General features: G+C 33.4%; 5 protein-coding genes and 1 pseudogene across 5 annotated transcripts in view; 3 read left to right on the plus strand and 3 right to left on the minus strand.

Moving 5' to 3' along the window:
- LOC120176319 (glucose-6-phosphate isomerase 1, chloroplastic-like) overlaps positions 1–4,406 on the minus strand; it is a 4,942-nt gene extending 536 nt beyond the window's left edge. Inside the window, exons 1-12 of the mRNA XM_039182760.1 lie at positions 3,738–4,406; positions 3,508–3,630; positions 3,026–3,124; positions 2,794–2,877; positions 2,425–2,568; positions 2,282–2,347; positions 1,881–1,949; positions 1,685–1,792; positions 796–848; positions 565–703; positions 313–469; positions 69–147 (exon numbers count right to left, since the gene is read on the minus strand). Of these exons, the coding sequence (XP_039038691.1) occupies positions 69–147; positions 313–469; positions 565–703; positions 796–848; positions 1,685–1,792; positions 1,881–1,949; positions 2,282–2,347; positions 2,425–2,568; positions 2,794–2,877; positions 3,026–3,124; positions 3,508–3,630; positions 3,738–4,262 (1,646 nt within the window). The 5' untranslated portion in view covers positions 4,263–4,406. The remainder of the gene's footprint in view (positions 1–68; positions 148–312; positions 470–564; positions 704–795; positions 849–1,684; positions 1,793–1,880; positions 1,950–2,281; positions 2,348–2,424; positions 2,569–2,793; positions 2,878–3,025; positions 3,125–3,507; positions 3,631–3,737) is intronic.
- A 23,998-nt stretch (positions 4,407–28,404) lies between these two features.
- LOC120176335 (14-3-3-like protein B) lies at positions 28,405–30,776 on the plus strand. Its single transcript, XM_039182776.1, has 4 exons — positions 28,405–28,945; positions 29,134–29,256; positions 30,350–30,466; positions 30,597–30,776. Exons 1-4 carry the CDS (start codon positions 28,448–28,450, stop codon positions 30,615–30,617), a joined length of 759 nt encoding a protein of 252 aa, XP_039038707.1. The 5' UTR covers positions 28,405–28,447; the 3' UTR covers positions 30,618–30,776.
- Positions 30,777–30,858: 82 nt separating this feature from the next.
- Positions 30,859–32,777, minus strand: LOC120176336 (protein CutA, chloroplastic-like). The gene is made up of 6 exons (XM_039182777.1): positions 32,535–32,777; positions 32,327–32,442; positions 32,095–32,157; positions 31,741–31,772; positions 31,395–31,489; positions 30,859–31,145 (listed from the first exon to the last, which is right to left on the minus strand). Exons 1-6 carry the CDS (start codon positions 32,684–32,686, stop codon positions 31,064–31,066), a joined length of 540 nt encoding a protein of 179 aa, XP_039038708.1. The 5' UTR covers positions 32,687–32,777; the 3' UTR covers positions 30,859–31,063.
- A 24,716-nt stretch (positions 32,778–57,493) lies between these two features.
- On the minus strand, positions 57,494–59,213 carry LOC120176326 (annotated as a pseudogene).
- A 2,214-nt stretch (positions 59,214–61,427) lies between these two features.
- LOC120176327 (cyclin-D2-1-like) lies at positions 61,428–62,765 on the plus strand. Its single transcript, XM_039182771.1, has 6 exons — positions 61,428–61,754; positions 61,833–61,919; positions 62,008–62,106; positions 62,174–62,375; positions 62,456–62,568; positions 62,637–62,765. The coding sequence occupies exons 1-6, from the start codon at positions 61,428–61,430 to the stop codon at positions 62,763–62,765; spliced, it is 957 nt and encodes a 318-aa protein (XP_039038702.1).
- Positions 62,766–71,729: 8,964 nt separating this feature from the next.
- LOC120176317 (transcription factor bHLH145-like) overlaps positions 71,730–72,089 on the plus strand; it is a 2,602-nt gene continuing 2,242 nt past the window's right edge. Inside the window, exons 1-2 of the mRNA XM_039182759.1 lie at positions 71,730–71,849; positions 71,956–72,089. The exon at positions 71,956–72,089 is cut by the window's right edge and continues 442 nt beyond it. The gene's annotated coding sequence lies outside the window, so the exon portion shown is untranslated. The remainder of the gene's footprint in view (positions 71,850–71,955) is intronic.

Genomic DNA, 72,089 nt, shown 5'->3' on the forward strand with positions numbered 1-72,089 from the left:
ATGATGCTTCCCTAAAGTAGTATCTGACATATAATGGCATCAGAGATCATAATCATCTGGCATCTTACCTGGCCTCATTGAGTACTGCTAAAACCCGCTTCTGTAGTGCTAATACTTCGCCTGCTGCTTTTTTCCCGGCTTCCACACCTAAGATGAAATTTAAGTGCCAAAAATAGAATAAGGATCAATCAATATGATTAGCCCAACAAGAATGTTTAGATCAAATATGACCCAACAAGTAACCAAACACTATTCTCCTCAGTCCCTTCCAATAACTAAATTTCCTAAATAGAAGATGAAACATATTTTTACCAGGTTGATGGTAGGCGTTAATGTTGACAAGCAAAGCATAAAGTCCAACTGCTCGCTCATAAAGTGCTATGAGAGCTCCAACAGATCTAGGTGTCACCTCTTGGACAGTGACAGTGATGGACTCCCGGTCATTTGCATACAGAGCTGATCTTGTTCCCTGCATAAGCAAAGTAAAAAGTGCAAACATTATCAGCCTTTATCATGCCTACACTCGTTAAAATCCCCTTTTCAGAAAATTGGCACTTATCAAACCTGTAGCATTCCAAACAGGTAGTCACCACATGTAACACCTGGTTCAAGTTCCCAGTCATGACCAGGAGGTCTATCACGTAATACTTCAATGAATGTCACAAAGAAATTATGCACACCCTCCCTCAGCTGTTGAATATAGCTATAAATTGATTATGAGGAAAGTTGCATCAGGCCTGAGCTTCACTTTCATCAATACAGAAAATAAATTTTAGAGGCATAGGGAAAACTTACGCATGCTGATCTGTGCTTCCTTTATTCCCATAAACAGATAATCCTTGATTTACCTGATGAATTGAGAAATTGTGTTTTAACCAATTATAAGAATGTAAGAAATTCAAACATGTTTATAATGAGTAAATTCAACAGAAAGTTTGAAAAAACAAGAACAAAGACAAAAAAAAATGCAATAAATTTGCATCATGCTCCATCATCATTGATTTTCAAGATCTCAGGTAACACAATTTGACAGGTTTCTGGTTCCTTTACATTGCTTTGATATTAATAAATTAAAGCTTATCTTTTTTTTATTTATATAAGAATTAAAGTTTATCTAATAAAGCTTTGATATAAATAAATTGTACATAATATGCATCGAGGGGCTAAAGCACATATTTTGTTGAATTAAGGCCTGTGCCACCAATAACGTTCCTCGGGACACAATTCTACTACTTATTAGTCATGACAAGTCGATAAATAAAAGTCTCTGATATTTCATCAATACATAACTAGAGGCCCAATCAATTATGGCTAATATTTAGAAACAATACAACTAAGTTACAGATCACTGATCATGCCAAAATGCTTCAATGAGCAAAATATTTGACAACAATCAATCCATTAAAATGGCTCCACATAAGTAAGAAAATGTATGATACAAGGTATACTCCTAACATAAGAATCAATCATGTATGGAAAACCATGAAACATTCTCCCCAAACACAAAATGTCCTCATATCAGCCCATGTGCTTTATCCAGTAATACACCCGCCATGAAAAGCAATTAAAGTGATTGACAAGAAAATGACCTACAGTTTAGCTTCTTCTACAAAGTGGCCACTAGTGAACCAAAAAGTCTCCAATATACATCTTAAAATAAAGCATCTTAAATGGACCCACATACCCGGTTACCATCCAGGTCAAACTCCTTGCCAAGTGATTCCATAACCAGCTGCTGTAAGTATCTACTAAAAAGTAATAAGCTGTCCTTGTAAGGAAGGACAACCATATCCTAAAAGAAACCCACAAGAAAAGCCACTACTATGAGAAAACAAAATTTTGACAACATAAGAACTGTAATGTTGTTAAGAATTTAATACCTTAGATCCAACCCCATCACATGCCCAATACCAACATAAAGCAAGCAATGCTGCAGGATTATCCCTAAGCTGAAGGAAAGGACGAAAAATATTTATGTCAATTGGGGGGAGTGGGGTGTTAGCGGAATACAGGCCAGATACAAAATAGTTATAGGAAGTCAAGCAAACTGAAACAAGGAAATATTTCAAACAAAAGATGAGAACCAAGTTTTTTCCATGCAAAGAAACTGCCAACTAAACTCTTTAGCTTCCAAAATAGGCAACATGAGATGAAGACAAGTAACCCAATATCACCAAAATAAAAATTGCAACTTTCATGATCCAATTCTTCCCTAATCGAACAATTGAAAACAGTAGCAAGATATGTTTAAGCAACTATAAAACATCATTCCAAAATTTACCACTATGCTCCTAGTGGCATTGTCCATCATAGATGCACCAACTAGCATCTCTCTTATGTCAACTCCCTGCAGAAATATTCACTTAGATGAACTGCCTGAAAGTGCTCTGATAACCAGAAATATTAAATCCATGGACTACATGCCTGAAGTGCTGCTGGAAGCAGACCTACAGCAGACATTTCAGATGTCCTGCCACCAACCCAATCAAACATAGGAAATCTGGCTACCCAACCCTCAATCCTCGCTGTGCTGTCCAACAAAGAATTTTCTTGTGTTATCGCAACACCCTGCATGATTGTGTAAATAAACAACACATAAATCTGAGAATAAAATTACAGAGAAAATCTGCCTCCAGAGTACAGGAAAATCTGACAAGAAGACAAAGTTCTCATCTAAACACAATAGCTGTTTATGTAATACCAAGTGAATTAAATACCAAAGTAAAATTTTAAAATGAATCTCTCAAGTAGGGTAAACAAATAAAAGCAGAAACAAGAACCTGAAATCAAAACCTGTTTTGAAAAATCCAGACCAGCTTCACGGAAGGCTTTCTGAACTTCCAACAGACCATTCCTAGTTTCTGGGGTACCTCCACTCTGAGTGATGTAAGTTTTCATTTGATAAATAAAATATATATTTTATATATAGTCCATTAAACAGGTAAGGAAAGAAGAATAAAACAAGAACGAAGAAAGGTAAGTATATATATATATAAGTAGATATTAAGGATGACTTAATATAGACCTTTGAAATCACAATAACAAGGGTAGAAGCCAGCTCAGGACCAAGCTGTGCAATCTGATGATCTATTCCTCCGGGATCTGTATTATCAATAAATCTTATCTGCCAATTCAGATAATAAGTATCAGAAGCCTACTCCAATATATGTATGAATATGGTTAAGACTTAAAATCATTCAGCCGGTAATGAACAAATATCTGAATTCGAGCAACAAAAGGATCATCGTGTGCTTTAACAAAAAAAAATCATTCAGGTAATAAATATCTTGAAAGGGAAGTTGGAGCTTGCTTTAACAAATAAACACTACTACTGCAAGCAGACTAAACATCATTGTGAATAAACAAATGCAAACACAATTCGATCTAACAAAGCAAGGGATAAGGAGCCAATGCTTCAACTGGAGAAGTTTACCACAATTGTTTTATCAAAATATTCTTTTTGAAAAGCACATTTCAAAGAGCATCAAATTATAATTGAACAAATACCTTTAGAGGAGGATTATCAGGAGCCAATGCTTCGGCGACGAACTGTGGGCCCAGAGCCGAACCTCCAATCCCAACTGAGAGTATTTGAGTAAAACGACCCTCTGGAGAAGACGGAGGTTTAATCTGCAGTTTAAAAGGGATTAAGTAAATTGATTAGTAAATAACCTGCTTCAAAATTGATGTTCAACTAGCTTGTTACAGCGAGTAAAAAAAGGAGCAGCCAAACTAACCTTACCGTTGATGACATCATCAGCAAACTTGCAAACGGCGTCGAGAGTCTTATCAATCTGAACTTGCAGAAACGAAGTTGGAGCGAGCTCAGAGTTCCTCAACCAATAGTGCCCTACCATCCGCCCTTCGTCGGGATTGGCTATGGCGCCTTTTTCCAACTCCTTCATAGCTTTGAACGCGGCTTGAAACCGGGGCTCCATTTCGGCGACGAACACATCCGAGAACCCGATCCTACTAACATCGAGGTACAACCCGAGTTCCTTGTGCTGGTACAACCAGTCAACGTACCTCCTCCAAAGCGCTATAGGATCTTTCTCCAGTCCACCTTGTTTCGCCTTCTTCAAAACGCCTACGCTGTTCGTTTTCGACAAATCGGCGGACACTTCACGAGTCACGGAGAGCTTAGAGTTGGAGCGAGTTGAGGATGCGAGTGAGTCTTTGCGATACGGAGCGAGTTTGGCAGCTCGGTCATGCTTAGGCTTCAAAGAAGGGGAAGAAGAGCAAAGACCTGAAAGAGAGGCCATTGAAGAACACAAGGACGAGTGGAAAAGAAACCACGATGATAACGATGTGCAACAAAAAGAATAAATAGAGAAGGATTTTTATTTTTAATTTAGGCCATTGGCTTGAATTCGAACAAGGGTTTGATATTCTTTGTGAAGAATTGACGAACCGAAATGGTTTCTGAGGTTTTATGTCTTTTTGTCGTTTCCGATATGGTTCACACGTCCATTTGTTGGTTGGGTTTGTTTTGGTTGCTCTGTGGGTCCGATTGAATTTCAAATAATTTCTAAGATATTTTATGAGGGAACAAATAATACACAGGGGAGGCTATGATTTGGGGTGGTTAAAAAAAGTTTAAAAAATTGGTGTAATTGGTTAAATAAGTGACCGGTTAAAATTTATACTGTAAATGTTATATGATTTAATCGAAAATATTATTTGAGTTGGTAATAAAAACAATAATAATCGGTTATGTTATCGTCTAATGTAAAATGTGCCAAAAATATATAGACGACAACATAATCAACTAATTATTGGAAATATTATTAAGCACAATAATATATTAGGTAGCGTTTATATAACGTAATAGGTAACGCCTTGTTAAAGCTGATGGGGTTTTAGAAATCCGACGATAACATAATTGGTTAATTACTCGAAACATTATCAAACATAATAACATATTAGATATCGCTTATATAACGTAATAGATATCACATTTTTAAGCTGATAGGGTTTTGGAAATCCGACGATAACAAAATAGGTTAATTACTTAATTTGTTATTAGTATTATCAACGTATTAAGTAACGCCTAAAATGTTACCAAAGTTTAAGCTGATTGAGCCTTAGAAATCCGACGATAACATAACCGGTTAATTACTTGAAACATTATCAAGCATAATAACATATTAGATAACACTTATATAACGTAATATGTAGCGTATTTTTAAAGCTGATAGGGCCTTATGAAATCCGACGATAATATAACAAAATAGGTTAATTACTTAATTTGTTATCAGTATTATCAACATATTAGTTAACGCATTGTATTGCCATGTATCGATACATGTGTCATAGGTATCTATACTTCCTACGTGCATCTATTTTGAGAAGCATACTGGACAAAAAATATCGATACATATACAAAAAGTATTGATATTTTATGTAAATGTATTTTACCATTAAACCGGTATATTATTACATCTTACATTGTATATTTACCTATTACTTTAGAGTAATCGGTTCAAAGTTTTAAGAATTGATATTTCTTATACGTGTATCGATACTTTAATCCATACCATTACCCTTACAGAAGTATCGATATTTTTATGTTTGGTATCGATACGTTTGAGACGTTTCGTTTTTTTTAAACCGGTAGCTATTTACTGATTTTATCATATTAAAATAGATTTTATCAATTTTTAACATGTTATATTGTCTTGTATCGATACATGTGTCATAGGTATCGATACTTCCTAGGTTCATCTAGTTTGGGAAGCGTACTGGACAAAAAATATTGATAGATATACAAAAAGTATCAATACTTTATGTAAACGTATTTTACCATTAAATCGGTATATTTTTACAGCTTACATTGTATATTTACCTATTACTTTAAAGTAATCGGTTTCGAAGTTTTAAGAATTGATACTTTTCATTCGTGTGTTGATACTTTATAGGTTAGTTATAGAAACCGGTTTTGTCAATTTTTTACCTGTTAAGTTATTTATATTAAAACCAGTTTTGTCAATTTTCAACATATTTGAATGATATCGATACCTACCGACAAACTAAGTTTGTCGGTTGTTAAATTTTTTGATATCTTCATGATTTCCACCTACAACATTATTATTATTCAACATTACCAATAGCGCTAAATCGATTTTTTAAATATTTTATTATGTTTCCAATAACACCGCATATTAATTATATATTAGTCTATCTTTCCTGAGACAATTCATACACGCACTGTCTATTTTAATTTTGATTATTGTTCAAAAACTTCAAACCCCATAAAATTTAAAGCACTTTAATTCTTCCCTAGTTTTGACATTATTTTGATAGACCGTTGAAGGAGGAGAAAGACAAATATTTTGTAGGTTGCAGAATATTTGGACGTGGTCATTAATTAATTGAAATGAAAATATTTTTATTTATATATTTTTTCAATTATGTCACTTCTAATAAAATTGATTGATTTTTATAGTGAAAAGAAAAACGTGGGATTATTGTCGGGGCATTTTCAGTGAATTTTAACGGATTTATTTGAAGGAAAAATTAAGTTTTTTAAACTATATTAATAGTCTCTTATATTTTGTCTGAAAAAGATAATTTAAAAATAATTTTAATCTTTTATATTATCGATTTGTTCAATTTTAAACTCTTAGTCATTAATTTTCGTTAACCTTAAAACAAAAATATCGTGTGTCAATTAAAAAATAATTTTTTTTCTTCTTTTTCTTAAATGTAACCCATAAACATAAGGGACCGGATTTATTTGAAGGGAGAATTAAGTTTATGGGGTTTTTTTTTAAAAAAAAAGGCTTTTACAGCTTCTGGTTTTGGGACCAACCCCAGGACTCATTTGGCTTTGTTGAAATAGACTTCCTGATATGCTTCGAACACATCAATTGTTGAGCAACTAATGCCATCAGATCCCCTCGCGTCATTCTTCTCTGTCTACAAGTAGGAGATATCCTCCACTTGTTACTTCTCCTTATCTGGTAATGTAAAAAAAATACATATATTAAGTGGGATTTTGTTTTAGATTTTATATAATTTATGTTTATTTTCTTATTAAATAATCGGGGTTAAAGTCTTGCATATGTATACGTTGTGTTATCTGTCTAATTTAAGTTGCGTTAATTAGGAGTGTTAAAACGGTTAATTTGGCAGCCAATCAAACCGAATTTTCATTAAATTAATTAATCGAATTTTTAATCGTTAATTAAATTGAACTTTTTTTGGAAAATATTAACTGAACTGAATAAAGTTCGGTTATTTTGGTCAGTTAACCGGATTAAATGAAATTTTTTAATATTAATTAAATTAATTCGAATATAATCAAAGAATTTTTTTGATTTGGGTTAAAATTTAATTAGATATTGATAATTTAATGAGTATAATGTGGTTAAAAAATTATTGGGTCTTAATTCTTAACGAGTTTGAGCATAAAATATGTATTTCATATAGTATATAATATATTTAATATTTAAAAATTTCGGTTAATTTGATTAATTAACTGATTTCAATTCGAATTAATCATTAACTGAATATTTAAAAAAGTGTTAATCGTTCTCCGGCCGAATTTACCGAACTAATTTAATTCGATCGGTTAATTCAGTTAAAATCAAAAAAATAAACAACCCTAACGTTAATGTTAACAATGTATTCAACAGGTATTACATGTTATTCGAGATAAAATAGGTCTCTAAAAATAAAAATTGTCAATTAATAAATATCAATGTCGAATATTCATTCAACGAACATAATTGACCTGAAAATACTAACATTTTATGCTTAGTTGTTTACATATGAAAAGGTGTTAATGTGACATGATACTGCATTAATAAAAAAACATTTTAAAAAATAATTATAAATAAAATTTGTATTAAATTAATTACAATCAAATAAAAATAATATATTTTTGATTAATTTTATTTGAAAAACACTAATATATGTTGTAAAGAGGACTTGAACCTAATTTACTACCAAAAAGATAATTAGGGGTGTAAATGAACAAAGCGTTCGGTGAACCGTTCGTTTATTAAGTTAAATAAATGAGTATGAACATAATTTTTATGTTCGTTTCATAAACGAGCGAACACGAATAATAACGTTTTGGATTCGTTTATGTTCTTGAACAAGCTCATTTATAAACTTGTTAACTTTTTTCTTTCAAAAAAATTAACTTGTTAACTTTTTATTTGTTTGCATTTTAAATATTAATGAATGTAGGACTAAATTGAACACGTGATAAAAGTTGGAGTATAAACTATGAAGCTTAAGAAGTTTAGACACTAGTGGCGTAATTTTACCATTAACTTGGAAATGAACATGTTCTCGCGTACTCAATAAACATGTTCGCAAATATATAAATGAACACTAAACGAATATTTTCGTGAATATTAAATTAACAAACACAAACACCTTCAAAATTAGATAAACATTATTCGTTCAAACTCAATTCATTTACATCCCTAAATAACATTTCTAAATTTCTAAGGAAAATCATTTACCTATTAAAATCTTAAAATAGTTTATATTATATTCAAGAGAGCAATAAATATTGACTGCGAAGATGTTTGGGTGGAGGAGAGGATTTTGAATTAAATTTGGTTCAGGTTAGAAGTGTAGACTTAATTAGTAGGTTGGATTAAAAAGTTTCTAGTTGACATTTTTTTCATTTTAGATTGTGAATTCAATATCTGAGTAGAATCATTTCTTCTTCATTTTAGTAAAAATTATTTAAAATATGGGTAAACTATATAAATAGTCCCCAAGCTTTTAGGACGCTTGCATTTTGGTCATCCAACTTTTGAAACTTGCAATACAGTCATAAAACTTTTAATTCGTTTTCATTTTGATCTCTGTCGTTACCTTCCGTTAATTTTTGTTGACGTGACACTTAACCTTGTTAAATTTTTGACGTGGCAGCAAAAATTTCTTCTTCTTTCTTTCTTTCTTCCTTCTTTTTCTCCTTCTCCCTTCTTCCTTCTGACGTGGCATATGGATCGCCAAAGAGAGAGAAAGAGAACAATGCCTGTTAACATTGCAGAGTCAATCCATTTTATTTTGTAAAATTATTAGCCACTTCTTTTGGCTTTAATCTCGTACATTTGACGTAGGGAATAAATTTAATAGAAGGATAACCTGGTTTTGGAAGCAGCATTAAGTAATAGGGTCAAGGAAGAATTAGGTCATGGTAAATTATTTTTTATGTATACTTAAATGGTTTGTTGTTCCTATGCTGCCTGGTGGAATGCAAACATTCCTCAAGCATAGTTGTATCTTTGTTGCATGTCTATTTGAGAGAATATGTTTTTCTTATTTGTGGTTAAATGGACTCATCAACAAAAAGACTATTCTATAACTGAAGTCTTTGCATATCAGTGGAAGTGGATGGGATCCCACTTTCCTTGGTCTTGTGTTAAAGGTTAGCTGATGATGATGACATGCGACAAACACATTCTAAGTGCAAGAAAAAGAAAGAGATAATGTTGTTTTACTCTTTTAATTCTGGTTTGTTCAATGTTTCCATGCACCTTAGTATTGTTACTTTACTATTTATTGCATTGTGTTAGCAAAAACAATCTGTAATTTACTGATCATCATTCAATGCGTTAAGGTGCATTTGAGTCTCCATGGAGGAAACTTATGGTAGTCTGCTTTTTTATTGTGTCGTATGGTTCCTTTATGCAGCACATAAACATCAAAACCATAAAATTCTTTTCTATTGTGTCGTAATTAGGTTTTACGGTTCTTAAGCATTTGTTATGGCATAAAATATCTAATGCGTGATCTTATTTCTGGTATGTAGATCGGCCAAAGTGAGACTGCATTTAGCAGAGTGTTAACGGGTTGTGAGAAGAAAGAAAGAAGGAAGAAAGAAGAAGAATGAGAAGAAAAAAAGAAGGAAGAAAGAAGGAAGAAGAAGAATAAATTGTTACCGCCACGTCAGAAAGTTAACAGGGTTAAGTGTCACATCAGTAAAAACTAACTTGTTGGGATTTTGTGGAAGCTCAAATCGACAACTGAAATGGTTTGCAAAAAGGGGTCGGAACGGTTTTTGTGTTTAGGGAGTAAGGAGATTGAAAGATAGAAAATTGCACAACGATTTATAGTGGTTCGACTTCTCAACCAAGTCTACATCCACTACCTTAGCTCCCCACCAAGGATTTTCCAATTCTTTCTTTTTACAAGACAAAGAGATAACCTTTACAAACTCCCTCGTTTTTCACGAGCTAAACTATAACCTTTCCCTAGTTTTTCACGGGATCAGTTAGAACCTTTTCCCTTTATAAAAGGATAAAAGAAGTAAACAAATAAACCTCTCAAAGGTAAGTGTTTACAAGAATAAAGCTCACAAGAACAGATATTTACAAGAGAAAAGAAAATAAGAATAAAAAGCTCTTCTCTTGTGTTTGATTGCTTGGATAGTTGTTCTCATGCTTCTTCAGGTGTCCTCAGCTTGTATTTATAGCTTGAAATGAGTTTGAAGTCGTATATAGCCGTTGGGGATATTTTGAAGCCGTTTGGGGATTATTTTTCTGCAAAACAAGGCTGCCCATAACATGGGGTATCGGTACCCCTTCATAGAGTATCGATACACCTTCATTAAATTTAAATAAACTAGTCGTTACTAGCCGTTGCAGCCAGGGTGTATGGATACACTGCAGGGTGTATCGATACACTAGTGTATCGGTACACTCATAGGTGTATCGGTACACTAATTTCATTCGGTGTTTGAGCAGTCATAGGTGTATGGATACACTACAGGGTGTATCGGTACACCAATGTATGGATACACTCATAGGGGTATCGATACACATTTACATTTTTTCTCAAATCTGAATTTAATGGACTTTAAATTATTTTTGAAACCTTTTTAAAACTTTGAATAAATTCAATTCAAGTCCAAAAACATTTTGCCTTAAATTTGTTATATCGAAATATAATTCAACAATCTCTCCTTTTTGATATAACAAAATATTTGAAAAATTATTTTTGGCAAAACTCCCCCTTAATAAAATGTTTAATGAAAAAGATACCAATTGTTAACAAAAGGATATCAATTGTTAAAAAGATACCAACTATTGGAAAATATATGAAAATGTTAAGCTCCCTTTTTTTCATTAAGAAATTGAATTTTTCAAACCAAACTTCTCCCCCTTTTTGTTATATCAAAAATAATTCAATCTTTAAAGTTCTAAAATAACATTGGAGAGTAAGTGATAAATTTTACATTTTAAAAATCATTTAAAAAATCAAAGCTCCCCCTCAATAAGTGCATTTCGAACAAAATTTAGCTTTAAAAAACTTGACACTTAAACAAAATTGAATTTCAACAAAGAATAACAAGCATGTTAGTAGCACATGAAATTCAATATATCCAAGTCTAAAATACTTTATGCAATATCAATTATTGAAATTTAGTGCATATGCATAAAGTATTCCAAAAAAATGTTATGCATTTGAAAATTTTGATATCAATTGTTAGATAGATATCTATTACATTTAAAACACATGCATAAACATTTAAATTTAGGTCAAAAATTTAAAATTTGTAAAATCAAAGTATTTGAAAAGTTGATATCAATTGTTAGAGAGATATCATTTGCATTAAAACCAATTTTGACCAAAATTTTATTATGATGAACTAAAAATTCTAAAAAATCATTAAAACTTTAAAATGTTCATCATAACATCTTTTCAACATACATGAGATTAAAACAATAATGCATAATCATTTAAAACCAAAACTCATGCATGCTTAAATTCAAATGAGCAACCAAATAACCAAAATTAATAGCTTTAAGCTTAGAGGTTACCCATTCCTTTTTTATGTGTGGCTAGAGCATCTTGAATATCATCACTTTCATCACCATTGCTCCCACACACCTACAAGAGACATTTAAGTAGATTTTGGTATCCAAATTGCTTTGGATCCTTGAATGTTAGTTTTAATGCCCCTTATTCCTTTCGGAACCCATACTTGCCTAATTTTAAAACATTTTCCTTTCTTCAAAGGACAAGTATGTTCCTTATGACCATGAAAATGACAATGTGAGCATTTTGTCATTTCTAAACATAATAAGCTGTTTTTAGAAATTAATTCTTTTTCTTTTGTTAAGCTTTCAAGTTTAACTTCTAACTAAAAAAATTTCTTTTCTAAATCATTTATTTTGATTTTTGAAAGCTTTAAATCATTTTTCAAAATTTCATTTTGATTTTCAAAATCAACTCTTGCTTTCAAAATTAATTTATTTTCAATTTTGAGTTTTGAAATTAATTTTGTATATTTGGAATTCATGGTCTTAAATCTCAAATACAACCTATTATAAGCATCTTGTAACTCATTAAAAGTAAATTAATTAAATTCATTTGAGTTAGAAGATACCTCGAATTCTTCATAAGTGGCTATTAGGCATAGGTTGACTACTTCATCATCATTGGAGTCATCTTCTTGGAAGATCCCTTCTTTCTTAGAAGGGGACAATCATACTTGACATGCCTCATTCTTTGACAATTGAAGCACACCGGAGGACTCTTCTTCTTTGTTGATTCATATTTTACTTCATTGGAAGTCATGAATCTCTTTAACTCTTGTAAGAGCTTGACCTTCTCATCTTCTTGTTCATCGTCTTCTTCATCTACCTCATCACTTGAATCTTGATAGCTTTCTTTAGTGGATTTGAAGGCAATGCCTACCTCATTCTTCTTCTTATTTTTCTTGTTTTCACCTTCTTCTTCTTCCTCCACCATCATCTCATGAGTAAGAAGAAAACCAATCAATTCATCGAGAGTGAGAGTCTTTAGGTCTCTAGCTTCGATAATAGTCGTCTTCTTCGATTGCCATGAACTTGGAAGAGAATAAATCATCTTCCTTATAAGCTTCTCATTAGGGATTACTTCTCCAAATCCCCTGAGACTGTTGACAATAACGAAAAATCTATCTGTGTCTTCATCGGGTTTCATCTTGAAGTTGTCGTAGCTATGGTTGAGAAGACTTTTCTTTGATTCTCTCACTTCATCCGTTCCTTCATGAGTGACTTGGAGCTTATCCCAAATCTCTTTGGCACTTGAACAAGATGAGATTATTCCATATTCATTTGGTCCTAAAGCACATAAGAGAATATGTATAGCCTTAGAATTAAGCTGGAACTTTTTATACTCTTAATTACTCTAATCGTCGAATTCACAGGGTGAAGTAGAGTAACCCCTCTTGATTGAGTTCCAAGCTCCTAGATCGTAGGCTCGAATAAAGTACATCATCTTATTCTTCCAATGAGCATAATTTGCTCCATTGAAGAAGGGTGGCTTGTTGACCAGTTGGGAATCCATAACGGGTAAATCTTCTAAGTAATAAGCATCGGAGGTTGAAGCCATTTCTTTGTCGGTTACGTCGGGAATTGGTAGAGCGTCTTCTAGGATCGTCTCAAGGATGTTAAGCCTTCTAATGAGTTAGGATCTGATACCAATTGTTGGGATTTTGTGTAAGCTCGAATCGACAATCAAAACGGTTTGCAAAGAGGGGTCAAAACGATTTTTTTGTTTAGGGAGTAAGGAGATTGAAAGATAGAAAATTGCACAATGATTTATAGTGGTTCGACTTCTCAACCAAGTCTACATCCACTACCTTAGCTCCTCACCAAGGATATTCTAACAAATTCACTAATTTTTCTTTCTTTTTATAGGACAACGAGATAACCTTTACAAACTCCCTAGTTTTTCACGGGCTAAACTAGAACTTTTCCCTAGCTTTTCACGGGATCAGCTAGAACATTTCCCCTTTACAAAAGGATAAAAGAAGTAAACAAATAAACCTCTCAAAGGTAAGTGTTTACAAGAATAAAGCTCACAATAACAAATATTTACAAGAGAAAGGAAAATAAGAATAAAAAGTTCTTCTCTTGTGTTTGATTGCTTGGATAGTTGTTCTCATGCTTCTTCAAGTGTCCTCAGCTTGTATTTATAGCTTGAAATGAGTTTGAAGTCGTATATAGCCGTTGGGGATGTTTTGGAGCCATTTGGGGATTGTTTTTATGCAAAACAAGGCTACCCATAACATGGGGTATCGGTACCCCTTCATAGGGTATTGATACACCTTCATTAAATTCAAATAAACTAGCCGTTGCAGCTAGGGTGTATGGATACACTGCAGGGTGTATCGATACACTAGTGTATCGGTACACTCATAGGTGTATCAATACACTAGTTGTATTCGGTGTTTGAACAGTCATAGGTGTATGGATACACTACAGGATGTATCGGTACACCAGTGTATGGATACACTCATAAGGGTATCGATACACATTTACATTTTTGCTCAAATCTGAATTTAATAGACTTTGAATTATTTTTGAAACCTTTTTAAAACTTTGAATAAATTCAATTCAAGTCCAAAAATATTTTACCTTAAATTTGTTATATCGAAACATAATTCAACATAACTGAAGGTAACGACATGGACCAAAATGAAAACGAATTAAATGTTTGATGATTGTATTGTAAGTTTCAAAAGTTAGGTGACCAAAATGAAAGTATCCTAAAAGTTAAGGGACTATTTATATAGTTTACCCTTAAAATATTAATAAGTTTGATGATGGTTACAGAAGATTGGGTTTCTAACCAAATCGACTTGGACAAAGATAAATGTCAACCAATTAAACTAAGTTAATACGAGGGAAAAATGTATCTATCGGTGATTTGGTGGTCAATGGATATAGATGGTCACGGGTCGGGTTTCGGTTAACCTGACCCAATATTTTGAGATAAAATACAAATTCGATCTGATCCGACCCAAAATAATAAAAATATTATTTTTATTTAATAAAAACAATGATTTAATTTTAAAAAATAATATATAGAGGTGCATTATTGTAATTATCTCTAAATATATATGGTAAAATTATATTTTTTTCCGGGTCAGATATTTTTTACCCTAAACCCGAATCTGATTTTTTTTAAAAAAATCCGACCCAATTCAATCGGGTCGGGTCAAAACCCATCGGGTTTGGATCTCATGCCCATCCCTACCTATGATAGGCTTAATTGTAAAAGAAGAATATTTTTGTAATGTAAAAAAGGGTGAACTACACGGGTGACCACCGGACTATGATCATCAACCATTTTGACCACAAACATTTAAAAGCGATAAACCCAACTATTTAAATCGTTTAAAAAAATCATTGGCCGTTAATTTTTAACAGATGTGATGACGTGTCCATTAATAAAATTGACATAATTATATATTTAGTCCTTAATATTTACGTATTCTATAAATTTAGTCACTATTTTAATTCATCAAAATAAATTTAACCTTTCAATCCAGAGGTGACACGTGTCACTATATGATTGGAATATTAATTTCATTAATTTTAATATTTTAATTAAATACATTTTCCACCAATCAGGTGGTGACACGTGTCACCACCAGTGTAAAGGGAAAACAAAGTGAAGTGGAAAGAAGTTACCTAGGGTATTCGAACCAGGGTGGGCAATCCTTTGCCACTGAGCTAGCCTATTTATTTGGTTCTAAAGTGCACAATATTTTATATATTGTGTTTGGGATTATTTTACACAAGCATATATGGCTTAAAGTTATTCATTGATAGTCCTGAAATTTTCATCATTTTTAAACTCGGAATATCATATTCCCCGTACTATTTTTTATAGGTAAACTATACGATTGACCACTCTAACTATTCAATTATTTTACTTTTATCATCGATCTTTTAATTTTGTCAACTAAACCATTAAATTATTTAATTGTTTACAATCAAGCCACTAGTCGTTAACAATAAAATATATTATGTGACGTGACAGTTAAATATTTTGGTGTAATCATATATGTGGTCTATGTTATTTACATATTCTCTCAATTTAGTCATATTTTTAATAAATAAATAAAAACCCATGATCTTCTTCTATGGCAACCATTTCCAAGCTTTCTTCCTCTAACCCACCATTTTCTCTTCTTTCTTTCAAATCCAAATCTTCTTCTTCCCTCAAATGCTTTATTAGGTTCCATACCAAGCATGGTTTTAACTCTAAATTGCTTTCCTCTTCTTGCTTCTCCTTCACAAATATCCACCCTCCCAAGGGTTATTTGGTGTAAGTATATTTGCTTCACATCAACGCCTTTTCTCTTACTGGGTTTTTTGTTTGTTTGTTTGCTTTGATGTTGATTGATTTTCGAGTGTTGAAGTTGAACCCTTTTTTTGGAATTTTTGTTATTGCATGCTAATGTTTTTTATTTCATTTCTTTATTTGATGTTGAGATAGCTTTGTACATTGTATTTGATGGTGATAATTTTTTGAAAGATTGTTTTCAAGTAAGTTGGTCTGGGTTTTGACCTATATGGATCTTTATAAGTAACAATGCGTATTGTTATTCAGTTTGATTGTTTGTTTGATATTTTTACCTTTCTTTTTGATTTCAAATATGTTTTTCTTATTGCAGTGTAAGGTGTTCTCTTCCTGATGAAAATGGTAATTAAGTAAAGAGGATTACTTTACAAGATCTTTATAAAAAATAAGGGTAGTATACGGTGTGACAACCTTTGTAGGCCAATGACTAATCTGCTTTCACTGATCTAAAATGGGGTTCAAAGTGTAACTTGTAATGCCCCAAATTTAGGGCTAGTAGTTTCGGGTTTACTCGAGAGATATGTGAACCTCGTGGAGTTCGTAATTAAAGTCATTGGGCCAAGTTTGGACTTAATAGGGTTGGAATTGAGCTCAATTATTCATAAAAATGGGATTTTTGCATAATAGAAATATGAGGAAGGATCAATAATGTAATTTCTCATTTTAAAAAGATATAACTTTTATACCTCATCTCATCTTCTTATGTTCATTTCATCCTTCCTCATTTCTTTCTCCTCGTTCTTTTTTAAGACCATAACTAAAGATGAGTCTTTTTAGCCATTTCATACTTCTTTTGAACTTCAAATTTGTCTTTAATCCCTCCAACAACCTTTTATTAAAGATTCAAGCTTGGTATCTCGTCGCGTGTGTTATGGCACGTAATTCTACAAGATGTGTTATGACACGTAATTCTATACAATTTATACAATCGATACAAGTAATACAGTAGTGAGTGAGTATCATCTCCACATGTATTGGAGGTATTTTTACAAGAAAGATATAGAAAAAAGGTGTCACAAACTAAATCTAAGTATGTAAGTATAATGATAGAGACAAATGAAATTAATGTTGTGGCATATGGTATGTATAAGGTGTATGGAATTGCTGAGGCAAATAATGGAGTGAAGTGGAGTGAAATTGTTGTGGTGAAGGTTGACAAAATTGTAAAAAATATATTGAGGCAAGAATTTAAGTAAAATGCAAAATTGTGTTGAAGCAATAAAATAAATTAAACCTCACACAATCAAGCTTTTGTAGGGGTAAATGGTTGGATTTGCTATGGAAACTAATATTCTATGTCTAGAACGATCTATGCACTTATGAGTATGATGCCCGAAAAAATTTGCTAAAAGTGCTCTTAAACTATCTCTAGCAAAGAATCTGACAAACTAATGCTAAACAATATCTCTCAGCGTGAACTACAACACTAGCTTGTAACACCCCCAACCTGTACCCAACCCGAATACGAGTCTGAAGTGTCACATTGACTCTTCAAACTTTGACATTTAAAGAAAAATAGGGAAATTTTAAACTTTCATTAAAACCAAATACGCTAATTTACATAAAAGAAACCATAAAATACAAAATTGATCAGAGCGTTTATAATTAACAACTTATTACATGCCAACACTCTATACACAACCCAAAATACCTACTTTGACAATTACTTCTGATCTGATCTATTAGTAGTGATGATGTCCTTTCCACTCTATTCTTGCTCTTCTTGATTCTTGGTACCTACGCGTAAATCACTTACACGCTAAGTCATAGACTTAGTGAGGCATAATCAAATATGGAAGAAACTATAACTATTAAACATGCATGAACAGATAATCTTTCAATGCCATATCAAACAATTATTACATTAAATATAATATAAGGTATACATATAAGTATCACACATTGATTCCATCACAATTCTACTATCATTTGTATCTTGTAATTATATCCTCTTGTCTCTAACCTTTTAATCAACATTTGATTCATTTAACCAAGCAATACATATATCCTCCGATAAATCATACAATTAATATAACAAAATATATACAACACATGTTATTTATTTATTGGCCCATGTACACTTGTGAGAACTATAGATATGTGAGTCTATTGAGGTTGTGCACTATGCTGTCACCACAGCTCGTATGGGGTCCCACTAGGGGCTATGAGATTTGTCCCAAAGGACCACTATAAAAATATCCCGAAGGATCACTATATGTCCCGAAGGACCGCGTAGACCCTCGACTCTTGGCATGCCAACTATACCTATAGCTCTCGTATCATATAACATGGGCATTATTATTTATTATTTCATATTTTCACCTGTACTTATCACTGCTCATATGATTTCATATGCATATATCACGTAACTTATGACACTTCTCTTGTGTTCTTATAACATGTATATCATTTCTATTAATTGTTCACATATGGTTCTATAAATCCCATAACACTCTTATCTCCTTTTTCATCTCATCCTGTGTTCACATATACTATATACATTCATCATGTATCATATAAACATGTATTCACACGTATCATTTAACATATGCAATAACCAATAACACACATATATCATGTCAAACATATGCTCATATTAATGTGTTCATGCATTATACTTATAGGAAATAGACTTATCGCAAGTCTTATTTCCATTAAACATAACACACTATCTAATATGCACTCACCTTGCCCTCACTGATTACTAATTATTCCTATGACTTCCTTTCTTTCGATCGAATTCTAACTCGGGGATCGTTCCAAAGCTTGCTCGATTTCGGTATCTACATAATCATACATGGATTCATATCAGTATTATAATTGATATATTCTAAACTATCACTCCATAGGATAAAAAGAAAGTTATTTTCAACTTTTAATAGAGGCATGCATCGATGCACTACCCCATGTATCGATGCATCCCTAGACGGGTGCATCGATGCATCGATGCACTATCTATGCATCGGTGCATAAATCCCATTCGATGTTTTTATTTTAAAGGAGTGCATCGATACACTTCATGTGCATCGATGCACATCGAATAGTTTCTAGATTTTTACCCTTGATGCATCGATACACATTGAATGTGCATCGATGCACATAGCTCAAAAATGTTATTTTTTTCACGAAAATCTCTACAAAATCTTCTTAACACTTATATTTCCCCTCTCTTAATATTCTTAACTCTTATAACACCTATTTAAACTAATTAATATCCATTTAATACCTCTTAAACATAAAAATCCATTCCTCCACATGAAATTTAAGAATTTCACTCAAATTCCAAAAATGTTCCAAATCTAATTCTAACACTTTGTATTTCTTAATTAACACTATGACAGGTCAAATTAAACTTCAAATTCCACTTATCAACTATTTCCCATAATTTTATTTAAAAACTCATTTTCTTTAATCTCTTATAATTCCCTCATCTTGTGACTTTAAAGCAAATTAAGCTTTCCATAAGCTTAATTAGCATCTAAGGATCAAAACCAAACTTAAATTTTAACTAACAATCAGCTTATGAAAAATCTTACCTTTGCTATGAGTCTCCACATTTGAGAGAAAAGAAGAGAAGAAAAGAATTATGGAACCTTGTTTTTCTTTCTTTTCTTTTACGTGGAATTCATATATATATATATATGTATATATATATTCTTTAATTCTTTCCCATGCAAATAACCATTTTATCCTTCTATTCTTTCTTCCTAGCAATTTAACCCAATACCAATCAATACTATTTAATAATTCTTCTTTAGTCACCAAATTCTGAAGTTTTACATTTTAATCACTAACCCATATTTTAAGATGTTACAAAAATCCCCCTTAAGAAAAATTCATCCTAGAATTTTCATTACACAAGGAGATAAGATACTGTCTACACATATACTATTCATTTTCACATCTCTCCTCTTCAATAGATCTGTGGTGCTATTAATAACTTTACTTCATTATTTTAATTCTTCCATTACCTTTTTCCTTGATGCTCTCATATTTCTTTCATATCCCTTATACTTATCCCTCCTAATCATTTTAAACTTTTTCTGTCAATTCTTACTTCCTCCAAACGTACCAATCCTTGTCTCTATTATACTCACTATCAAACCATTCATATACTATACATTCTTCCCAATCCAAAAATAGTTTGTCCTCCATTTCCTTAACTCATCAAACCTTCATTCCCACTTATCCATAATACAATTTCCTTGGTTCGCATTCAAACATTCCATTCCTTCTACCTTATCTTGTCACTGAAGTAAAGAAACTACTTTATTTCAGAACTATAAAGATCCTCTAATCCTATAATTTCCAATTTTACTTCAAATCATTTGAATATAAATTCTATCAAATTAACAGAGAATTCAATTCTCCAAATTCTAATGGAACATTCTCAACATATTTATCCAAACACTGCACCCTAATAAATTTGCCACTTCCACATTACAATAATTAACTTCTAATTGAATTCTCAATTCTCACATCAATTTACTACTAATATAGGAATATGCAAGTCCAGATCAATCCAGATCATAACGTATCTACTACAAAAAAGGTACATGTTATCATCTCTGGATCATCAAAATCTTCATTAGTATTAATATTATATACTCGAGCAGTGGAGCGTATTTCCTGTTGAGTAGAAGATTCGGTCTGATTTTTTCCTCTACCTCTATCGCGTCCTCTCTGAGATATCGACGAAAATCGCTCTGACTGTACAGGCTCTCCATCCCTCAACGGACAATCCTTCATGTAATGCCCTGTTTCTCCATATCGGAAACAGGCTCTGGTGACCACTCTACACAATCCACTATGGTTTCTTCTACAAATCTGACATTGTAAAACTTGACTCTGCTGTGCTCGCTTATCACTAGACCTTTCAGACTGAGTTTGTTTAACTCTCATTTGATTTGATTCTTTAATGGAGGATGCCATTGATTCTGACGGTGCTTGAGATCGGAAACTCAAATCTCTACCTTTCTTGGGTGGTACCATGCTCGATGAAACCCCAGTTCTTTTCAAAGATTGAGCTCTCTGCTCCCCAAACCATTCATTCTATGCTCTTTCAAGAGCTTTCGCACGATTTACTACCTCTTGAAACGAGGACAAATTTAGCATGATTAACATCTTTTTTAATCTCGGGCGCAAGCCCTCTACAAACCAATCACACGCATCTTTCTCAGTTGAAATCAACTCAGTTGCAAAACGACTGAACCTGTTAAACTCGCACTCATACTCATACACATTGCGATTCATCTGTTTCAATTTCAAAAATTCTTGCTTCATTTGTCTGATGAACTGATCTCCTATATACTTGTGCTTAAATTCTTCCAAAAATAAATACCAAGTTATCTGATCACTTGGCATCCTCAAAATGACATTCGTCCACCAAATTCTCGCTTGCCCACGCAGCAAGGAGACTACTCCATCTAACTTTTCCATATCAGAACAATAGAGTCCTTCAAGCATGATTTTCACATCGTTAAGCCAAAGGTCCGCAACAACTGGACCTTCCTCGGCTTCACCTTTGAACTCAGGAGCTCCTAATCTTTTTAACTCTTTTGCCACATTCATTCTCTGTGTTGAGGAGACAAGAGGTTGGAAACGCGCCAATACCGCGTCCAACGTCCTAAAGAATACATATTTATCAGCTACAGACACTCCAGAAGTTGCCCGTTCTTCACCTTGCTTGGCCAGGGCAGGTGAATTACTACTCTCAGCTAATTTATCATCACCCGCTTCACCTCGGGAGCTATCTTGTCCGGACATCTAATAAAATATAATCAAATCATTATATTAGCAAAACAACATACTTACTATTATATCAAATCAGAAGTTTTCATTATTCTATTGGCATATATACTTTATATGACACTCTAGACTCCGGTTTATGCCGAGAATCGACTAAACCGTAGCTCTGATACCATTAAATGTAACACCCCCAGCCCGTACCCGACCCGGATACGAGTCTGAAGTGTCACATTGACTTTTCAAACTCTGACATTTAAAGAAAAACAGGAAAATTTTAAACTTTCATTAAAACAAAATACGTTAATTTACATAAAAGAAACCACAAAATAAAAAATTAATCAGAGCATTTATAATTAACAACTTATTACATGCCAACACTCTATACACAACCCAAAATACCTACTTTGACAATTACTTCTGATCTGATCTATTAGTAGTGATGTTGTCCTTGCCACTCTATTCTTGCTCTTCTTGATTCTTGGTACCTACGCGTAAATCACTTACACGCTAAGTCATAGACTTAGTGAGGCATAATCAAATATGGAAGAAACTATAACTATTTAAACATGCATGAACAGATAATCTTTCAATGCCATATCAAACAATTATAACATTAAATATAATGTAAGGTATACATATACGTATCACACATTGATTTCATCACAATTCTACTATCATTTGTATCTTGTAATTATATCCTCTTGTATTTAACCTTTTAATCAACCTTTGATTCATTTAACCAAGCAATACATATATCCTCCGATAAATCATACAATTAATATAACAAAACATATACAACACATGTTATTTATTTATTGGCCCATGTACACACGTGAGAACTGTAGATATGTGAGTCTATTGAGGTTGTGCACTATACTGTCACCACAGCTCGTATGAGGTCCCACTAGGGGCTATGAGATTTGTCCCGAAGGACCACTATAAAAATATCCCGAATGATCACTATATGTCCCAAAGGACCGCGTAGACCCTCAACTCTTGGCATGTCAACTATACCTATAACTCTCGTATCATATAACATGTGCATTATTATTTATTATTTCATATTTTCACTTGTACTTATCACTGCTCATATGATTTCATATGCATATATCACGTAACTTATGACACTTCTCTTGTGTTTATATAACATGTATATCATTTCTATTCATTGTTCACATATGGTTCTATAAATCCCATAATACTCTTATCTCCTTTTTCATCTCATCCTGTGTTCACATATACTATATACATTCATCATGTATCATATAAACATGTATTCACACGTATCATTTAACATATGCAATAACCAATAACACACATATATCATGTCAAACATATGCTCATATTAATGTGTTCATGCATTATACTTATAGGAAATAGACTTATCACAAGTCTTATTTCCATTAAACATAACACACTATCTAATATTCACTCAGCTTGCCTTCACTGATTACTAATTATTCCTATGACTTCCTTTCTTTCGATCGAATTCTAACTCGGGGATCGTTCCAAATCTTGCTCGATTTCCGTATCTACATAATAATACAAGGATTCATATCAGTATTATAATTAATATATTCTAAACTATCACTCCATAGGATAAAAATAAAGTTATTTTCAACTTTTAATAGAGGCATGCATCGATGCACTACCCCATGTATCGATGCATCCCTAGACGGGTGCATCGATGCACTGTCTATGCATTGGTGCATAAATCCCATTCGATGTTTTTATTTTAAAAGAGTGCATCGATACACTTCATGTGCATCGATCCACATCGAATAATTTCTAGATTTTTACCCTCGATGCATCGATACACATTAAATGTGCATCGATGCACATAGCTCAAAATGTTATTTTTTTCACGAAAATCTCTACAAAATCTTCTTAACACTTATATTTCCCCTCTCTTAATATTCTTAACTCTTATACACCTATTTAAACTAATTAATATCCATTTAATACCTCTTAAACTCAAAAATCCATTCCTCCACATGAAATTTAAGAATTTCACTCAAATTCCAAAATGTTCCAAATCTAATTCTAACACTTCGTATTTCTTAATTAACACTATGACATGTCAAATTAAACTTCAAATTCCACTTATCAACTCTTTCCCATAATTTTATTTAAAAACCCATTTTCTTTAATCTCTTATAATTCCCTCATCTTGTGACTTTAAAGCAAATTAAGCTTTTCATAAGCTTAATTAGCATCTAAGGATCAAAACCAAACTTAAATTTTAACTAACAATCAGCTTATGAAAAATCTTACCTTTGCTATGAGTCTCCACGTTTGAGAAAAAAGAAGAGAATAAGAGAATTCTGGAACCTTGTTTTTTTTCTTTTCTTCCACGTGGAATTCATATATATATATATATAGATATATTCTTTAATTATTTTCCATACAAATGACCATTTTATCCTTCTATTTTTTCTTCCTAGCAATTTAACCCAATACCAATCAATACTATTCAATAATTCTTCTTTAGTCACCAAATTCTGAAGTTTTACATTTTAATCACTAACCCATATTTTGAGATGTTACATAGCCTATAAAATAAGTATTATCCCTTTTAGTCGTTTGAAACCCTCTCCTTATCTCTAAGGTGGGTTAAAACCTCACCATCCCGTTTTAGCTCCATTGCTCATGTAAATATAGCCTAGCTCTCTCGATACTAGGCATCTATACTTAGAAAATGACAATCTCTCAAAAGCTCTTACAAGACTAAGCATATACGCTATAGTAAACGACAATCTCTCAAAAGCTCTTACAATGTTACGGTGTATAAGATAAAAACAATAAAAACATTTTCATATAAAAACATCAAACCATTCATTAACATAAAATATAAACAACCAAACTAAATCCAACGCCAAATAAATTAGTTCATGGCGTGGCTAAGTTAATCCAAAATCATTCAAGTTAAGTACAAGCCCAAAATAAGAAATAAAAGCACAAAAGAAGAACACTTCCAATGAGTTGTTGCCGTGACACTTAGCTCCACCATTATAGACTGCTTTAGCAAGCTAGCCTCTCTCAAGGGCTTAACTACTACCCATTTAAAGCTCAGCTATGTAGGACACCATAAAAAAGGGATAAAAAATAAAGAAAATGAAGGTTGGTTGCAACCATTTTTCTCTCTTAGGTTACCCCCAAAAAATTGCTCAAAATATAGGTCACCTCAAGTATTTATAGAGGGGGATTTTTCTAGGGTTTTGATCCCTAAATTCCTTTTATACCCTAGGTGTCATCATTCTCACGTGAATGGGCGGTTATTGTGGCAGGTGGTCTCAAAATTTTAGAGTAATAGTAGTGTGTCACGCGTTGATTAATATCTTGGCAAATATATTTTTGCTATTTTGTCTTTTCTGCTCCAGATTTTGTTGTTCATCTTTCTTTGCAGCAAGTTTTTCTCCGACATGCTACAACAATAGTCTAACATTTGATGTGACACTTCTTTCTCCTGAATGCTACAGCGACCACATCTTCTCCTTAAGTTTTCCTCACCTACACAACACCACAAAAGCAAGACCTTTCCCTCAATAACATCAATTTTTAACAAATTAATATTGCTGCAAAACATTACCACCAAATGCAACTACATGACCTAAATGTAAAATAAATGCTATGACATGGGCTTTTAAACAACCAATAGCCTAAGTAAAAAGGCACAAAATACAACATTTTTACAGGGTTATCAGTATCTCATGTTTTGCTAGAGAAAGTGGGGGTTTGTCATCCAAACCTTGGAGAAGAGTTATAGCTAGCAAAAAGAGTTTCATTTTAGGATTCTAATAGAAATATAGTGTATTTCTAATCCTTTATGGTGTTCAGGCTTTCATAATCATGAAGAATTGATAAGAATTGTGTATTTAAGCATTTTTAGGGTTTATGCTTGATTTCATAATTAAATAATGTTTTTAGTGTAAAGTATGTGTTTTTATGGTACTTTATGACCTTAAATAAATTCCTTAAGCTTTACACATGTTTTGGATCCAAACTAAGACCTTTAGGATGATTTTTGGGTGTTTTCTGAGCCTAAATAAGACAATTCTAGGTTTGAGTATCGATATTGGATAAACAATATTAATACTTTATGAACTGGGATAAATTTTGGGTAGTTTTAGCATGGAGTATCGATACTGAGGGGAGGAGTATCAATAATGCCCCTCTGGTATCAATATTGGTATCAATATTCGTATCAATATCAAAATCAATATAAGCATCAATACTAATACCAATACATGTACCAATACCGGTATTAATACCAGTATCAATACCAATATCAATATTGTCTAATACTAGAAGATTCAAAACATTGATCGTCGTATCCGAATGTCTATAGATTGCTATAAAATGTACAATTAAGCTTGGAAAATGATCATAAATTATGAAATTACTCAAATACCTCTAGATGGCATAAATTATCAAAATAGCCTTAATGATAAATAACTTCAAAAGTACATCTGAAGGTGCATGTAGCGAACGATCGCAAGTGAAGAATCATTGTGAAGGATATGTTTACAAGTGAAATGAGGTATTATACGAATAATGTAATAGAGAAGCTGTGTATAATGTGAATATCGATAAAGTGATGGTGTACAAGTTGTTCCTAAAATATAAGGGTAAATTTAGGGAAAGTATAATGATAATGACTAGAGTATCACTACCAAGTAATGAACCCGAGTTGGGTATCAGGCTAGCAAATAATACAATAAGTAAACAACGGAATCGATAATCATCGTAAAATCACGAAACATATAAATATCTCCTTAGATACATAAATATCGAAAATGTCATTCAGTGTTAAATAACTAGAATAAAGTAGATTAACAGACTAATATATAAAACAACCTAATAAACTCTTGCATAATATTCTACATGAGAGGACGAGTGAGATAACATTTAGTGAGGGGATACCCTTACTTTTGTATGTCGAGCTAACTAGTGTGTGGTGAGGCTACCTCGGTTACCCTAGTAGGGCATTGTCAGTGGTGTGTAACTAAGCTACTTTAGTTACCCACGAAGGGCATTGTTAGTATTTGGTGGCCTTGAAACCCAATCATGCATGTATAGTTGTATCAACCCAATACAACAGATATCCTTAGAGCTTGGCTTAAGGTTGTGTGAGACCGAGACAATGCTTCAGTTGAGCGGGAATTGAACCGATGTTATATGACACTTATTTCTCTATTCATGATATACTTGAATGCCATGTGATACCAGAAGATCATTTAGCACCTTAGTGGGAATTTTATTGATGCTATATGATTATCAGGTTCCCTCGATTAACTAGTAGATGATGGCTATGTGAGACCATTACTAGTAGTGTGTTGCATTCAGATAATGCACAACAATGTGTCCAGTGTCAAATTCAGATAATGCACAACAATATGTCATGTGTCGTATTTAGAGAATACATAATAGTTACAGTCATCGTGTCTAGAGACCCATTAGTGGTGTACTAATGGCGATGCCCTTAGCAGAGGATTAAGAAAAACACGATACTCATATTTTAGCGATAGAATAGTTAAACTTTAAGTATGTAGCATTTGATTATGATCATGTATATTCCTACTACTTAGTATTCATATCTTTAGCATGCTTGTGTTTATGAGACTCATAATGATGCTCTACATTAGCGATTATACTGTTTGGCTTTGTAAGCTCAATATTCGAATGTTTTCGTTCATAGGTTTTTAGATTGGGTCGTTCGTGGAACATCATGGCAACATGACTTCCAGCATCTCACTCAAAGTACTATACTGTAGCTTAAATGGGCATATATATTCATAGAACCTTACTCATGTATTTGGTTTATCGGACTTTAAGTTTGTATTATTTTGGTTTTAAACAATGTGTCACAGAGCTTTGATTTATGAAAGTGTTTTTATAATTGTTATTTACATCTATTATGATGTCATTTTGTATGGTTTAAAATGAAAATGAACAAATTTTGAAAGTCATGGGTTGTTTCGGCAACCTAATGTGGCACTTTAGGTCCAATCGAGTTTAGGGTGTTATATAACTAGTAACTATGCTGCTATTTTGTTTAGTTCTCTATTGGTTTATTTTTCTGCATTTGCCTATTTTGTTTTGCTGTAACAATTTTGATGTACATGGTTGTATATTTTCTAGATAGCTATATCGTCGTCAAATGCAAAGTAGACTATTATATCGAAAATAGTTTATTATATTAAAAGTAAGACTAAATTAAAAGAATAAGTAAATAATAGGGACCAAATGTATAATTATACTAAAACATTTAACTACTACATCACCTAATTCGTTAACTGTTAACAACTATAGGCTTGATTGAGAACAATTAAATAATTTAGTGGTGTGATTGATAAAATTGAAAGATTGGTAGTAAAAGTAAAAGGAATAAATAGTTAAATGATCAATAGTATAATGTACCCTATTTTTATTAAACAGATGAGCAATAATTGCATTAATCCCTCGTCATCCCCTTCATAAAAAAAACATATCTTCAAGTTAAGGCCGCGCCCTCAAGAAAAAACAAAAAAAATAAAATTCTTCTCGTTCTGTACCCCCATAAGCCCACGCTGCCCACCAATTTCTGCAAATGACGACGACGGTGCCGGACAATATAAGCCGTGACCAATACGTTTACTTAGCCAAGCTTTCCGAACAAGCCGAACGCTACGAGGAGATGGTCCAGTTCATGCAAAAGCTCGTCCTCGGCTCAACTCATGCCGCCGAACTCACCGTCGAGGAAAGGAACCTTCTCTCGGTTGCCTACAAAAACGTGATCGGATCTCTACGCGCCGCTTGGAGAATCGTTTCTTCCATCGAGCAGAAAGAAGAAGGTCGGAAGAACGAGGAACATGTTGTGCTCGTCAAGGAGTATAGATCGAAGATTGAAGCTGAGTTGTCGGATGTTTGCGCTAGTATCTTGACTTTATTGGACTCGAATCTGATCCCTTCTGCTGCTGCGAGTGAGTCCAAGGTTTTCTATTTGAAGATGAAAGGGGATTACCATCGGTATTTAGCAGAGTTTAAGGTTGGTGATGAGAGGAAAGCAGCTGCTGAGGACACTATGTTGACTTACAAGGCTGCTCAGGTGACTGTTTCTTACAAGAGATCTGTAACTTTTTAACCTGGAGCCTGGCTTTGTCTAAATAGTTGAATGCTAGAGTAGAATTTTAGATGTTGACTTGGAATTGTGATTTCAGGTTTAGAGTTCTCATTTTGAAAATTCAGTATTTTTTGAAGTTGAAAACTCTGGATTTTGTGTTGAATTGAATGAAGGATATTGCGCTGATGGATCTAGCACCAACGCACCCTATCAGGTTGGGACTGGCCCTGAATTACTCGGTGTACTACTATGAGATTCTCAATCAGTCTGATAAGGCTTGTAGCATGGCTAAACAGGTGAGTCGTTTTTAATCTCCAACTTATGTTGAGCGCTGCATAAACCAATGTAAAATGAAAAATAATGTGATTTTTTTTTATCAATGGCCTTGCTGGTTTCTTCATAGAATATTATTAGCTCATTTAATCTGATTAGTTGAGTAGTTCGAATATGGAAAGTTTTATAACTGTTTATTTATGGTTTGTATCCTTACTTTCGTCCTTTAAAGTTTAGTGGGGGTACTAAAAGGAGGTTGCTTTGACTTATTCTGTTGATGACTTGATGTAGATGACTTTGTTAGGAGCCAATTAGATTAGAGTTTGAACCAGCATTATCGTAATTGAAATGGTGAATGATTTTCTGCCAATTCTTGCAAATATGTAAGCTCTGTTGCTTGATTCTGGCCATTCTATTTCTAGTACCTTAAATTTACTTGTAAGTTTGAAGTTTGTGAAATGAGGATCGTAAAGAGACTGAAGTCAATCCTGTTATTAGCCAACCATATCCTTATGAGCATAGCATACTGGAGTTTCAGCAATATTTGTTGAGGAATAATGAAATGTCGGACATGAATGTCTTTGTTGTTGTTGCTTCCGCCGTTAGGTCTACTAGCAACCTTTGGAATTTAGGGCCATTAGTTAGAGGGAAAAGTTACTAGCAACAAATACATCATTTTCAAGCAACAGGTAGATCAATCTGCTTGTTCGGAGTTAAAATGCTTGGATATGTTGCTTCCGCCGTTAGGTCTACTAGTAACCTTTGAAATTTAGGGCCATTAGTAAGAGGGAAAAAGTTACTAGTAACAAATACATCATTTTCAAGCAACAGGTAGATCAATCTGCTTGTTCGGAGTTAAAATGCTTGGATATGTTTCCTATGGCCACCCTTGTTTACTTTTATGAGGAGAAAATAAGTGGAATGTGGCCAACCACCGAAGTACTGCAACTTAATGCATGTAACTTGTTTAAAGACCACCTCAGTCGGATGCTTTAAATAAATGCTAACATTTTTGGTATCTCGACTTATTTCTCTGATAAATGTTGGTATTTTTAGTAAGAATAAAACATGAATTCAAGTTGGATATTCATTAAATATCCCTGGTTCTTTAAAAAGGCATTCGAGGAAGCCATTGCTGAGCTTGACACACTGGGAGAAGAGTCTTACAAGGACAGCACTCTCATTATGCAACTCCTAAGGGATAACCTTACTCTCTGGACTTCAGATGTTCAGGTCAGTGCCTTCCTTCTCTCACTTGAACACTCTCTCTCGTGCGTGCACACAATTAAGACCATGTTAATGGCGACTTTGACACAATGATTTCACCAATGTCTAACTGTATGTAATGTTGGTTGTGATGCAGGACCAGTTGGATGAGCCATAGAAGGTGGTTTAACCCTTGTTGGTCCTGTTTTTCTTCTCGAGGAGGTGGGCTTTGAATGTCATTTGTTTATGCTGATTAAAGCGTGTAATCTAAAATTGGGCTTTGAATTGATCTTGACATGATGTTGCTATTATCTCTTTAAATTCCGACTAGTTTTCTAAATTTGGAAGCGACTCCGATAGGCAGCGTCTACTAAAACGACAGATAATACACTGTATTTAACAATGCGAATCCCTGGTCTTATTTTGGAAGTAACTGACGCTAAGGTCTAAGACATTTCTTAATTCTTATTACAAATAGATTTTAGATTTTCACATAGAAAGCCCCCTCTACTCGAGCTAGAAGAAGCCATACATTCAGACAAACTGTATATGAGATCCAGAACCCTTGTAAATATTTAAACCGGTTTCACACACACACACACCATCATACTAAACACGAGAGATTCAATCCCTTGTGCTGTTCTTAAGCCATTCTAGATACTGGGGGCTGCCACCATCGATGGGTAAGGCAATTACTTCTGGTACACTGAAAAAAAACAATAATGAAGGCAAGTGTAAGATCAATGTTGATCTATTGTATTCTTGATTTCTTTATTTGAAAAATGACGTGCTCATAGCTTTAAAGGGATTCAAGGTAAAGTTCCAACTAAGGGATGCCCCGATTATTTTATTTCGAAAACAACCCTTTCTGCCCTCATCCAGTTGGGATTTCAATCGTTAAATTTGAAACCTTAATCACATTTTAGTTGAAAAAAAATTGAGATTTTGTGCTTACTCGTATTCGTGATTTGCATTGACATGTTCTGTGAGTGCTGGCAGGAGGGATTGCCTTGTCTTGATTATCAGCAACTCCTCAGGATCTGTGTTGATCTGCAGAGCAGATAGAAACAACCTTTTACGCTGTTCTAGCTTGTATAAATGAATATAAACTTAGCTTTAACACAAGACCGTCAGAAACACTTATTAGATTGGCTGCCTATGCAAAAACTCTACGAGTTAAAATGGATTTTTCCTGTACTAGATTCTCAAAATATTTCTCAATTTGTCAGGAAAACTGAAGGCTCAATGGTTTTACTTGCATTATTCCAACAAAAGCAATCTATCCAAATGAAAGTTCATACCTTTCCCTCCCATTCATACACCGATTCCACACCTGCATTCACAACTCTTAGGAAATCTATTTCAGTAACTATAGTTCAAATGATTATAAAATCAGAAAAGCAAAATCTAACCCCAAAGACAAAAATCCCTTTTTTTATTGAAAGAAGTACGAGGAAACGAAGAAATCAAGAAGTAAAAGATTTCCTTAAGTCCTTAAAACCTCTGTCCTTATATGAAGGCAGCTGCTCAATGTCAAAGTCTACTTCCATACGTGCAAACTTACATCGACATTCTATCCCTTGAAAAAAGAAAAACAGATGCTGCGATCTTACAAATTGCACAAATTAAAAGCATTATGGACGAAAAAGTCAAACCTGGGACTATGTTTACACATGCTGCGAGTTTCTCTTTGACAATGCTTCCAGCCAACTTCCTACCTGCATAATACATTGTGAATCAAATAGCTTTAAATGAAGAAGGAAAGGGGGGGAAAAAGAAGAATTGGCTTTAAATTATGAAATTCTGAGATTGTGTGAAATACGATTCCTTGCCCCAAACTCAGATTCAATGACTTTTCATAGCCCGAAAAAAAGGATGAAGGGAAACCTGCTTCTCGGTTTGGAACAGTAACATAAACAACGATGCTTGGAACAGTGTTGCTATTCGCTTCCATTTTCACAGCGCGGACTGTCTTATCTGGTGTTTGTGTACTGAACTTGGATCTAAAACAAGAACCCCAAAGGAGATTAGAGGCTAAAATAACATAAAATGGGCAATATATAGTTGAATTGGGATGATAGTAACAAACGACTACCTTAAGAGACGAACAAAGGGGAGAGACTGAGCGCAACCCGTTTTGAGGTAATAAGAAGAATAAGAAGAAGAAGAGAGAGTGGAAACCGCACCGACCAGTTGGAAACGGGTGGTGGATGAAACAAGCGCCCTGCAGCAGAGATTGGTAGCCATTTTTGGGCTGGGTGTTGTGTTTAAATTAGGTACCAGAAGGTCCGTATTCGTTTCTTGAAGAGTTTTTAGTGCTGATTCGATTCCATTCCATTCCACTCTGACCGCTGAGGCAATTATTAGAATTTCCTTTTCTTTTTTGTTCTGCTTGTGAAATGTGATTTTGCCGCGTGTGCTATCCATCTCCTAATCGAGTTTCTTGGTCCATTCTCAAAATGCCCTTTTTCATATTTATAAGGCCCAAAAAAAATGAAGTTAAACCCATCATGCACAGTTCACAGATGCTTTTCCTCGAAGTAATCGACTCTGTTTCCTTGCTTGTTAATCTAGAGATGATTTTGAGGATAACCAAGTGTTACCTTCAAAAACACACAAGTGGGAAACGTTTAAACAAGGGGGTGCTGTAAAATAGCGGACACACCGGAGATGCGGTCTTTTAATTTTTCAATGAGTAGTTATGGTCTTTTTGTATGGATGGGGTGAATCTCAAGAACTTGGTCCGACTTTAATTAAATACGAAACATACTTTAAAATATACATGGAAGATTAGTTAAACTAAAATCCTCTGTAAAAAAGCTAATAGTTTAATCAAGTTTGGCTAATGCGTTGAAGCTATATTCCTGAGTGGTCAGTTTAGACAATATCTAGATACATACACTACTATATTCCTTTGTTTTTCAGATTTTTAAACATATTTTAGAAGAAATATATATATTTTTAAACTTTGCTAACCCTTGATCTTAAAAGATATTCGATATTTTTTTTTATCTTACCTATCTGTTTTATAATTTATCTTTATAATTCATATTTTTTTCAATAATATCGTCTTCAATATTCGAATTGAAATTTTCTTCTTACAAGGAAAGTGTCTTATGCTCTTACAATTGTATCTTATATTTATTGGTCACTCATTACATTTATAGCTCTGCTCATAGATATCTTTTTCACCGAGAGTATATCAAATAATAATTCTCAATATTTACATGTTATAAAAAATATTTAATTTATTTAAAAAATCAATATAAAATTTTAGTTTTTCTCTACCCAAGATTCGAGTTTTCTCTACCAAGATTCGGGTTTTTGTTGTTTTTGATCCTCGGTGTCGTCAATAAAATTCTTGTGTTTTGGTCTTAAGTTTTCTGGATCTCTTTCTCTCCTGTTGTGCAGTTGATTTCTTTCGTCTTGCTTGATATATGGGTGATCTGGAAAGAGAGTTAGAAGATTTAAACTTGGGCGAGGAAGAGGAGGAGGCTTTGACGGTTGATCATGTGAATGGTGATTCTCTGATTTCTTTTGATAACTGTTTAGTCGGACGGTTCCTCATTGCGGGAAATATTAATTTTTTGGCTATGAAAACGATGTTGGCAAACGTTTGCCGGCCAATTGGAGGGATTACAATAATGGATCTGGGGGTGGTCGTTATCTTTTTCTACTTTTCCATGAAGTAGATGTTAATCGGATTGCGAGAGATGGATCGTGGTTCTTCATTTCTCAAATGTTGATTCTTCATCGATTGCAAAGGGGAGAAGATCCAATTATGGTAGAACTTCAAACTGTGGACTTATGGGTTTTAACAAATGATTTGTCAGTGGGTTTTGTTTCAGAACAAGTCGCTAGGTCATTGGGCAATTTTGTGGGGGGTTTGGAGTATAATTTAACGGTTGTTTCATTAGGTTATCGGGGAGTATTATATTCTGGGCTCGATTGGATGTACGAAAATCGCTCAAGAGAAAGAAGAAGTTGGCATTACCGGATGATAAATTTCTATATACCTCATTCGAGTATGAAAAATTGAAGATCTTCTATTTTCTGTGTGGCAAGCTCGGTCATGGGGAAGGTTTTTCCCTCTACGTATTTTGCGTGAAAACCAAGAATTAGTTCTGTAGTGGGTTGCCACTTTAAGGGCCCCAGCTAGAAGACAAAGCTACACCCCAAGTCCCTGGTTACGTGAAGAGGGGTCAAGTGACGGGTCGACTAGTAATTGGAGGGGACCATATCACCTTAATACGGGTCGCGTGGTCGTTGGAGTATCATCGAATTAATGGGCGAGTGTTGTTAAAACTAATGCTTCGAATGATGTTATTATGATAGAGGCGGGTGAAGAGATTCCAATATCGAAACATGATGGGGCAAAGAGACAGTGTGGTAACCCATCTGTTGAAGTCTGAAACAAGGAGAATAACCTTAGTAGTACTGTTTTAAATGCATCGGTTGACTTGAAGGATCAGGTCCATCGGCCGCCATGAAACTCTTGAGTTGGAATGTTCACGAAAAGCTTAATAGATGGTTGATTAATTTAGCTTGGGCGACAGTTTTTTCTTCATTCAGATTAACTCATCTTCATCACTCAATTTCAGATCATTGTCATCTATTATTAGTTATTACAAACTGATTGTCAGGCCCCTGTTCATAATCGGTGGCACTTTAAGTTAGAAGCGTTTTGGCTTCTTGAAGATTCTTGTGAGGAAGAGGTTTGTCGATTATGGCGTGAAGCATATAGTTCGACTCCTAAGAAACTCAGTTGGGTTTGTCGTGGGCTTAATAGTTGGTTCAAGGAGATTTATCGTTCGAAGCATATTTCTAAGAGGGGGATACAAAAGTGATTGTAGGATTTAATAGAGCGTACCCCCACGGATGAGACGTTGGGCGATATTATGGACACTAGATTGCAATTAAACATGGAATATGACAAAGCAGAGCTTTATTGGGAGCAACGCGCTTGGGCGTATTGGCTAAAAATAACGATAACAACACTGCTTTCTTTCATCGTTATGTCTTCAACGCAAACGAAGGAATCAGGTTTATTATTTTGAGATTGATGATGACTCTTGGGTGAATGATGAAGCAGGAATGGAGGATGTGGCTCACATTTATTTTCAGAAGCTCTTTACATCTAATGTTTCTTGGGCTGATGATAGGATTTTGGGAGGTATAAACTACTGTATCACTCCAGACATAAACTCCGAATTGGTTAAAAATTTTACGAGAGGGGAGATCTGTAGAGCTTTGAAGGATATGTATCCTCTTAAAGCTTCAGGAGAGGATGGGCTAAGTGCTCTCTTTTATCAAAGATTCTGGCATGTTGTGGGGTTGGAGGTTGTTGATTTCTGCATTGGCACTCTTACTGGAGTTTGCGATACGAGGGAGGTAAATCATACTCATATTACACTAATTCCAAAAATTGATAATCCTACAAGGCTCAGTCATTTTAGGCATATTAGTTTGTGTAACGTGCTTTTTAAAATTGTTTCTAAGATGATTGTGAATTGTTTGCAAAGTGTGCTTCATTTGTGTATAGATGAATCTCATAGTGCTTTCGTCATCAGTAGGCTCATTATTGACAATATAATAATTGCCTATGAGATGTTGCAGTCGTTTGTTCGTAAGCGGGAAAAGAGGTGTGGCTATTTTGCTCTGAAGCTCGATATGAGCAAGGCATATGATCGGGTCGAGAGGGATTTCGTTTGGGATATTATATTGCGAATGAGGTTCTCTTCGGGATGGATTGAAGTGATAAAGAAGTGTGTTTGCACAGTATCTTATTCAGTTATTGTGAATGGTGTTGCAGGACCGAGTTTTACTCCCTAGAGGGGTCTTCGTCAGAGAGACCCTTTAAGCCCTTACTTATTTGTAGTGAAGGGTTATCTTCCCTTCTTCAACAAGCAATGAGTTCAGGTGTTTTGAAAGGTGTTTGAATTTACCGTTATGCTCCTACGATTACTCATTTGCGGATGACAATTTGATTTTTGGGGAAGCTTCTGCTTCGGTTGCTCTTCATTTTAAACGGGGCATTCACTGGTGTTCGTGGAAAGCATTATGCCTTTTGAAGGAATCGGGGGTTTGGGCTTTCGTGATTTAGCGAAGTTCAATGATGCTTTGTTGACAAAATAAGGTTGGAGACTGTTTACTAATCCGGCCTCATTAGTTAGCCGCCTTCCACGTGCAAAGTATTTTCCGCAGGGTGATTTTCTCAACTCTCGACTTGGTAGCCAACCTTCATACATTTGGAGAAGTATATGGAGCGCTCAAGGTTTGTTGGATTCCGGTCTAAGATGGAAAGTGGGAATGGGCTTTTCCATATCCATCTGGAATGATTATTGGCTCCCAGGAAGGAGACCAACCTTGGTGACTTCTCCTCGGGTGGACGCTTTGATTAGCGTCTCGGACCTCATTGATGAAAGTTTGCGAAAATGGAAGGAACATACGGTTGTATCGAATGTTTTTCGAGATGAGGACGATCAGATTTTGGGAATCCACCTATCATTTTTCTCTCAAGATGATGTCAGAATTTGGAGTGGAGAGAAAACAGGAAAGTACAGTGTCCAAAACGGTTACCATTTGTTGGGCAAAATCTCGTTGATAGTGCGTTGAAATTTTTTTTTTAACGAAATAGTGGGATCGCCAGATTAATTGCTCAGGGGGTGTCCTCTACAGTCCCGGGGGTAGGTCGCCATGCACGCCCGGCGACCTACTAGGTCGCCATGCACGCCCAGCGACCTGGTAGGTCGCCATGCATGCCCTACGACCTACCAGCACGCCCAGATCACGCCCAACGACCTCCATGCACGCCCAGGCACGCCCAACGACCTCCATGCACGCCCAACGACCTCCATGCACGCCCAGCTCGCCAAAGGTCACCATGCAGTCCATGCTTGGACTGAACAACGTTGGGCCATGCAGGATAGGTAGCCATACAATCCTCTCCACTTGCAGCTGCTCAGGAGAACCTATTCCTCCTGCTCCTCGCGTGATTCCTCTTACATCTGCTCAGGAGACTCATGCATGCAGCTGTAATAGCTGTATTATTGCAGCATGATTTGAGCTGCAAAGTGTCATAGATTCGTGCACTAGCTTCTAGCCATAGCTGGTCCCTCATGCCATAGCTTCGAGACTGTTCACTCTTGTTATCATAGCTGTATTGGTGCAGCATAAAATCAGTTGTGTTGTATTATTGCAGCGTTCAACGGTTGAAAAATTTACAGCTTTCAACGTGAATTATACAGCTCAAATTGATTGCAACTTACCTACCAACCGTTGAAATATCATTATATATTGGATATGAGGGGTTTAGGGTAGAATCATAAGAAAGAAAGAAAATTTGGCGAGAGAAAGGAAATGAAAGGAAAATAAGAAGAAGAGGAAATGGAGATAAAGGCTCAAACATCGTTTGTGAGGTAATTTTTAATTGTTTAATTTAGTTTATTAATATGAAATTATGAAATAATTAGTTTGTTAGTTTAGGGTTTAGGATAAAACAGAAATTTAGTTAATTAGTTTGTTAGTATAAATTATTAGTTTGTTAGTTTAAGTTATATTATATTAATTTGTTAGTTTAAGTTATATATTAGATTATATAAAAAATTAGTTAATTAGTTTCTTAGTTTAAGTTATTAAATGTAAAAAATATTTAATTAATTTGTTAGTGTGTTTAAACGTATATTAGGTTGTTTGTTGAAGTTTAAGTTAAAATATTAAAAAAGTTAATTAGTGCTTAATTAGTTTGTTAGTTTGTTATTTTAACTAAATTATATTATAATAAAGAAATAGTTTATTAGTTTAAGTTATATTATAATATATTAGATTATATAAATTTAATTTTTTTAATTTATTGTTGTTTAAAGAAATAATTTTTTTACACGTACAGAGCATTATTTCACAACATTTTTCCACGTACATATTGATTCGAAGAAAGAAACAATAAAGGAAAGGAAAGGAAAGGAAATGAGCAACAACTTTTTCACGATTGTCCATTATAATGGACAGATTATGGAAAATGAGATCGGAGTAGTTTTTCAGTCTGAAAAACCAATAAATATGATGTTCAAAAAAGACATCACATTTATAGAAATGAAGCATAAGATAGAAAGAAAAATTCGAGTTGCAGTTGATGGTTTGAGGTATAGGTTTATGATATGCCCCAACCCAGTCAAATATGCTGCATTTCCACTTGAAGAAGATGATGATATTGGAACCATGGTTCGATTACATGAGTTAACCAATATAGCAGTTATTGAGTTATTTGTTGATGTGCATAACATATGTGATGTTCCTGGGTCATCAAGAGGTGTGGCTCAAAATCCATCTGAAATGACTTTATATAGTCAGTTTGAGGAGCCGACATACAGGTTCCCGAACAGTTTTATGGCACTATTGGAAAGTGTAAATGAAGTCGGGGGGACATCTGCAACAGAAGAGTGTGAGACGAGAAACATACCGAAATTGGTTGTTGATATTGACGCTGAAAATCGATGGGGAGAAATTCATGATGATTCAAGCGAAGATGAAGAAACCGAAGAACCCGTTTTGGGCGGCGACGAAAATATTTTTGGTGGAGGTGCAATTGATGAAGTTCCGGCACCGTATGAAGCTACTCCTCACATGTACGAGATAGACTATGATGCGATGAGGGCACCTGAATTCCCAGACATGCCACATTTACCTCCATACCAAATGACTGCATCATTCGATAATTCTGGTGAATTTTCAGTTGGGGTGCAATTCAGAGGAAAAAATGAAGCTACCCTGGCGATTAAAGAGTACTACATAAAATGCCATGTTGATATCCATGTTGCAGAGTCCAACCAGAAAACCCTATACGCAAAGTGTGTAAAATATGGCCTAGAGTGCAAGTGGAAGATCAGAGTGTCGAAAAATCAAAGGCACGATGTTTGGGTCATCACGAGGTACAATGGTCCGCACACGTGTTTGCGAAACTTCATCGAACAAGACCACCGACTATTGGACTCCGATGTAATATGTGAATACGTGAAGGCGATGGTTGAAAAGGATCCAAGGATATCTTGTTCAGTGTTAGCTGCATCTATTCGAAGCCAATTTGGATATCAAGTAAAATATGGCAAGGTGTGGAATGCGAAGATGAAGGCAATGAAGCTGACGTATGGAGATTGGGATACATCGTACAACGAGCTACCACATTTGCTACAAGCAATGAAGCGATTTATCCCAGGAACCATAGTGAAGTCTCAAACTATGCCCGCATATGACGAAGAAGGTCAACTTCTGCCAGGGAAGAAAATATTTCATAGACTATTTTGGGCATTCAAGGCATGTATTGAAGGATTTCCATTTTGTAAACGTATGATCCAAGTAGATGGTACGTGGCTGTATGGTCAATATAGGCATGTACTTTTGATGGCAGTTGCTCAAGATGGTGAGCGAAATATCTTCCCAATTGCATTCGCCATTGTTGAGGGAGAGACAACAGAGGCTTGGGATTTCTTTCTGACCAATCTACGTCAATATGTCATTCGTGAAGATGGAGTTTGCTTGATATCCGATAGAGGAACGGGTATTTTGGTGGCAATTGAACGACCAGGAAGTCGTTGGATACCTCCGTATGCATATCCGACATATTGTATCCGTCATATTGGCAAGAATAGTATCGACCAATTTCATAACGCACACATTCGTAGCGAGATAGTCAGCATGGGTAAGTTTTATTTTCAATATTTGTGCATTTTTTACATGGTTTTTTTAATTGCGGTTTAACACAGTATATTATGAAACAGGATACGAACTACGTCGACCAAATTTTGATAAGAGATTGGAGAATTTGAAGGTATTTTACGATGATCAGCGTGTTTGGAAGTGGGCTTCAAAAATACCGCGGGAAAAATGGTCACAAGCATATGATGAAGGTCGGAGATACGGACATATGACCACAAACCTTGCTGAGGCCATTAATTCGGTACTAAAAGGTACACGCCATCTCCCAATTGCGAGTGTGATGAAAGAGACGTACTTTAGATTGGGTAAAGTTTGGTCGGACAAAGGCAAAGAAATAGAGAGTCTTATAAATAGAGGTAAAACTTGGGCTCCTACAGTGGTGGAATCAATGGAAGCAAATGAGCGATTGGCAACATCAATGGTTGTTCATAATTTCGACCGAGTTGGTCATACTTTTGTCGTGTCGTGCATACGCCGTAACGTCGGAGGAGAAGACCAAACATTTAGAGTTGATTTACGACATAAATGGTGTGATTGTGGTCGTTTTCAGGCATGGAAATATCCATGTGCTCATGCAGTCGCAGCATGTATGTATGCTGGTGTAAGCGCATACACTTATGTTGATGAGTGCTTTCACTTACGTAGGATATTAAATGTCTACAGCTATGAGTTCAGACAGATACCAAATGAATCATATTGGCTCAGAAAAGATCATGACGAATGGCTGCCAAATCTAATGCTTCGCAGAAGTCCAAAGGGTCGACCTGAGTCCACTCGTATTCATACCAGTATGGATTTCCATGCTAGAGAGAGAGGTCAAACAAAGAGATGCGGATTATGTAGGGGTGAAGGCCATTCAAAAAACAATTGTCCTAATTTACCAAGATATAGGCCTCATCATTAGTAATGATATATGTATTTCTATGAATTTCTATGTATTTATAAGATTTAGTAATGATTAGTAATGATGAAATTATTATTAATATTTAATGATTTAATAGTAATTTGATAGTAATGATTAGTAATAATGAAATTATTATTAATTATGTATGATTTGATGGTAATGATTTAGTAATGATTAGTAATAATGAAATTATTATTAATTTTTAATGATTTGATAGTAATGATTTAGTAATGATTAGTAATAATGAAATTATTATTAATTATGTATGATTTGATAGTAATGATTTAGTAATGATTAGTAATAATGAAATTATTATTTTTTTAATGATTTGATAGTAATGATTAGTAATAATAATTTATTATTAATATTTAATGATTTGATATTAATGATTTAGTAATGATTTGATAGTAATGATTTACGACTTGAACAATGAACAATGTTTGGTTCAATTAACCATATTTTCGTTACATAACTAGTAATGAAATTATAATAATGATTTGATACTAAAAATCATTATAAATATGTCGAATTTGTTAATGTTTGAAAAAACTAGTCTAATGTCAATATTAAATTTGTAACAAATAACAAACTAGTTTACAATTGTTGCCGATGTCGGGGTGTTGTTGAATGATAATGTTGGGGCGGACGTCTGATGCGTTGTGGCCGTTGCGGTTGCTCAGGAGTATGGTACCCATCCTCCTCATTCGTTGGGGGCATTTGAATTGACATGTGTTCAAAGTCATACGTCGACGAAAACATGGGAGAGTAGATGGATGCATCAGGCTGCACAAACTCTGGTATGTATGCATCGCCGAACGGTTGTGGTGCGCTATTATCCACATCGGTCATTTCCGCTTCAGGTTGTTGAGATGAACCCCCACTCCCACTTGGTAGAGAGTATTCAGCTTTACCAAATCTTTTCTTAAACCTCAAAAATTGTCGCCTCTCTACAATTGTTGTCAAGAATGGCTTTCCATTATCCAAAAAATAAGCAAGGTAAGCCGAAGTCTCAAAATTAAAGTCGTCGTCTTGAATGTCGTCAAGAATTGGCATGAATGAAGCCCTATTGTTCCAAGCATTAATGTAGATTGCATGATTCTCAACCCAATTAACATTTTCTTTACGACGACCATCAAATCTGTGCAGCTGGTCATGCGTCTCAACCCAATTCACCTGACGACGACCATCTAAGATTTGGAGGAGGTCATGATCCCATGGACTCCGCGGAATAGGTTGGTGGAAGTGGAATTGCCTCAACACTCTATCCCCAATTGGATCTCAACAAACGCAAAATTGATCAATGGTGTAACAGCACACCAATATTGAAACCCATCTAAAATATCGTGCGGTATCAACGCAAGTATTTCTCCATTCATGTATGGTCTCCAATTAAACTGTAAAATTACAAAAACAATAAAATTTATTTAAATCAAATAATATAGTTAATTTAAATAATAATTAAAAATAACAGATTATACATACCTCCTTTTTTGCCTTAATGTCGATCTTCAGCCTGAACTCTTTAATGTTGTTGTGCACCAACCCCGTGCCTTCAATTTTATGCCTCCATCTGTATATCAATCAATATAAAAATATGGTCATTTTTATTTTATAATTAATATTTTATATTAAAATAGAGAATTCATATTACCTTCCGGCAAGCGGAAAGTCAACCGCAGTCCGACTAATCGGTGTCAAAAACGGAAGTCTATGCCAAGCCCATGACTGTAGCAGCAACAGACATCCACCGATTTCTGCTGTATTATTATCATTCACGACTAATGACGCCTTGCACATCTCACGATACAAGAACGCCAATATCGCCGATCCCCAGCTATATTGCCTACTATTCTCAAAATTTCTTAAAAAAAGAAGATATTGAGTGTGAACATAACTACCGGATTTATCCGGCATTAAAATACCCCCAATCAACTGTAATATATATGCTCGTGTTGCATATATAATTTCGTGCTCCGTACTATTTGGTTGAAGCTGAAATTCATTCTTCAACCATGACAACCTCACACGCCACCCTTTACACTCTGGTGGTACGGGCGTTTTCCCAAGAAACAAGCTACAAAGTTGTGCCACATTATTAAACTCATGTGACATTACCACTGGCATCCCATTTGTTTGGACCCCGAGCTGCAATGCCACATCCTCCAGAGTTATGGTACATTCGCCACACGGCAAATGAAACGTGTGCGTTTCTGGTCTCCAACGCTCAATCAAGGCACTGATCAAACCCGGGACCAACTTGTAATCTCGCACAAATGTTACATACCAAAATCCAGCCTCCTGCAAGTTTTCTTCTATCAATCTATGTGGCTTGGGCACTTTATGTAGCCGATGATGAAGGACTCGTTGCTCGTCCTCCTGTAATTAAATATTTCAAAAGATTTATCACAATCACAAAATAATATTCAAATATTTATTAATTATAATTCATTAAACAAATATTTTATTCACCATTATTCCCAAATGACTTGAAATATGTTCATTTTCAAGTCTCAATAGTGGAATTTGGTCAGCCATTGGAATGAATCTGTACAAAAGTAAACAACAATATTTAAAAATTCATTTAATGTAACTAATATAATCTAACTAACTAACTATTTTACAACACAACAAAAAAATTTAATATAATAACTTATAATATATTAAACTAATAAACTAACAAACTAAACTTTTTAAAATATAAATTAAACGTAAATTTTTCCTTAAACAACTAATAAATTATTCTTTAATATAAATTAAACTAATAAATGATTTTTAATTATAATTTACTACTAAAAAACTAATTAACTAATTTTTTTTATATAATATAAATTCAACAAACAAATATAACTTAACTATTTAACTAACACAAACTAATTACATATTTTTTATATATAACTAACGACTAACAAACTAACTAAATATTTTTATTAATATGTAACTATCAAACATGCTAATTACATAATTTTTTATTTCTATATGATATAACTTAAACTAACAATAATATAACTTAAACTAACAAACTAATTAACTAATTTTTTGTTTTACCCTAATTTATAATAATAAACTAATTAACTAATAATTTATAACAATAAACTAATTTAAATAATTATTCTTTTATATAACTTAAACTAATAAACTATTTTTTATTATAATAAAACTTAAACTACTAATAAACTAATTTTTTTATATAATATAAATTCAACAACCAAAATATAACTTAACTATTTAACTAACTACAAACTAATTAAATATTAGACTAACTAACACACTAATTAATTATTTTTTTAATATATAACCATCAAACAAACAAATTAAATAATTAACTAAAATTTTGTTTTAACTTAAACCATAAACTAACAAACTAATAATTTAAAATAATAAACTAATTAAAATAATTAAAAAAAAAACTTACCTCGATGTTGTGCTCTCCCTTTCTTCTTCCTCCTCTTTTCTCTGCTATCTTCTCCTTTGCTATTTTCTCCCTTTCTTTCTCTCTTAATTGCCATCCATCCAATATATAATACAACAACCGGTATTGCTTCAATTATAGGTGGCCGATTCACGTTCACGGGCTGCAATAATGCAGCAATAATGCAGTTGATTTCACACCCATGTTGCTGCAATAATGCAGCTGATTTCACGCTGCATGGGACCAGAGACGCAGAGGCAGCAAAGTGGGGCAAAGGCATAGGTCGTCCAGACGCATGCCACGTTGCCCTGCAGAGACTCCAACCTCGCCCAGGGCCCTGTCTAAACCACCAACATTGTTCAGTCCAAGCATGGAGTGCATGGTGACCTTTGGCGAGCTGGACGTGCATTGCATGGTGACCTTTGGCGAGATGGGCGTGCATGGGCGTGCTCCTTTGGCGAGATGGGCGTGCATGGGCGTGCATGGGCATGGAGGTCGTTGGCTGGTAGGTCGCAGGGCATGCATGGCGACCTACCAGGTCGCTGGGCGTGCATGGCCCCCGGAACTGTAGAGGACACCACCTGAGCAATTAATCTGGCGATCCCACTATTTCGTTAAAAAAAAATTCAACGCACTATCAACGAGATTTTGCCCCATTTGTTGCTTCAACACAAGGGTAGTGAGCAGTTGGTTACTGGAATTTATAGCAGGATATGGGCAGGGGCTTGTCAACGCAAAATTAGGATCCAAGTTTAGAGGTTTGCCTTAAACTATATTCCTACTAAACAAAATTTGTTCACTAAAAGGCTGGTTAACGATCCGTTTTGCCCTACTTGTAATAATGTAGTTGAATCAGCAGTCCATGTTATACGTGATTGTCGATTGGTAACAAAAGTATGGGAGGGCTTAAATATGCAGTGGCCTGCGAGTATGAATTCGGTGGATTGTTATGCATGGCTTGAGTGGATGTTATCGCATGTTTCTACCAGTAATTATTCTTTACTTCTAGTTACAATTTGGGCTCTGTGGTATTATCGTAATCTGCAGTATCATGAGGGTAAGAGGACAAGGGGAGTTGAAGCCATCTCCTTCATTCGTGCGCATTGTCATGAATTTTCTGCAGCAAATTATCACCTCCATGGTCCGTCCTCTACTCCATCTAAGAGCTGGCATCGCCCACCCTTTAATATGGTGAAGGTCAACTTCGATGCGAGTTACTCATATCCATATAAAACAGCACGTTCAGGGGGTCATAATTAGAAACGATCGAGGAGAAATAACGGGTGCATGTAGTAGATTTCAAAATCGGTTGATCTCACAGTTTATTGCATATGCTACCGCGGCTATCCATGCGCTCTCTTTTACGGTAGAGTTGGGTTTTTGGGAAGTCATTGTTGAAGGAGACTCAAAGTCGATAATTTCAAAGCTTGCTTCACCGAATATTGATTTCTTAGAGGTGAGTGCTCTTATTTAGGAGGCTCGAAAAAGGGCTGAAGGGTTGTTTACATTTCACTTCATCTTTACTCCAAGGTCGGGAAATAAGGCAGCGCACCTTCTAGCTGCCGGTGATGGTCGGGATTCTAAGGAATCCTTTTGGATCGAGGAAGCTTAGAGCCATGTCAAGGAACAAGCTAATGAAGACAGAAGGTTCCTCAACCCTCCTTAGATCCGCCTCGTTCACATGATTGGTTGTGGTTCAAAGGTTTCATTTTTTTTTCCGCTTCTCTGCCAGATCTCCATCAACGAAAATATTGTTTTGCTCAGAGAAGTTGAAGGGCTTGCGTTGTTTTGCTTTCAGTTCAGTGTTTTTCGTTTTCTTTTTTCTTTATTTAGCTGTTATTTAAGTGGGTTTCTTTAGCTGTTTCTCACTTCGGCGTTTCATGTTTCCTGTGGATTGTTGTCTTTTACACGTTTCAATAAAGCATGCGTTTCAATTGGCTTAAAAAATATTTAATTTAGCTAATTTATTTAGTATTTTAAAAATAAAATTTAAATAAAAATTTTGCATTCAAGATTCGGTCAAATGCAAAATAATTAAATTGGGAGTAATAAGTCTAGCAGTCTGCCTAACAATTTTAAAAAAACCAAACAAACAAACAAATAAAGAAACCAGTCTGCCTAACATTGGACATGGCTGTAATAACAGGAAAAAAGAAATGAAGAAATAAGATATTATAATATCGTCTTATATCATGATTTTGGTGCCTATTTTATATTTATATTTATGTTTGAAATTTAATTTTTAAATTTGATGACATAAATAATTATTCTATTTTTATAATGATTAAAATGTTAAATATATTTTCTGAAAGGACCCATTACAACAGAATAAAAAATATATATGTCAACGTCATGAGCTTCAAATAATATTTTAAGAAAAAATAAAATTAATAATAATTAATTAAAATGTTATTATTGTTGAAAACATTTTGATATTTCGATATAACAAATTAAATTAAATGGATTTTAAGATTTTCTAAGTATATTCGATATAATTATTCGAATATCAAAATATTACTCCAAATCTTTCAAATGTCATTTTTAATCCTTACTCAAGTGTAAAATTAAGTTTTAATATTAAAATAATTTCAAAACAATTTTACAAAATATTTCGAACCATTTTAAAGCCAAAAATTTCAGATTGCTCAGAGGGAACCGATTCCCCCCCAAGGGGTACTGATTCCCCCCTGAATGGTTTGACTCCGAGAAAAACAGAATGCTCGGAGGGAACCGATTCCCCCTGTTTAACGGTCGAAATATTTGAATTTTACACTTAAGGAACCGATTCCCCATGAGGGGTACCGATTCCCCCCACGCTCCAAGCTGTTTTATTAATTGATTTCACACTAAAACGGCTCTATTGACTCCACTAATCATCCCCAACGTTCAGAATCATTTGAAGGTGTATTTAAACAAGCTTAGAAGCCATTGATCAATAACAAGAAACAAGAATCAACAAGAATCAAGAGAGAATCAAAGAGAAAACATCAAACCTCAAGTTTGAGCATTTTCAAGCCTATTTCATTCAATATTCATTTTTGCTTTCAATAACACTTATTGTGCTCAATTGTATTATTCTTGAGTGTTCTTTATTTGTTCTAGAATTGTGCAAACATCTTGCCTTGTGAGGATTTTCTTGTAAGTTTCCAAAATTTGTATTGTTCTCTTTGGGAGAGAGTGTTCTCAAGAATTTGGGGTATAATTCTTAAGGGATTTGTAAGGTTACTCTTTGTCCTCAAAAGAAAGACAAATTAGTGAATTTGTGGAAAATCCTTAGTGTGGATAGCTAAGGTAGTGGACGTAAACTTTGGTTGAGAAAGTCGAACCACTCTAAATCGCTGTGCAATTACTTTCAATTTTCTGCAAAAGATTCCACCAAAATTTTAATTGCCAATTCACCCCCTTTTGGCCGATTCCATCGATCGATTAACTCAACAATTGGCATCAGAGTTTGACTCATTTGAAGGTTTAACCGCCTCTTGAGTAGATCCGGAAAGAGTTAAATCGATAAAGATGGCGTCCACTTCCGGTTCATTCTCCATGGGAGAATCCAGACCAATTGACGTGCCTACACACTTCAATAGAACAAATTATCGTCGTTGGAAGAAGCTTATGATGATATTTATCCAAGCATTTGATATGGAAGCTTGGATGATGATCGAGAAAGGATATTTTTCTCCTACAAAGAAGGCAAAGAAGTGGAGTGATCAAGAACGGAAGAAAGCTCAACAAAATACAAAGGTTATGCACATGTTGTGTTGTGCAATTGATCCTAATGTATATAAAGGAGTTTCTTCTTATTCAAATGCCAAGGAGATGTGGGATAAGCTTGAGGAGATCTATAGAGACAAGGAATAAGAAGAAGAACCAATAAAGGTGATGTCTCTATTAGCTCTCACAGAGCCAAAGGTATCTTCTAACTCAAATAGATTAAATTAAAAACCTTTTAATGAGTTACAAGATGCTTATGATGAATTATTTTCGGAGTTTGAGACCATGAACTCCAAATACAATAAATTGATTTCTAAATTTATTGTTAAAAATGATATTCTTTTGAAAGCTAAAACTGACTTGGAAAATCAAAATGAAATGTTGATAAAGGAGTTAGAGTTTTCAAAAATAAAATCTGAAAACTTTGAAAAAGAAAATTTCAAATTAAACAAACTTCTTCTAGAAACGAAAATGGATTTTGAAAATCAAAATGAAATAAAATGAAATTTGAAAGTATTGAAAAAGAAAATTTCGATTTGAAAGTTAAGCTTGAATGTTAACAAAAGAAAAAGATATCATTTTAAATAATTCATCTAGTTCAATAATGACAATATGTTCACATAGTCATTATCATGGTCATAAGGAACATACTTGTCCTTTAAAGAAAGGAAAATGATTTAAAATTAGACAAGTATGGGTTCCAAAATGAACAAGAGGCATTGAAACTAATGTTCAAGGATCCAAAGCAATTTGGATACCAAAATCTACTTAAATGTCTCTTGTACGTGTGTGTGGGAGCAATAGTGATGAAGATGATGATATTCAAGATGATTTAGCCACACATGAAAAAGGAATGGGTAACCTCTAAACTTAATTTTTTTATTTTATTTGGTTGCTCATTTAGTTTATGCATGCATGAGGCTTTAAATATTGAATAATTCTAAATGATTATGTTTTATCTCATGTATGTTGAAAAATATTGTATGATGAACATAGTAATTTTTGGTAATGTTTTATAAACTCTAGTTCATCATATTAATTTTTGGTCAAAATTGTTTTTGACAATTGATATCGATTTTTTCAAGAACTTTGGTTTTTGCAAAATTTTGACTTTAAATTTTTCTTAATGTTTATGCATTTTTTTTGTTTTAATGCGTAACATTTTCAAAAACTTTATGCATGTGCTTTTAATCTCGATAATCAACATTGCATAATGTTTTGTATGTGAATGGATTAAAGCATAATCCGATTAGATGAATTTGACAAAAGATACAATGTCTTATTTTTAAATTAAGTGTTTGCAAAATTGATTGACATTGCATCTACTTTGATTATGCTTGTTGGTCATAGAATAGGAAACATTTACATGGTGCATTTAGATTCTATCAATATGACTAATTTATGCCTAGTTGCTAAGAATGAGCATGATAGTTGGTTATGGCATAGGAGACTAGGACATGCTCGTATGAGTGTTTTGCAACGATTGATTCAAGGAGATTTAGTTAGAGGGTTGCCAAAGCTAAAATTTGATAACCATAAAATCTGTGATGCTTGTGCTAAAGGAAAACATAGAAAAACTTCATTTAAGTCCATTAATGATGTATCAACTAGTAGAGTATTACAATTGATCAATATAGATCTTTTTGGGCCATCTAGGACTACTAGCTTGGGTGGAAAACAATATACATTTGTCTTGGTATATGACTATTCTAGATATACTTGGGTTTTATTCTTAAGTGCTAAAGATGAAGCATTAGAAAAATTCATCACATTTTCAAAAGTAATCCAAAACGAAAAAGGTTACTCTATAACTAGTGTTAGGAGTGATTATGGAACTGAATTTGAAAATCTTGGATTTACTTAATTTTGTAATTCTAATGGTATTAGCCATAATTTTTCAGCACCTAGAACCCTTCAACAAAATGGAGTTATTGAGAGGAAAAATTGAACTTTAGAATAAATGGCTAAAACCATGCTTTGTGAAAATAATTTGCCAAAATATTTTTGGGCGGAAACCACAAATACCACTTGTTATGTTATTAATCGAGTAATGAGTAGGCCTATTTTGAAGAAAACTCCATATGAACTTTTTAAAAATAAAAAGCCTAACATTAGCTATTTTCATCCTTTTGGATGTAAATGTTTTGTTTTAAACAACGGTAAAGACAATCTTGGCAAATTTGATGCTAAAAGTGATGAAGGAATTTTTTATGGGTTATTCCTTAAGTTCTAAAGCTTATCGAGTATTTAATAAAAGAACTTTAGTTGTAGAAGAGTCTATACATGTTGTTTTTTATGATAATCTCCTTTCGAGGAAAGATTCTTGCTTGAATGATGATGTAGGTATTATAAATACAAATGATGTTAGACATGACGTTGGAGAATCATCATCAAAGGAAGAAACGAAATATGAGGAAACTCATGATCCTCTCGAGAATCCAACCATTGAAGAAAGGGAAATATCTTACCCAAGAGAGTACAACTATGTCAAGGATGGTGAAATCATAGGTGATCCATCCAAAGGGGCAACAACTCGATCTTCTCTTAGAAATATTTGTAATTATGTTGCATTTATCTCTTGCATAGAGCCTAAGAATATTAAAGAAGCATTAAATGATGAAGATTGGATTATGGCTATGCAAGAAGAGTTAAATCAATTTGAGAGAAGTAAATTATGGATATTAGTTGAAAGGCCTAGTAATAAATCTACTGTAGGTACTAAATGGGTATTTAGGAATAAGCTTGATGAGAGTGGTAATATAGTGAGAAACAAGGCTAGACTTGTTACTCAAGGGTATATTCAAGAAGAGGGCACAGACTATGATGAAACATACGCTCCTGTAGCTAGGATGGAAGCAATTAGAATGTTATTAGCATTTGCATGTTTTCATGAATTTAAATTATATCAAATGGATGTTAAAAGTGCATTTTTAAAAGGTTTTATTAAAGAAGAAGTGTATGTGGAACAACCTCCAGGTTTTGAAGATTCAAAATTTCCGGATCATGTTCTTAAATTGACAAAAGCACTTTATGGTTTAAAACAAGCTCCTAGAGCTTGGTATGAAAGATTGTCAAACTTTTTAATTGAAAAGGTTTTTCAAAAGGGAAGGTTGACACTACATTGTTTTTAAAGCATAAAGGTAAAGATTTATTAGTAGTTCAAATTTATGTTGATGATATAATATTTGGTTCTACTAATGATGTTCTTTTCCAAAAATTTTCTAAGCTAATGCAAAGCGAATTCGAGATGAACATGATGGGGTAGGTCTCATTTTTCTTGGGACTCCAAATCAAGCAAAGAAAAGATGACATCTTCATCAATCAAGCTAAATACGTCAAAGATATACTCAAAAAGTTTGGACTGGAAAATGGGGAACCTCATGACACTCCAATGTGATCTTCTACAAAGCTTGATTTGGATGAAGGAGGTAAATGTGTGGATGTTAAATTATATAGGTCAATGATTGGTTCTTTGCTCTATCTAATTGCAAGTAGACCAGACATTATGTTTAGTGTTTGCTTATGTGCTAGATTTCAATCATGCCCTAAGTAATCACATTTACTAGTTGTTAAGAAAATCTTTAGATACCTTAAGGACACTCCTAGTTTAGGACTTTGGTATCCTAGAGACTCTAGCTTTAGCTTGCATGCCTTTTCTGATGCGGATTATGGAGGATGCAAATTAGATAGGAAAAGCACCTCCGGTAGTTGCCAATTCCTTAGAAATATGATGATTTCTTGGTTTTCAAAGAAAAAAATTGTGTTGCATTATCTACCACTAAAGCCGAATACATTTTAGCTGGTAGTTGTTGTGCACAAGTTTTATGAATGAAACAATAACTTTTTGATTATGGAATTGAAGTAGGTACCATTCCTATCAAGTGTGACAATACTAGTGTTATTTGTCTCACTAAAAATTCCATCCAACACTGTAAAACTAAGCACATTAAAATAAGACATCACTTCATTAGAGACTATGTCACTAAGGAAGATGTAGTTCTAGAATTTGTTGATACTTTGCATCAATTAGCATATATCTTTACAAAGCCTTTAGACAAGGAACGTTTTGGACACTTAGGAGAGAATTAGGTTTAACTAACCTATCTTCACTTAGTGCTTAAAATAATTTTAGCACTTTTAAGAATAAATGAAAAATGCTTATAATAGTAATTTTTTATTGCATTCATTACTTTTACTTATGGGGAGTTTATGATTCTTGGTGAAAATTAACTTTATTTTCAAATGTAATTTAAAGATTAATTTGATGGATTGAACATGATTAATTTTCAATATATGAGTTGCCAATACCACTAGAGAAAATTAATTTAGCATTTTGAGTGTTTAAAATCAGATTTTATCAGTTTTGGTGCAGAGGGAATCGATGCCCCTTTGAAGGGAAACCGATTCCCCCTTTGAATGAGAATCAATTCCCTCCTTTAGGGAATCGATACTCCCATGGGTTTTGGTTATTAAACACCCAGAAAACCTTTTCTCTCAAAACCCTCTCTTCTATCTTAAACGTCGTTCGTCATCTCTTTCTCTTTAAATCTCCAATTTTTCCAAAATCATCAAATACAAGTCAGAATTAGATCTTTCTTCAACTTCTAATCCTTGCAAACATCACATTCTCATAAAATCCAAATTTTCAAGGTAATATTTCAAAATCCTCTATTTCATTGATTTTTGAACTTAGGGGTAGTTTTGATTAGTTCTAAGATGAACATTACATCGGACATTGGTTATATGATGATTTTACAACCAATTTCGTCAAAAACACTCAATTTTTCAAAATTATCTTTTAATTTCGAAAAAAAAATTGAGAATTATTGTTTTAATTGATGTTTTTGATTCAATTATGTTGTTTTCATAAAAACTATACATATTATGATTTTTAAACATTATTTTCCAAATAGTTTTTCAAAACATTATTTTCCAAATAGTTTTTCAAATCATTGCCCTTTAGGATTCGGTTTAGAGAACCTTGAAATATTGAGGACTCATTTGAGTTTTGGGTTTGATTATATTGCATACATATGTTTAAATTTGTAGGTTACATATTCTATTCCGATTCTTAAACCATGCCAAATCCTAAACGACCTAGGACATTGTCTAGTCGCTCAAGTCAAAATCGACCTCTTATTCCTCCACCCAATCCAAATAACCCAAATATGAGCATTCTGAACTCTTGTTTCACGTACCTGGTTGTAGACAAGATCTATATCATAGGTACCATACTTGTTTTGAGTCATACAAAATCCGGGAAGAACGTATCCCTTCGATCCAAGCTATAGAAAATATGGACTTCCAATATCTTCCTACTCTTAAATCCTAGAAGTTTGATAAACTCTTTAAACTCAAACCTTTGGTTTATCATCAATTAGTCCGCATTTTTCTATTCTAATGTGGTATGTGTCCAAAACGAGCATCAATCTAAAATTATAGGGATTCGATCCTATCTTTTAGGACAATTCATTTTTATTGACTCCGGCACAATTGCTACCAATTTTGGACTAGATAACTCAGGTTTAATGAAAAAGAGACTGTGAATTCACCCTATAAGTCTAAGGATAGTGAGAGTACCCTAAGAACTTATCGTGATAGATTCATTCATTATATGATCTCTTGGTGGTTTAGATCATCCGGAGGTAGGTACTCCTCCTTAGGAACATAGATATATGGTGGATATATTGCATCCAACATAAAAAAAAGATTAATCTGCCACATATCATCTTTAGTGAGTTTCCATAAACACTATTCCTTCCAATAATATAGAAACCTTGGTTTATGGTTGTCTCCTTAGTAATTTTTTTTATCAAACTCGATCTTAGGGTATCTTCTGATATTCCAATCCCTCTTCAAAACCAAATCAATCTTACTTCCTTGAAGAAAGCAAGATGGAAAAAGGATAAGGAAACGAGCCAATGGATTTATCATCTCGAACTCAAAACTTTGAATTGTGAAACATTTTGATGTTCATGGATTATTTTATTTTGGATGTTTGAATTTGTTGGATACTTGGATATTTGAACTTACATGCTTATATATTTGGTTTGGTTTTAACTTTCATTTTGAGCTTAATGTTTATTTTTACATTATTTACATATTAGTTGCATTATGACCAATTTTTGTCATTTTACATTATTTATGAATATTGAATTATGAAACTAATGGCTAACGCTTCTCTTGATTGTGATCTTAGCAGCTTAAGCTATATATATTTATCATCAATTGGCTAAATGATTTCAAAACTTTGTTTAAAATCTTTTAAAAGTCTTTTTGATTTAACAAAAAGGGAGAGAAATGTTAAAGTGTTTTAAAGGTGAGAAGTGTTAGAGTAAGGGAGAGTAATTTCAAAACTTGATTTCAAAATCTTAAAATTACTAAAATGTTTTGTTATATCAAAAAGGGAGAGATTGTTGAAAACATTTTGATATTTCGATATAACAAATTAAGTTAAATGAATTTTAAGATTTTCCAAAAGATTTTCTAAGTATATTCGATATAATTATTCGAATATCAAAATATTACTCCAAATCTTTCAAATGTCATTTTTAATCCTTACTCAAGTGTGAAATTAAGTTTTAATCTTAAAATAATTTCAAAATAATTTTACAAAATATTTCGAACCATTTCAAAGCCAAAAATTCCAGATTGCTCAGAGGGAACCGTTTCCTCCTGAATGGTTTGGCTTCGAGAAAAATAGAATGCTCGGAGGAAACTAATTCCCCCCAAGGGGGGTACCGATTCCCCCTGTTTAACGGTCGAAATATTTGAATTTTACACTTAGGGAACCGATTCCCCATGAGGGGGTACCGATTCCCCCCACGCTCCAAGCTGTTTTATTAATTGATTTCACACTAAAACGGCTCTATTGACTCCACTAATCATCCCTAACGTTCAAAATCATTTGAAGGTGTATTTAAACAAGCTTAGAAGCTATTGATCAATAACAAGAAACAAGATCAACAAGAATCAAGAGAGAATCAAAGAGAAAACATCAAACCTCAAGTTTGAGTATTTTCAAGCCTATTTCATTCAATATTCATTTTTTCTTTCAAGAACACTTATTATGCTCAATTGTATTATTCTTGAGTGTTCTTTCTTTGTTCTAGAATTGTGCAAACATCTTGCCTTGTGAGGATTTTCTTGTAAGTTTGTAAAATTTGTATTGTTCTCTTTGGGAGAGAGTGTTCTCAAGAATTTGGGGTATAATTCTTGAGGGATTTATAAGCTTACTCTTTGTCCTCAAAAGAAAGACAAATTAGTGAATTTGTGGAAAATCCTTAGTGTGGATAGCTAAGGTAGTGGACTTAGACTTTGGTTGAGAAAGTCGAACCACTCTAAATCGCTGTGCAATTACTTTCAATTTTCTGCAAAAGCTTCCACCAAAATTTTAATTGTCAATTCATCCCCTCTTGACCGATTCCATCGATCGATTAACTCAACAATTATTTAATATCAAAATATCCACAAAAAACTTTATGCTTTTACTCTTTAATTTTCCTTTAATATATATTATAAATAATTAATGATATATAACTATGAATTAAAATTATTAGTGAAAGAATTATTCATCAATATGAGCTCTAATTCCTGACAGATTCCAATTCCTTCACAGATTCCAATTCCCTCAAAAACATTTCAGCGAACCAAATGCCACCTAAATCTTAAATTCAAATTATTATAATAAAATTTTAACCGATAAATATAAGGATACATTTTGCATACCTAAACTATTAGTTTTGGTCCGTTTTAGTGCCTAAACTTTTAATTTTTAAAATTATATTTAAAGTTTAAATTTTGTTTCATTTGAGTACCTCCCTGCATTTTTATAGATAAATTACATCATTTATCACTCAACTATCTTCTAACTCCTATTTTGATATTAAAGTTTAAAATTTTTTAATTTAACTACTCAACTTTCAAATTGTCCTTTTTAATCATCTAATTTATTGTATTAATAATTTTTGTGACATGACATTTTTATTATTATTTTATTAATATATAATTAAAAATAAAAATTAAATTTGGAAGTTAGAGTGATTAAATTATGAGTAATTTGAAATTTAAGTAACTAAATTAAAAAAAATAAACTTTAGTGACCAAAATATGAACGAGAAGATAGTTGAGTGATGAACGATGTAATTTACCCACAAAAAGGATGTCACATGCTAATTACCTGTTAAGTTTTCAACGGCGTGATAGTAAAACGAAACAGAAACTAAATGTTAGGTATTATTTTGAAATAATTGAAAGTTTAGGTATTAAAATATACTAAAACTATTAGCTTAGGTACTAAATACATAGTTTACCCTAAATATAAACATTGAAAGCGAGTAGTTGAGTTAAAAAAATTGGTGGTAGGCAGTGAGGCATGACATGACACTCTGTTAAGCTCGGATCTCAAACAGTAAGAGAAGAAAGACTTTGCTTTTAGACCTACAAAATTTAAATGCACAGTGAGAAGATAGTCTTTGTGATTAACGCAAACATACAACTGACAACTCATATGGGATTCCAACCCTTTAGTTTTTGTTTTTATTTAATTTTGTTCACTGAAGGGTTTCCATTCAAAAGGGTGGAAAAAATACTTAAATTCCAAAGCATAGTGCAGGGTAAAATAAGTATTTTTTTACTAAAGTAAAAAAAAAGGAAGTTGACAGAATATGGGGGAAGGAAAAAAGGGTTAGAAATGTGTGTCCTTAAAGTCTCTTTATTTACTTATATTCTAAGCATGCCTTCTTGAACGACTTAATGAATACGTTAAGAACAAGAGCATCCAAGGTTAATTTGTAATTCCTTTTCTCCGTTTTCAAAATTTGGATAAAAATAAACATGAGAATCGAATTCAAACTTTTTTTTTCGTCAAACTCAAATGCATATGCATGCCGGTGTTTTCCTACATGACTCATCCGATAAGTTTTGTTTTAATTTATAATGATAACATTAATTAAAGGGTAATCTATGTCAAATGCCACTCATCTTTAAGCTCGGGCTCGAAAATGTCATCGACGTTTTAATTTTGCCAATTTTAGCACCGACGTTTATGTTTCACTGTAATTTTGCCATTCCGCCATTAATCCATTAACGGGACGATGACATGACATCTTTTTTCCGTGACGGCGATGACATGACACTCTCATCAAAACAACATCGTTTTGGCACGACCGTTTTGATGCTTAAAAATCTCAAAACGACGTCGTTTTGTTGATGAAAAATATGTTTTTTATTATATTCGAATCGTAGACCTTTAGAATCCAAATCTAAATATACAACCACCAAGCTAACTTAAGAACTTGGTATAACCTTAACAAAACTATTATAAATGTTCATCACTACCACCGTCACCCTCATTATCTCCTGCTGCAACAATTTCTTGCTGCAATTCCAAGAAGGAACTCTTCAGATATTTGATATTCAACATTTTAAAAGTAAAAACACAAATCCAATTCTTACCTTATGATCATGGCAGTATTTAGCTAAGCAATAAAGGCATTTCACAGGCCATGGCGTTAAGCCCTAGCATCTTTTAATGATTTGACAAAATTCAGGATGAGCCCCTCCTTTACAGCTCTCACAGTATATTGAAGGGTTTACACGAGAACCTGCATATCATCCAAGGCTTCGTTTTTCCTCAGATGGTCATCGGAGTTGATTCGGGAGACTGCTGCTTGAAATCTCCAATCCATATGATTTTTCTTTCATTCTTCTATTGAGGATCGAAGGTTAAAATTTGGTGTTAGCTCTAAATTTTGAAGCTCTTCTTTGCAAGTAGGACAATCATTCTTTCCACTCTAGAAGTATCTCCGTATCGCTTTCTGTTCGAAGCTGTGGCCACAAATGACTGCAACCGGATCAACCATCATCTCATTGCACAAGGGGCATATGAAGGGACCAATAGGGTATTGCTTATGATATGTCAGGGTCTCCTCACTTTGTGGACTCGAAACGATTTCGGTATTATACAACAACTGTATCAATTGGGAAAGCTGAAGCGCCTCTGCTTGTTTCTTTTAAATTTCCATCTCTTCTTTTTTCTGCTTCAGAAGTGCCAATTCATTTTGTACAAAAGATGCATTAGCATCAGCACCAACGGCTTCGGCGATCTTCTTCAGAAGCTTTACAGCATTGTCTCGGTTTCTACTGCTTGGGGATATCGAATTCTCTATTTTCGTAGCAATCGTTTTGGTCGCAACCGCCACTTAAAACTCCATCGTATTCAGCTTATCAATAACCTCATCATTAATGCTCTTCAAGTTCAGTGCCATATCAAGATTAGCCAGCTGCAACGAGGAAATGGTTGAGGCAATATCTTTAGCTGGACCTTGTATCTGTGAAAGCACCGAATGCGAGTGAAGCAAGAACCGAAGACGGCTACCGGACTTATAATCATCGATTATCTTGGAAGCTTTTCGTAACAAGCCACTCAACTTCTCAAGTGCCGCCTTGGTAAAGTCCGATCCCCTGGCAGCTTCTATTTTCCATACACTTAATGACCCCAAAAACACGTCCAGCTCAAAAATACTCCTCGAAAATTCTCGAAAGTTATCCTTCTTGATCATCACATCCCTCGTTTCCCTGGTGAGCTCCACCGTCTGAAGCGCCACACGGTTCCAGAGTTCTTAAGTTCTTAAGAGAAGATAACGAGGAAGATAATGAGGGTGACGGTGGTAGTGATGAACATTTTATAATAGTTTTGTTAAGGTTATAGCAAGTTCTTAAGTTAGCTTGGTGGTTGGGTATTTAGATTTGGATTCTAAAGGTTTGCGGTTTGAATCTCATGAAAAACATATTTTTCATCAACAAAACGACCTCGTTTTGAGCTTTTTAAGCATCAAAACGGTCGTGCCAAAACGATGTCGTTTTGATGAGGGTGCCATGTCATCGCCGTCACGGAAAAAAGATGTCATGTCATCGTCCCGTTAACGGATTAACGACGGAGAGGCAAAATTACAGTGAAACATAAACGTCAGTGTTAAAATTAGCAAAATTGAAACGTCGATGGCATTTTCGAGCCCAAGCTTAAAGATGAGTGACATTTGACATAGATTACCCTTAATTAAATTAAAGTTACACCGATACGAAGTTAATAGTTTGAATTTCGATAGAAATGATCATTTCTTGAATGATAATTATTTAAGGCCTGGATGCAAATGAAACTCATTTTAAGAACGTCGGGTTAAGAGGGAGGAATTAAAAACACAAAGAAAGAAACAACTCCTAGTCGAGGGGTATCAAGCCTAGTGGTGTGGAATATAAATAAGAACATTTAAGAAAGAAACCGTCGTGAGATGTTTTTGTGTTTCTTGATATGCACAGTATTGATTTGACTGTGGGTTATTATTACTGGCCGACCAGACATTGTTCTGTTATCAAACACCATTACCAAGGAAGTTAAGAGATGGCCAAGGATGCTCGCACAATGTCTCTTTGCTTAGCAAATTCTTAGTTAAAAGGGTAATTATCAAAACTCTAAGCAGTCATTCGCTAAAACAATGTGTGATAGAGAAGTGGTGTGGTGTATTCGCAGAATCCAAAAGATGAAAATGCTCCTAAAAGTGGAGGTGAAAAGCTAAAAACCATCGCTTTCTGTACAAAGTTTGACTGAAAATTTCTAATGCTCCATCTTTACATTTTCCACTGTTTGGCAAGAAAGAAAATTTCTGAATTACTTAGCGGTTGGGTTGGCGTTTTCGTCATATTCATACTTCACCAACTGGAATCATTGTGATCGGAAGAAATCGTAAGTTCCAACCACTGCTTTAAAAAGAAAGCATTGCATTCAACGCAGAACATCACAAGCAACTCCGGCATGAAAATTAGGGTCCCGAATCATATGATATTATTGCAATCAAGGGTTTATTCGAAAATAATTGCAGACTGCACTTGTTTTTCCTGTCGCAATAAATACCCCTTTTTTAATTAATTACCAACGTGGACATTTCCCACTCTCAAGTTCTTAAATACGGAATTATATGATTTCATTTTGTAATTTTCAAAAGAATTTTTTTTTAAATTGTATATGGTTAAATCTTAATTTATTCAAATAAATTAAAACATGTTATTTCTCCGGAAGATAAGAAATATCACATTTTATATATAATATTTGTTATTAAATTACTAATATGCTTAAAAAAGTTTTAAACAACTAATTAAATTATACCAAATTATATTGCATATGCAAGCTACAAGACACTGATGCAAGTAAAAACTTTAATAATATATAAAATTGTGTAGTACTGATTAATAGAAATTCAATGAATTTACATATAGTTGAATCAATGATTTTTCTTAATTAATTAAGATAAAGATTAATAAATAAAATTGAATTGATTGTATATATTTAACTACAATCAAATAATAAGTTGAATCTAACGTGACCAATGCTCGACTTCAATTATTAAATTATAAGCATTGATTTGAAGGTTATGAAATAGAGGCATCTACTGCAATTAAACTTGAAAACAAATGTTAACATTTATGAACTAAAATGAAAAAAAAATCCCTTTAATTTGATTAAAAAAATAAATTTAAAATCAAACTTTTCTAATAATTAATGTCATGGAAGATCATGAAAGAAACGAAATGATTTTTCACTAAAGCATGGTAATATCGTTCCAAGAAACACAGAAAAGTTGATTTACAGACAAAATAAATTACTAAATCCATCACATAATACGATAATAGATTTTACCATAAACAACAAAACATTGCCTTTTTTCCCCTCAAACAATTCAACGATCTAAATTGAAAAATCTAATAATCCGAAACCAATTGGGATGTTTGGAAAATGAGATAATTTTTCATATAAAGACGCGTCGGAAAGAAGAAAAAAAAAAGATGAATGATTATACATTTTTGTTATGTACAGAATTACGTATAAAAGAAAGTCCACAGGCTTACAAAGGAATACACTATTTTTCTCTAACATTCTCACTCTCTTTCCCTCTCAGTGTCGCACACTCTCTCTTTCTTTTACCCTAAAAAGGGCATTGGTTTGCTTCTTAAGTGACCCTCTCTTTGGAGCAGTCTCTTTCAAGAGCGAGACTACTGCATCATCGCTCTTCTGTTTGTAGAACTTGTTTTCGTTCTTACAGATATTATTATTTCCTTTATTTGTTCTTCAATTCTTCGATTCAAGGAAACACTTCTTTGCATATAAACTACTACCATTTCTCGTTTAGAAAATACAGATAAAATAGTGTTTTTTTTTCCCAATAGTTTTAGAGAAATTTTGAAGATTTTTGTCTGCAATGGCACCAAGCTTTGATTGTGCGGTTTCAAGTCTTCTGAGTGCAGAAGATAAGTTAATAATTTTCGATGATAAAGATGATTACTTTGGCGGGGGTGGTGAGTTTGAGGCAACAACATGGAATCATAGAATTTATCGAAACTCGAATCAAAACCGAGGCTTTAATGGTGTTGGTGAAGATGGGTTACCGTTACAGAGCGAGGAATGCGTGGCTTTAATGTTGGAAAAAGAGCACCAACATTTGCCCAATGCCGATTACTTGAAGAGAATAAAGAGTGGCGATTTAGACCTGGCAGCTAGAAAAGAAGCTGTTGATTTTATCGGGAAGGTGGGTTTTAATTAAGAAATGAACACCTCATTGATTCTAGCTTGTTCCATTGTTGATTTACTCCGTGTTCATAAACAGGTTAATGCCCAGTTTGGTTTTGGACCGTTGTGTGAGTATTTATCAATAAACTACTTGGACAGGTTTCTCTCTGCATATGAATTACCCGTAAGCTCTAAAAAACCAATCAAACATGTCAAATTTTGTGTCCTAATCCATTGATTTAATTAAAGGGTTCTAATCTCGAATCGTGCAGAAGGATAAAGCTTGGACGATGCAATTACTAGCAGTGGCATGTATATCTCTTGCAGCCAAAATGGAGGAGACTCAAGCTCCATTGCTTTTAGATTTGCAGGTGAATAATCAAGCAATAGCAGTTTTTGTTTTCAGGCGTTTTGGATCTAATGGTTTTCGATATACAGGTTGTTGAGTGTAAATTTGTGTTCGAGACAAGAACTATACAGAGAATGGAGCTTTTAGTTTTGAGCACATTGAATTGGAAAATGCAAGCAATCACCCCATTCTCCTACGTAGACTATTTTCTTTACAAGCTGAATGGTGATAAAATCCCAGAAAGAAGTTCAATATTGAGATCAAGCCAACTCATCCCAAGCACAATAAAAGGTCCCCTACTTCCTCTGTTCAGAAAGACATTTGTACTGTTTTTTACGAGGGAAACTGATGAGGGGATTGAATGCCTGCAGGGATTGACTTGTTCGAATTCAAGCCTTCTGAGATTGCAGCAGCAGTGGCCATATCTGTTTCTGCTCTGGACACAGAGAAAGCAGCGTCTTTTCTCACTCAACATGTACAAAAGGTAAAAACAACAATGTGGTCCAAAATCCAAACTGTTTTAGTTGAACTAAACCCATTTTTTATTTGCAGGAAAGAGTGATCAACTGTGTGGGAGTGATGCATGATATGTCATTGGTTGGTAACAATACCGGCGTCCCACCGAGTCCGATCGGGGTGCTGGATGCCGCTTGCTTTAGCCCATGTAACCACAGCAAGTAGTTCCGGAACCAAAAGGAGAAAGTTAAACAGACCCTTACCACAACAAGATCAAAGAATAGATTGTTTATCATATTGTAGCTTTGGGAGAAAAGGGTTTATATATGAGAGTTAATTTGTTGAATAAGTTGTCATGTCAAATGCCATTTCATGCTATTGGCATGGAGATGGTGATCACCAGCTGTTAAATATTAGACGTCTTAACAGCCCGTTGTAGTTTCGGAAAAAAAATCAAAAATTAAATACATTTATACTATGATTTATTTTAATTCTAACTTTGAATGTGAGTACCTAGATCCAAAGAAATCTTACACAAGCTTGTAGAAATCATACACAACCTAAATAAATAAAAGTAAACGGTAAGAGTGCCTTTGATCGCGAACAACAAAACACGTCGTCTTAGGAAATAATTAAATTATTATTATTTATTTTTATTATCCTCGAGTTCCAAGGTTTCGCCCTGACTAATATAGATTGACTCGGGTAGCACACTTGACTTCGATGGGTGAATCTCACTGTAGGGATCGAACCTGAGAACTTGCTTAAGCGATATTAATCTGCTTACCACTTGATCCAACCCCGTTGGTAAATTTTTATTATTTTAATTAATGTGTATTCCTATTTTATTTGAATTAAAATTATTGAAATTTATATGAATAATTATGTTATTAGAAATATCATTTTTGTACTAAAATTATTGATATCAATATTTAGGAGAATAAAAATATTGTTTTTATATCAAAATTATTGAGATTGATAATTACAATAAAAGCAAGGGAAAAAATTTTCCACTCACCGATCTTAATGTGTACCATTTTCATACTGCAATCGACGTTGGTTACGCACTAGATTTCCTTGTGTTAAACAATCTTCAATAGGATCATTATTGTCATCAACAATCTCATCGTTGAATAGAATTAATGAAAATATAGAGGATGTCATTGGTAAATAGAAATGCCTGTAATTGGAATGGTTGAGGTTGTACTAGTAGAGGAGCACTCTCACTTAATATCAATGTATAGACAATATATACCTGATCTTTTGTTGCGATATTTAACTTGTGCTCTTTGATCGATTATTAATCACATATCTAAAGCTCATCCGGATGAGTTAATCTACACATTTTTCTGAAAAAAATATTAAGATGGTCGATGTCCACTTATATATGCCCATTTGTTTTAAATGTCTTAAATGTTGCAATCCTATTAAATGTACGTGGCTGCAAGATTTATCAAAAGTTAGCTCAAATAGAATTGACCACCATTGTACTTTTGGTTGATTCAATCATTGTAGTACTCTTCGAAGCTTTTCCAAGCAAGTTTTCGCGCGTATCATATTATTTATAAGCACTCGTAATGGTTAGAACATGATCATCGATTAAAAGACTATATAAGTTATACACCTAAGCAAGAAAAACGATATAATTTGAATACTTATTTTTATATTAAGCCTTAAAATAATAATAACATTCAAGTAAAATTACCGAAGTATTGGGCCTCCACGTTAATCCATACCCCCATAACATTAAATTATCTGATCACATGGTGCATTCAATGCCTAAATTTATTAATTCCTTTCAAAACTCTACAACTGTGCATTAAATTTATGTAGTTTTAAAAATATACTTAACTCATAAAAGATTCAGATTACAAATTTCATTTTATATCGCGTTTTCCCAAAGCAAAATGACAATTACGTTGCTATACTTTACAAATATAATTTGATTCAGATAAGGCTTTAAAGGGTCCAAGGAAGCTTCTAATCTACAAATATAATTGATTCAATTAAGGCTTTAAAGGGTCCAAGGAAACTACTAGTCAATTAAGGCCTTAAAGGGTCCAATGAAATTATTCTATTAAGTTGACACACATAATTATTAAGGCCTTAAAGGGAAATTTAATATAAAAAATTATGAAAAAATTATGATGCATGAGATAAGTTGAGAAGAATCGTATGTATAGGTACCAAATTGAAAGTAAGTCAAAATATAGTGAGAAATTAGTTACTAAGCCTAGATTTGTTGTCCAAAAAAATTGGACTATTTTCATAAACATAGCCCAAGGCAAATAAAGGTTCGAAGTATTGTGTAGAAGAGCAAGCTCAGGAGGGCTTAACTCTTCGAAGAGCTTTAAGACCTTTAACTTCACATAGCGATGTTTATTTATTGTTGATTTGATTTGATTTTTTGTTAGATGATATTTTTATTTTAAGGTTATTAATGTACACACTTTAGTAATTTTAAGAGAAATACTTAAATTGTTTAATTAATTTACTTTCATTTTTATTAATCTTTGTAAATTTTTTAATATTTAAATAAAACAATATTTAACCAATCGTGAGGCACCCAGGGGAGGTGAGAAGGTACACAAGCGGAGGAGCGTCAAGATGTTTGAAGATAAAACGGCGTGGTAGATTCCCCTGTTCCTTACTGTACTAAAGATTTTGGTGTCGGATTGCAAGATTTTTTTTCCTTTTTCATTATTTGGATCGAAATGACTACCTTAACATTTTTATTTTAAGTAATATCCAATAGGGTGAGCATTCGATCGAATCAAGTCGAGCCGAGTCAAAATTTTTTGAATTATTCTAGTTGACGAGTCTTATTTTACAACTTGAAATTTTTTCTAGTCAAGTCGAGTTTAAGAAATTTGGGTCAAGTTATTCGAATCGAGTTATTCGTGTTTCTATATTATTTTTATTACAATTATTTATAGTATTATAGTAATGATTTGTTTCAATTTTTCGACTTTCTCTCTCATATATATATATATATATATATATATCAAATTATAATATTATTTAATATATAAACACAATCTAATATTATAAAATATATTCATAAAAATATATTTCAAATAAAGTACTTTGAGGATAAAATATTAATGAGAGTATAAAAGAGTCAAAGAATTAATGGGAAGAAAGAATTTGCAAACCATTGTAGTCAAAAGATCAACTTGAGTAAAATGCAAAGTCAATTGACAAAAGAAAAGTGAATTACATTTTTCTTAAAAATGTAGAAATTGAAGTTACATAAGTATTATATTGTGGTATATGAGCATGTGGTTCAAATTTGGTAAAAAAAAGACTTAAAATAAAAGATAAATTGAAGAAATAAGGAAATTACGAAAAATTAAGAGATTAAATTGAAAAATATAAAATTTATTATCAAAAAGAGGAATTGAAATTACATATGTATTCTACGATGTCTTAGGAGCGTGTGATTTAAATTTGGTAAAAATTGACTTAAAATGGAGGAGGAATTCGAAGAATAATAAAATCATGGACTACATTGTAAAATTGTCAAAATATTTAGTTAAATTTTCAGTTTTTTGAGTAACTCGAAATTTCAAAGTTCAACTCGAATGAAACTCTAAAATCGAATTGATAATTTGAATTGACTCAAGTAACTCAAAATTTAAAAAAAATCGATTTTTTTTTAGTATAGTCGAGTTTTACCCTTACTATTCATTTATTCTTTCTATATCCTCTTTGTTTCCGACTGCCAAGGAATTCAAACATTGTGGGCAGCTGAGTTTGGCAACACTTGAAAGCATGGCGAAAAGTTCAAATGCATTCATAATTAAGCCCCGGATTAAGCAATAATTAAGGAAACAGTTTGCCAAAAAAACATTAAAAATAATCGAATTTCAAGTTATTATGTTTTAAATGAAAATAAATTTAGAAAATATTATGTATTTTCAAAGGAAATTAGATTCAATTAACATTTTTTTACCAATAGCAATTGATATTATTAATAATAGAATCAATCAAAATTACATCGTACCAAAATAAAAAAATAAATTTGAAGACAATAATCATCAAAATACTCAAACTAAAGTAAATAATAAACTAAAGTAAATAACTACCAATATCAAAATCTAATAACTTTCTTATTAATATTTTTCTTATACGATGACTATCGCTTTCTTGATTGGACACAACCTCAATTATAACCAAGTGTTGAATCAATTTGGGTGGGGTAGCCACTAATAATGCACCTTAACCACTCCAAAAGAAAACAAAAAAGTAAACCCAAAACAAAAATCCAAACTTATATCCACCCAAAAAGCATCGGTTGTGTTATTCATTAAGGTTAGGGGTAAACGAGTCGAGTCGAGTCGAGTTTTAATATTGTTGAACTTGACTCGATTAAAAAATTTTAAACTTAAGTTCGACTCGACCTGAAAACTTCCGACCTTTACATTTTCAAACTCGACTTGAACTCGAAATCCTGAAGTGAGTAGCTCGAAAAGACTCGAAATGAAAAAAATCTTAAACTTAACTCGATTGAAGCTTCAAACTCGAACCTTAAATACATGAAAATATTATTGTACTTTTTAAAAAATCAATACATAAATATTAATATTATTAAAATTTATTTTAACAAATAAAATCTTAATATATTATATTTTCGAGATGTTCACGAACTTTTCGAGTCGAATATCAAATAGATCGTTTCGGCTCTTTAAGAACTCGAGTCGAGTCTATTTGATCCGAATATTTATCAAGCCTTGATTGAGTCAATCTCAAATACCTCAAGATCTATCTCGTCTCATTTATAACCCGACCAGTCAACCACCATCCATGTAATGATTCTTACGTTGGAGTGAGGAATTATTAATCTCAATTTCTTTATTAGTTTCTATATCAATAACTCATTATCATAATTACCTTAATATGAATTTATATTATTTTAATTTTTATTAATTTTGGTGAATGGTGGTTGGCTTGAAATGTGATACTGGAATGATCCGATGTAGAAGAAAATGATGGTGATTGAAAAGACGACTAATAATAATAATAATTGTATATTTAAATAGTAAAAAGATATCTTTATCAATCAGTAATAAAAAATATTTTTTAGAATGAACGTACATAAATTAATAATAACATAGAATTTTTGAATGGATAAATAAACATAAATAAAATTTTAATGAGAGCAACATCATAAAAATAAATAACTAATAGAATAAATAATTTTAAATTTTAAGGTAAAGACGTACCAATTCTCAAATACACGTGGATCCGCCACTGCTTATGGGCAAAATGGATAATTAATAGTAATTTGAAAAACGAAATAAAAACTTGTAATTTTCATTTTTTTTAATTTAAATCCAAGTTTGGATAGTTTTTATTTTCTAAATCTATTAGTTTATTTAAATATTTTTTTTAAAAAAATAGAGGTACAAATTATAAAATATAAATTTTAATCCTTGAATTGAATATAAATATAATATTTTTTGGATTAAAGATAAATATATTTAAACACCCTCAAATTCATAACCGTGCGAATATTATCACAATAATAATGTCAAATAAATTAGCATTCAATTAATATATATTTTTTAATGTGGAGTAAGCATAAGCCATTATATAAAGAAGCAACTAAATGCATTGATGGCTCGGACAAAGATAGGAGCTTATGACATCTGAACTATCAATTTAGAACGATATTTTTTCAAAATCACTAGATCAAGCCTCTTCAAAAATGTAAAAAGATTATTACACTTCTAGAATTTTTAAAATTTTTATTAGATCTCTCTATTTTTAAAAACAGTTAATTAATCCTTTTAAAATTTAATATTATATTCTAAATTTTAATACATATATATGCATTGTATCGATATTTTAATTAGATTTAAATTGGTAGTGAGTAGTGACATTAAAGGATCATCATTTCTAAGGAAAACAAAAGTTGTTAATTGCAAGGCATGGGGGTTGCTTTTAACTTTCTTCGAAGCCTGGGCTCTTTGTTGGAGAATCCATTACCGATATCCCCTTAAACAAGTTTTAGTGCCGTAAAACATGGAGAATTGCATAATAAAACCAATATAGAAAATATTTTAAATTTAAATTATAATGGTTGTCTCTTGTTCCCATATGTAATGGGGTAAGGGGATGTAAGATAGTAGGTTGTCCCCAACACCAGGTTAAGAGCAACTTCCGTAGAAGACCTCCGAATTATGAAATGTCCTCAGTGAGACTCGATCTCACGACCTCAAGGTTCAGTAAGAGATTAACTTTTCAAATCGGAGTTTTCAAAACATTGGGTAGTCAATTCTTTTGTATTACCTACCTAGGGTTTAAAGTACGTTTTTTAATTAATCTATGATATTTACAAATGGTAGTATATATTTTAAAGATCCTCACTAATATATTGAACATTTCAATTTTTTGAAGTTTTTAATGCTTGAATTTAAAATCTATAGGAATAACAATTATTATTATTAATTATCGAAGTAATTTGATTCATGCTGAAAATATAATTTGTAATGAATTCATCTTCATCAACTCGTAAGATTGAAGTGAAACGGATGGTCCACTAGCATGTATGTAGTGAAACTAATGCGATGGTGCGTTACACTACATTTATTTATACTTGGTGCGAGAGAAAATGGCTAATGTGCCATATGCACTTTTACTTTGTATCACGAATAATGGGAGAGAGAAAAGCTCGAGAGAATTTCGGTTAAGTGGTCTATCCACAACAAACCATACTCATGACATCTCGAGGCATTATTTGATAATTGACATTATTTTATTTTAAAAATAGATGCAGTAAAATTATTTTAGTAATTGAATTCAGACGACTGAGACGAGGCTCTACACAACGGAACTGGTCACATGGTTTATGGGGGAGTTATTCGGAATAACGATTGACAATGGGTGATGGGATATTCGAGACCTATTGGAAATTGTTGAATCATTGATGTAGAATTGTTGGGGATTTTGGAAGGTCTCAAACTAGCGTGGGATATGCAGGTTGGATCGATTCTAGTTGAAACGGATAGCAACAATGTGTATGAGGCGTTGAATGGGGATGCGTACAAGGAGAGTGGCTTGTCGGTAATACCTCATACCCGGGCGTTTCTTTACATGAATCGGCAGGTGAACTTTGCACAGGTCTCGAGAACGTGTAATTTTGTTAATTAATGATGGTTCGGTAAAGAATTATTGTTATTTTTAAAGATTTCGAATTCAAGCACAAATGATTATAGGTATTTGAACATTTATTGTCTAATGACTGAAAATATGTAAAACAAATTCTAATCCTTGTAATTAGGGATGACAAACGGGTATAATTTCGTAGATTCTGCACCGTACTCGCTCCAATTGGGGCGGGGATGAGTATAACTTTAGTTGGTACTGGGCAGGTGTGGATTTAGAAAGTGGATCCGTCGCGGGTAGTGGGCGAGTGATGGGTTTAAGACCTTATCCGCCCCGCATCCGCCCGTCCCGCATCCGCCCGCCTACTAAATACCCATTAAATTTTGGACCATTATGAATTTAGATATAATTATAGAGACTAATTTATAAATCTTAATATTGTATAAGATATAACTTATAATTTAACCAAATATTAGGCATAATTAACCAAAGGAACAATGTTGAACGAGTTTGTTGAATTTGTAGAGCAAAATAATAATGCAATTTAAAAAAAAATCTGATTTGGACAGGTACTTAAAACTTGCCAACATACCACTTGTTGATGATTTTGATATTCTTAACTGGTGGAAAACAAATGGAAATAGTTATCCAACTCTCCAACAAATAGCAAATGACATTTTGAGCATTCATGTCTCCATTATCCCATCAGAATTTGCATTTAGTACAGGTGGAAGAGTAATTGGTCCTTATCGTAGTCGACTACTTCCGGAGACAATTGAAGCATTAATGTGTGCTCAGAATTGGCTTTGGGCCGATATTAAATGTAATATTATTATTTAGACTATGTTAGTTGTCAAATTGTGCTTAATTATCTTATTAAAGTTTAGTTACTAACTTATATTAGTTTTGCATTCTATTATATATGTAGGTAGTAGTGAATTTAAATTGGAGCGCTCTCAATTGGAGGAAATAGATAATGATGATTGTAATACTGGAGTAACAGATGTCACAAGTATTGCTTGAAATTTGAGAATGTTGTGCCAAAGAACAAAAATATTATGTGTTTTGTCATTTATGTTTCTAGGCTTTAATTATGTCTTTTATTATGGTGTTTTATGTACTTTAAGATTTATGTTAACAGTTAACTCAGAAAATCCTTGGTTTATTTTATTATTCTTCTTAATAGACGTGTTTGTTTTATGTTTGTTGCTTATGTATAACTTAAGGTTGTTGTCAGGCGGGTCTAGCCGGATACGTCTCCAGTTGGGTAGTGGGTGTGGGGATGTATTTGAGAATATATCTGCATGGACGGGTGTGTATTTAAAAATTTGTATCCATCATGGGTGGTAGATTTGAAAATATTAGGTGGGTATGGGGATAAGCGAGGGAGTATCCGTACCCGACCCGCCTATTTTCCATCCCTACTTGTAATCACCCTAAACTAATAAAATATATAGTAAAAGTTTTAATGTTTAAAATAATCATAAAGAGTTTAATCTAATTTTATTTGATGTTATTTGGATTTATCGTATAATAAAAATTTTCATTATGCTAGTATTTAAATATTAAAATTATTAATAAATATTAAATATAATGACGAATCATTATATATATATATATATATATTAAAAAATTATAAAAAAAATTTGAATCTAAATATAAATGAAATGTTAAACATGAATATGACAAAAATGTAGAGTTGATAATAATTTGTTGATACTTCAGAATTTCCTCTCAAGGAAAAATGAGTCCGAAATCCGAACCGGTCATGATAAAGCCACCCCAGAGGTGCCCGAACACCAAACACCCACCACACGGACCCAAACTTTCATCATTTCAAGAATTCCTGCCAAAGCTTTAATCAGGCTTTTTATTTATTAATTAATAATTTTCTTTTTTTGGTTGTAGCAGGGACATTTCTGTCAATTCAATTCCCCTATTTAATGTACTGTTAAATGTTGGATCCATTCTTTTTTTGGGTGTAGCAGGGACATTTCTGTCAATTCATTTCCCCTATTTAATGTACTGTTAAATGTTGGATCCATAAATTTTAGGCTCTTTGACTGTTCTGTTCCGGAAGGGTTAAAATATTCAGACTAAAAAACATCCCTTTCTCTATCTGCAGCTTAAGGATTGTTGGTGCAATTGTGTGTTGCTTTTGATTGAGATTTTTGGGTTTCTTATTCTTTCTTCTTCCCTGTAAGTTGTCGGTTTCTTTGATCCTTTTCACTTCCACGTTTCATCTACTTTGTTCTGTTGCTGTGATTTTTAGCTTATTATCCTTAATGTTAATCCCTCTCTGCAGGGTTCTGCGTGGTTGTATTTTGGGAGCATTTTTAAGAGAAGTAAACAGTGGCCATTTGCAGTGAAGAAGTAACAACATGCGTTGGTGGTTGAGTCTTTCAGTTGAATCGTTTCTACAAGTCATCTCCTTGAACT

This window comes from Hibiscus syriacus, unplaced genomic scaffold, assembly GCF_006381635.1.
Source record: "Hibiscus syriacus cultivar Baekdansim isolate YM2019G1 unplaced genomic scaffold, ASM638163v2 tig00112234_pilon, whole genome shotgun sequence".
NCBI lineage: Eukaryota > Viridiplantae > Streptophyta > Magnoliopsida > Malvales > Malvaceae > Hibiscus > Hibiscus syriacus.

What these genes read in the sequence shown, in the direction of transcription:
- LOC120176336 (XM_039182777.1), bottom strand. Translation starts at nt 32,686, where the DNA reads ATGGCTACCAATCTCTGCTGCAGGGCGCTTGTTTCATCCACCACCCGT. An exon ending in TGTATGAATGGGAGGGAAAG is followed by an intron (nt 31,490 to 31,740) that starts GTATGAACTTTC and finishes TCTGCTCTGCAG; the next exon opens with ATCAACACAGATCCTGAGGA. An exon ending in AATGCAAATCACGAATACGA is followed by an intron (nt 31,146 to 31,394) that starts GTAAGCACAAAA and finishes GTTTTTTTTCAG; the next exon opens with TGTACCAGAAGTAATTGCCT.
- LOC120176327 (XM_039182771.1), top strand. Translation starts at nt 61,428, where the DNA reads ATGGCACCAAGCTTTGATTGTGCGGTTTCAAGTCTTCTGAGTGCAGAA. An exon ending in CTGTTGATTTTATCGGGAAG is followed by an intron (nt 61,755 to 61,832) that starts GTGGGTTTTAAT and finishes GTTCATAAACAG; the next exon opens with GTTAATGCCCAGTTTGGTTT. An exon ending in TCACTCAACATGTACAAAAG is followed by an intron (nt 62,569 to 62,636) that starts GTAAAAACAACA and finishes TTTTATTTGCAG; the next exon opens with GAAAGAGTGATCAACTGTGT.
- LOC120176335 (XM_039182776.1), top strand. Translation starts at nt 28,448, where the DNA reads ATGACGACGACGGTGCCGGACAATATAAGCCGTGACCAATACGTTTAC. An exon ending in TGACTTACAAGGCTGCTCAG is followed by an intron (nt 28,946 to 29,133) that starts GTGACTGTTTCT and finishes AATTGAATGAAG; the next exon opens with GATATTGCGCTGATGGATCT. An exon ending in TCTGGACTTCAGATGTTCAG is followed by an intron (nt 30,467 to 30,596) that starts GTCAGTGCCTTC and finishes GTTGTGATGCAG; the next exon opens with GACCAGTTGGATGAGCCATA.